This window comes from Thunnus thynnus, chromosome 23 (assembly GCF_963924715.1).
Source record: "Thunnus thynnus chromosome 23, fThuThy2.1, whole genome shotgun sequence".
NCBI classification, from domain to species: Eukaryota; Metazoa; Chordata; class Actinopteri; order Scombriformes; family Scombridae; genus Thunnus; species Thunnus thynnus.
The window spans coordinates 22677401-22748208 of NC_089539.1; the positions used below are offsets into that span (position 1 = coordinate 22677401).

Below are 70808 nucleotides of genomic sequence, written 5' to 3' on the forward strand. Positions count from 1 at the left end.
AAGTCATCTCAAAGGTGGGACATGAATGTTTGCACTAAATTTCATGGCAATCGACCAAATAGTTGCATGCTAACAACATGCTAACAACCACAGATTCTCAACTAAATGCCTCAAAGTGCTTGTTAGCTTTGCCATTTATCATCAAACTTGTATCTCAAAGTAGTAGTGCACAAAAGTACACAAACACCTTCACCTGGAGGTTTGCTTCCATCTAGTACAGGTTTGTTTAACTGCTCATGAATTCAACTTTTCATTTGTAAAAAAAAAAAAAAAAAAATGTTTGATTTCTTCTTTCATAAATTACATCGTCTCACTTTAACAGATCAAATACTGTTACTAAAGAGTCTTGACGTTTTACAATGTAAAGATGCTTTCTGGTGGACAAACTATGTCACAGCAACACTGTTTTTACATGAGCTCGTGTATTTTTCGAGTTCTGGACAGCAGTTTTAAGCTAATATCAGCCAGCTGATACAGTATTGAGACTCATGTTTATGTTGGTGTTTTCCTCCCAAAAGAAATTTACTTGGAGATGAAGAACTCCTCAACTTGTGATGAAACTCAACAACAAATATATATTTAAAGAAGAAATTTGTGCAGTGACTCATTGTGATGTTACAGTATTTATATTTAACTTTTAATTGTATGGGTTGTTTTTTTGTTTGTCTTGTGTTTTCAGTTGACTGTTCACAGTATGAATTTATATCTCAGCACTTCACTTCATTTAAGAAGTCTTAAAATCATCTTCTACCACTGTCTGATGTTTGTGTAAACTGGTCCTACCTTTAATGTAAAGGTGTGTTTTGTTTGTCAAACATGTGAATCGATCAGATGAAGATTAAACTGGAATTTCCTGTGATTTTTAATATGACTACTTCAGAGGAAAATATCACTTTCCTTTTTCTAAACTTATGTTTATTGTTTTTTTTTCTACACATTGGCACTGGGATTAAGAGATTTACCCTTCTGACCCTTAACTTTATGTAAACACATCACTAAATTGTTGGAATACCTCTTTAATAAACTGTCATCATCTTCACAGAATATCTCTACGTGATCATTTTTGACCAGTTAGGAGTGGTTTCCTTCTCCGAGATGCTTGATAAAGACGGACCCTGATCCTAAAATAATCCAACATTAAGCCGCTGAGTGTTAATTTACTGCATCTCTCACCCGGCCGCTTGACCTTTTGACCTCGTCTCGTTAACAGCGTGTGAGGCGGCAAACAGACTCCACGGAGAGCGGCGGGTTTTCCAGAGGTATTACTGTTTTTATTTCAGAGTGTCTGAGAGAAAAGGCACTAAACCAAACCGGGAGAGTGACATTGACTTTGACTCAGAGAGAGAGAGAGAGAGAGAGAGAGAGATGCAGAGGAGTGGAGTCAGGTTTAAATTAACATTTTATAAAGTTTCAAGAAACACCAGGCATACAAACACACACTCACACACACACACTCGCAGCGTACTATCTACAGATTTCCTGATTGATTAAATACAGCAGGCTGAAACCAGCAGGAGCTCTTAAAGGAAAATTCTCCTCAGTTTATTTGTCAGTGTGATGAACTTTAAACATCTTTAGATGTCAGAACATCATGTCAGCATATTTTCTGCAGCGTTTTGTGATTCTGAATCATAAATGTAGTGTTAATATTATCGGTTTTCCGTCTGAAACATCCTGACAACAGAATAACCATCATAAACTCCAGAAGAAATTATAAATAAATGTTCTTTTTCCCAAGTTAAAGAGTGCTGAAAGTACATTGTTTACAGCAACGTGTGCACTCGTTATCTTCTGATTATCTTTGCATCCAAATGGACTTCATTAGATTGTTTAAAAAAAGACAAATTTCCCAGACTGCCTTCATCATTTTCTTCAACATAAATTAAAGTTTAACATAAAGCTTAAACACAGTTTCATTTAGTAAACAATAACTGATTGTTTGGTATTTGTTTTAACTGTTGGGTGTCTTATTTTTCTGGAGCAGATTTTCAGAAAAACTTGACTAAACATAATAAAAGATACTTATTTACTGAATAATCGTAGCTGCACCAACAAAGCAAAAGAGCCACTGTTAGGAAAAAACATCTGAGATTTCTAGAATAGTTAATAATAATAAATAATAATAATGTTTAAGTGAAAACTTGAAATGAGACAAAAAAAAATGTCATAATATTTTCAGAATAAGTCGTCATTTCAAGAAAAAAAGTTGTAATAATTTGAGCGTTAAGCTGATATTTGAGAAAATTAAAGTCAGTGTTTAATATTTATGAGAAATATGTCATAATGAGAATAAAGTTACAATTTCAAGAAAAACATTTGAGGATTATATCATAATTGAGAAGAAAAAGTGTTTTTATATTTCAAGAGTAAAGTCAAAATTTTGAGATACTCATAATTTACAAAAAAAGTCAAAATATTTCTAGAATAAAGTTGTAATTTTGATTTTAAAAAAATCAATATTTTGAAAGAAAAGTCATAATTTTATGAGTAAAAGTAAAATTACGAGAATAAAGTTGCAATTTCAAGAAAAACAACTGGAGATAGATTTGAGAGAAAAACGTAATATAATGATAAATCATGAAATGGTTTCATATTTTGAGAATTAAGTCACATTATAATGAACATTATATAATGAACATACACAATGTGTAAAACAACTTTGTTCATAAAATATTTCAACTCAATTCTTGAAATATGACATTTTCTTATAAAATTACAAATTTATTCTCAAATTCTGAATTCTCCTCGTAGAATATTGAATATAATTGTTTTATGTAATATTTTTCCCTTGAAATTACAGGTTTTTTTCCCCACAGTGGCTCTAATTGATCCAGTAAAGTGAGGAATGTGAATCTTATTGCAGCGCTGTTACACTCTGATTTAATGACTCAAGTTTTTTTTTTTTTTTTTTGTGCGTTTCCTTTTGGAAAGTGGGAGAAAAAAAGCAAAAGTCAAAGATCCTCAGATGGGTTTAAATGCCAACATACTTCATACTTCAGTTTGTAAGTTCTGTTTTCCAGCAGGAGTGTTAATAAAGTTTTAATCAAGTAAATATATTCTGGAATCAAACCATCAACAGAAACTCATCAAAACTCCAGATCAGTAACAAAAACAGACCACTGATGTCACAGTCTTTCAGTCTTTTTAGTGTTATTCTCTCTCACGCGCACACACACACACACACACACACACACACAAAAACAGGAGGGGCTCTCACACACAGAGGGGAGAGGAGAGGAAGGGGGGGGGGGTCCTGAAATGACGGGATGAGACGAGGAAAACCAGAACCAGGGGGAGGGCGGGGCTTCAGGGCAGAGTCTGCTGTGATTGGAGGGCCGAGCTGTCCGTCAGTCACAGCTGGTCTTTGTAGTAGCCGAGCTTAGCGAAGGACATTTCCCTGCGGAGCTGCATCACCTCCCAGAACATCTGCTCCGCTGGAAACACACAGAGAGAGAGCAGAGGAAACGCCACGAGGTCACATGCTTTGTTTCATTACATCATCATCATCATCATCATCATTATCAACAACAAAATCTATGTTTCCAGCAATGTGAGATGGTATTGAAAAAATAGAAACTAGAAATATCGCCTGGTGGTTTTATACCTTCACAGACCAGTCAAGTTCCAGTTTACATCCATGTCTGTCCAGACTCATAATATTTGTAGTGAAGACTTTGATAGAATTTAATAAAAAGGTATTAAGTGTATTTTCATTGTATGTGTTCATATGTTTGGCCAGTAGAGCTGATTCTGATTGAACACAAAGTTGTAGCCATGACAACAGACGATGCTTCAGATATGATGCTGCTGCACAGAAGCTACAAATTCTAAAAACGTGGATGATTCAAACACAGAAGATCTAAACAATAAATCACAGTTTCAAGCTGGTTTAGTGTCACTGATTCAATATCTGACTAAATGTGAGACATGGTCACAATCTCCTCTTCTGTTATAGCGTTGAATAACGGCCTGAAAACTGTTTTTGCACAACATTATGATGTCACAGTGAAGTTGACCTTTGACCTTTTGAATATAAAATGTTGTAATTTTATCCTATCAGACGTTTATGTGACACTTTGTTATAATTAGCAAATGAATTCTTGAGTTATGGCCAAAAACATGTTTTGTGAGGTCACAGTGACCTTTGACCTTTGACCACCAAAATCTAATCAGTTTATTCTTGAGTCCAGGTGGACATTTGTGCCAAATTTGAAGAAATTCCCTGAAGGGGTTCCTGAGATATGGTGTTCACAAGAGTGCGACAGACGGACAACCTAAAGTCATAACACCTCCGGCTGTCGTCGGCAGGAATAAAAACCAACAGATCCGTCTTTCCAGTGGAAACGTTTGATAAGCAGAGCGTCTGTTCTTCATCAGTCACATTTATAATGTCGTTCTGAGGTTTTCTGCCATCGTTTTGTGTGTTTTACAAGCATACAAATACATGTTTGCAGGTCATTTGGATGTAGTAATGGATGCTTTGTGGCTTTGACAAGCTTGATTTCACTGCACAGTTGAACTGATGCACCGAGTGACACTAAAACTAATCAATGAAAGTCTTTCTTCTCTGACTTTTCTCCTTCGTGGGAAAATCCTTCAGCTCTGTGTCATTTTGTTCACCCTTAACAAGGAAACAAGTGTTTGTGTCTCACCATCCTGCTGTTTGACCAGCCCTTGGTGGATGTAGCGAATGTAGGTGAAGAAATTACACACGGCTGTGATCTGAAACAAACACACAGAGACAGAGAACATATATGACAACAATACAAACTCATTAACAGTTTTTGTTGAAAGAGCTCATGACTGACATCTGCTGGTCTTCATATAATAAACTGACAGAAGGAAGAATGATCCTTTTTGATTGATGACTTTACATTTCTGACTCAATTGGTTTAGGACAGATTTGAAACATTGTGAATACTCCTTTAAATGTATTTATTGTTTTATATGTTGTAATGTCACTTTTGTCCTGCAGATGTCACAATGAGAATCATGATTGTGGTCTCACTGGAAATAAGATTGTGTGTGTGTGTGTGTTCATACTCACTCTGTATCTACAGTAGGGAGATACGTAGTAATAGTTGGACGAATCTCCAAACTTGATTCTGTGCTTACAGGTTTTGGTCTGACCGCTCAGGGCACATTTTCTATCAGAGACACAGAGAGAGAGAGAGAGACGGATGTAAAGTCATTTACAGGTTTTTGTTTTGTTTCAACGGGATGAAAACTGAATTTGTTCAAAAACTACAAAAATTATCAACCAAAACAAACTATAAAAGGAGGAATACTAAGACTGGAGGAAGCAAGGAGGGAGCAGAGGGAGGGAGGAGATGAGTGTTAAACATTTATCAAGGTTCGTCTCATCAGGATCTCTTTGATAAACCTGGACAGAAGGAATTAATGAAGACGGGGATGTTATGAGTTAGCGGGGGAGGGGTGTGGGGGAGGGTGGGGGGGTGTTTGGAGGAGCCAGGCGGGAGCCGAGGAGCAACTGAGGAGCGATTAAAAAAAAAAAAAAGATGCTGATGGGAGAGAGCGAGAGAGACAGAGTCAGACTTACGTGACGAGCTCGGCCCTTCGCCCACTAGAGAAAGGAAAGTGAGGGAAGATGGAGAGATGACGATGAAGGAGTGAAAGCTTGATGAAGAGGAGAAAGAGTTTACGTGTGTATGATGTGTGTGTGTGTGTGTGTGTGTGTGTGTGATCTCACTTTGGTCCTCCACACTCCACCGCCGAGGCTTTGACCACAGGCAGCGGCTGGAAGCCGACCGGCTCCACGCTGAGCGCGTTCTGCTCCACGGCTTCCAAGATAGCCGAACCCAGCTGAGGGAGAGGGGGACGGGAGAGGACGATGAAGGACGTTACATTAAAGTGAGAGGGGCAGGAGAGGTCAGTGAGGTCAAGTTCACCAATCTCAGACTTTTCTCTTTGAGGTTTGTTTGTTCAGGTTTTTCAAGTCGGATTCATCAAACTAAACTTGTTGTAAATCACTCGTTTCAGCCTAATAAATATCAGCTGTTCATGAGGAAGTTGACCTGATCTGCTCCGTTTGTAACAGAGTTTCATTCACAAAAATGTTCCCAGAGAGTAAAAACAAGCTACACATTGACAACATATTAATCAGTGTCAGCAGTCGTATTAGAGGAGCTGAAACTATTAGAACATATAAAGAGGGAAGGCTTTGACGTGAAGTTGTATTACATCACGGCTAAAAAACAAACAACACTGTAGTTTTTCTGTATGTATTCTTGTTTTTCATCTCATCTTTCTTTCTTTTTCTTCTTCACATTTTAACTTTTATATTCTAACCTTTTTTTAAAGCCTCCTGTGGACAGATGTATTTTAGTGTCCTGTGAATAATTATATGTTGCTGTTTCAAATGTTATTGTGATGTCAAATAAATAAAGTAAAACTAAAGCAAAGCGCTCTGTGACCAATGAGAGAGGCGCCGGTCATGTGACAGTGTAACATCACCTGCTGTAACATCTCTGTGACTGTCAGCTGTTTACAACTATGATTATACCGACATAAAAATCATAAAATCTAAAAAAAAAAAAAAAACCCTCTCAGTAAACTGGCAGCCATGATGTTGACAATATGAACAGAATATTAATTCTGCATTAAGTGTGTTGTTGATTTCAGTATCATATTTAAACTCTGTCTCTTAACTAATCTCTTCTTGCTCGAGGTTCGTTGTTGACACACATTAAATACATTTCCTTCCTCATAACACATTTTTAATATTTTGAACTTGTTTCATACTCGTGCTCATAAACTCCTCGAGGTTCCTTTAGGTGAAATCTCTCTCTGTGTACCTCGCTCTTGTTGAAGGTGAGGCAGGGGTAGATGTCCTCACGGTAAACTCTCTCCAGGAAGCAGCAGCTCCGGTCCAGCGTCGGCTCCTCCTTCCACGCCTTGAACTCGCTGAACAGCTGACTGTCCACCTACATGACAGCTCAGGTCATCATCATCATACAGTAACGCTGCATTTATGACGCGTTTATTTTAGAATTATTTATTTTAGTTTTATTATCTGGGGTTAAATAAAGTTCTACCTCTCTACACTCCCGGACGATAGGCTGCGTGGCCGACGGGTCGGGCTGCGTCCCCAGGATGGCGGAGGAGGTGCTCTTGTTCCTGCTGTGGCCCTTCCTGAAGGGAGTCTTAGACCCTCCTCCCCCGACTCCTGCAGAGGGGAGTTCACCCACAGGGGAGGTGGGGGAGGAGAGCACCAGCGTCTTCAGGGCTTGGACCTCCGCTTGGAGGACGTCGATCTGAAACGGGAGTGATTTCCTACGTTAAAGGAGTCTTAAACCAACAGTCAGGAGCCCAGGACTGATTTCCTGCCCTGAAACTGTAACTGATGATGAGCTCAGACCTGAGAGGAAGATGCTCAGTGTGTGTTCAGTGTTTGTCACCTTTCCCAGAGCTTCTTTCAGTTGTTTTTCAGCGTTTGCCTGTTTGACGTTGGCTTCTCTGACCATTTTGTGAGCCTCCTAGAAAACATACACACTTGTTTTAGTTTTTATTCTGATAGTAAAGCAGCATCTACACAAGCTCATTAAGCCTATTAAAAAAGGAACAGTACACTAAAAAATAAATATTCTAAAAACATAATAGTAACATATAGTAAAGCTCAGCCTGGCTTACAGAAAAACCACACACACATACACACACACACACAGCGTCACACCCTCTATGAGGAAAAAAGGTACGAGTGAGACGAGAACAAGAAGGAGAAATGTGAAGAGAAAAGGAAACACATGTTTTGAAGGCCGGCCGGACAGATTCACTCTGCTTTCTTGTCGATTTTATTCTGATTTGGATCCATTTTTGTTTACGTCTGAGTTCAAGATGAGTCGTTACACAATCGCTGTACAAGAAGAGAACAGACGTGGGTTTTGATGTGAAAATACACAGAAATGATTTTGACATAATTGGCGTTAAACAAGAAATAACTGAACCGTTAACGCAGGGAAACAGGATTAAAACAAGGAAGATTTATTTTTTTTATTTCACTGTGCTTTTAACAAAAGTTGTGTCTATCGTTTGACGCCTCTGTTGTTTAAACATTTAGTGCTTTTATGCTTTTTTTTGATTTGGGTTGTGAAACTCGTGCAGAGCTGAGCTGTGAGCAGCCGAGACGATTCAAGGAAAGGTAAGAGAGCGTTTGATCTCTGGTGACGTGTTGGGGGTGAGCTGCTTTTCACAGTAAGAGCTCTTTATCTGCAGCTCTTCATTTAACATCTGACTGGTTTATTTCTGCTTATAAACTTCAAACTGGCAACATCTAAAATTAATCTGTGGACTAAATACATCCATATCTTGTGTGGGACACTGACTCAATGGCAAACATTGCATTTCCTGTAGCATTTTGCAGTTTGTACAGCTTTTAATGTGAAGTAGCAGTAGGAAATGGTATTTGGTTTGCATCAGCGGTCAATTAATACAGCTGCAGAATGGCTGAAAGTGATCAAATAAGGCTGATATAGAAACGCAGGACTGAAACGAAATTTCAAACCACATTTAGTGAACTGAACAAAGTGAGACACAAGTGTGCTGAACCGGTTTAACACAAGACACACTTCTTAAAGGTTGGAGTTCACGGTTAGACAGGAAGTAGCGACTTGGATTTTACTGAACACAGTTTCCCCGACACGTTTCTGGAGCCGTCATGCCTCCTTTTCACGTTTCTGCTGCCAAAGAAGAGAGAGAAACTGATCCCCGCGTCAATCATTGTCATTTTTTTCTGTCCGTTTTCTGTCTGGCCGCTGTCTCAGGAGGAAAGGAAACAGGAAACAGGAAGCAGAGGAGACGGACGGACAGACAGAGGAGAGGCAGGCGGACCGACCTGGAAGAGACTGGCGGTGAGCTCCTCCAGCTCCTGGCCGAGCTGGTCTCTGACTTTAGACAACCTCTCACACTCCTCATCCTTCAACAGCAGCTCCTTCCACACACACACACACACACACACACACACACACACACACACACACACACACAAAAACAGAAAAAACACCACAACAGAAAAACAACCGCCAAATGAACACATGAAAGTAAAATCATAGCATGGCAACAACAAACAAGGAGATGAAGAAATAAAAATTAGTGAAACATGTTTGAGGATTAAACCATCAGTTCCATCTTAAATAATAACACATATATAAAAAAATAATGTAAAAAAATGCAAAATATGAAAAATTACATGATGCTGATGTAATAATGAGCGCTGTGGAGGGATGAAGTGATGTGTCTCTCACACTCACACACACAAACACACACTCGCATTCAAATTTAGCACCAGAGACCATGTATATGTGTGTGTGTGTGTGTGTGTGTGTGTGTGTGTGTGTGTGTGTGTGTGTGTGTGTGTGTGTGTGTGTGCGTGTGTGTGTGTGTCCTACCCTCTGAGCCTTTGCCAGCTCTTCCTTCAGCCTCTCGTATCCTTTCTCTCGGACCTCCATCACTGACGGGCTGCGCAGCCGCGACAGGCTGTCGCTCAAAGCGCTGCACTCCTCCCCGTCCTCTCCGGACAGGAAGTTGCCCTCTCCGGACTCCGCCTCCAGGCCTGGCACACTGCGCGGCGTTACCGTGGAAACAACAGTAGTCGGTTATAGATTACGGTTGATGAGGAGAGAGTTTAGAGTATCTTTGACTGTGAGCGTAAATCACATGTCATCATATCACAAAACTTCAGCAGACTTGATGATGAAGATGAAGATGAAGTCAGACTCGTGTGGATTCAGCCGCAGTATTTTACCTTCCATTGTGACTGGACCTCGGTGTGGAGTAAACCGGCTGCGTGGGGAGCTGGTCGGCCCGCAGGGAGGTGGGCAGGCCAGGAGGGGGAGCTCCCAGGGAGTGGGTGCGATACAGAGAGGTGGGCGGGGTGCTGTGACGGGCGGGGGCGCGCTGCTCCGATTGGTTCTGCAGGAAGGAAGTCGCACGAGGAGCCGATGAAGCCGTTAAAGGTTAACGCTTTATGATTCTCAGTTTCACTTTGAGAACTTGAGTTAATGAATCTCCTGACAGGTTAATCAGTCATCAGCATCCTAAAGCATTGATCTTTACCTACGTGTGATGAGGTAACGGGTTGACCTTTGACCTACCTGAAGGTCAGGTGTGGTGGGCGAGGCCAAGTTCACCTCATGGAACCCCTCCAGAGTTTCGGCGTTAGTCTGACCGCTGCTGCAGGCCATAGCAGCTGCTCTCAGACATCATACAGTCTGCAGGCAGCACACACAGCTGTTAATGATGCTCCAACGTGTTCGTTACACACGTTTTGATTTAAAATGTGAGTCACACGAGGCTGAAAGCTGCTGGAGAGGACTGGTGAGTTATAGTGGGGGGGGGGGGGGGGGGGCTAACAAAAGGCTTCAGAGCTTTGTTTGTTGTGGTGGTTAACGCCAACATTACAGCCATCAGTTACAACTATTTCTGCCTTTTGTTTCACACAAATCACATTTCTAAGGCTGCAACTAATAATTATTTTCATTATCGATCCATCAATCAATCAATCACTCTGTCTGTAAAATGTGAAAAAATTGTGAGAAAATGGCATTAACGGTTTCTCAGAGCCCACGGTGACGACTTCAGTTTGCTTTGTTTTGTCCGACCAACAGTCCAAAAGATTTTTTATTTACCGTCACGTATGACAAAGAAAAGCAGCAAAAAACAGAAGCTATAATAAACAATTATTCAATCAGAAGTAATTGCTGGTTAATAATCAACTAATTGATTAACTGACTAATTGTTGCAGCTTGATAGTGGGAAAAAAACAGAACATCACCAAAAGTATCATTAAGTACAAAATCACAGCAAACATTTACTATATTAGACCAAAACAGCTAAATTACAACATGGATAGATGATCAAACTACAGACAGACTGTAAACATTTATCATTTTAAACTCATTTTTAAGTTGTACATGTATTTAGTTTTCATTCTGTGCTTGTAAAGCACTTTGTAATTGCTGATTTCATAAGTGCTATATATTTATAGCACTTTATTATTATATTATAGTGAGTGTTTAAAGTGTTTTAATGGTGTGTGTGTGTGTGTGTGTGTGTGTGTGTGTGTGTGTGTGTGTGTGTGTGTGTGTGTGTGTTTGTTGAGTGTACCATAGTGCAGCTGTGGGTGGAGATGCTGGGAGGATGGATGGAGGCTCACAGCGACTCAGTGAACAGATGAGCTGCAGCTACAACTAGAAACAGTCTTTAACCTGAAGGAGAGAAGAAGAAAGAGCAGGTCGTCTTTATATAGTGAACAAAAACCATACTGAAACATTTCATTCACATGTGTCAGTGTTAGATGGTGTTAATACAGTTAAACAACAACTTTTCCTGAATAACACACTGTATTAAATGAACTAAACTGTGATTTAATTAACAGAGAATAAGTAATAGACTAATTGGACTGGTTCCAGTGTCTCAGATGTTAATATATGTTGGTTTTATCTTATAAAAATAAACAGAATTTTTTTCATCTGTCAGTTCGACATATTGTTTATAAACATATTGTTTATAGACTGAAGGTTCAATAAAGAAAGTTATCAGTTATACTAAAGATGTGATCACATGACATCTCCATTCACAGACATGTCCCAGCATCCCAGACAAGACATGATGTCACATCTGATGTGGGTGATACATAAATATTGATCAGAGCGATCACAAACTAAACAGTTTCAGTCCTCAGCTCCTCACTTTCAAGTTGTGCAATTTAAATAAAAACTTAATTCCCAGTATATATTTATTTATATACTTCATCTATTAAGTTTTATATTGAGGCCAGAGTTCAGATCGATTCAATTCAGGCTGGATTGTTTTTCCTCGGCGTCACTTTTGTTTTTTGACTTTTTTGAGCTAATTGAAATTGATCAATCTGAATAAAGCTTTTGAATATTAGAAACATGAACTTTCAATCTGAAAACTGGACAGTAATCCAGAAAAATGGTTTTCAAAGTCAAATATTTCAATGCAGTAAGTTCAGTGGGATCTAAATGTCAACATTAAGTATTCAGCAGTGGTTGAAAGTCAAATATTGTTCTTCAGTCACTGATAATAATATTATGACAATGACTGTCTTTCATACTTCATCCTTCTGTGTCTCCCGACAGCTTTATGGTTTTATTCTGCAGGTCAAACTCCAGCAGACATGAGAGCGACTGACAACTCCTCTTCCTTTAGATTTGACTCTCAAAGACTTCAGAGATCCTCCACTATCATCATCATCATCATCATCATCATGTTCTTAAAATACTCTCTCAGACTCTTTGTTTCTGTGTCCGTGTTGTTAACCTTCCTTTTGTTTTGCCTACCTCAGCAGGGTGCGTTTGGTTTAACAGCACACCGGTCCCACCTGTTCTGACAGGCGTGTGTGTGTGTGCGTGTGTGTGTGTGTTCAGTGGGTGTGTCTCTCTACTGATCATACAGAGACACAAAAGCTGAGTTCATGACTTGCTGGTGAAGACAAATACAGGTGTGACTCATGAACCCTCGCGTCACTCTCTCGGTTTATTCAAAGTGTGTTTTTATCACACACACATTTATGTATCGTTATGTCAAATTCACACCTTGAAATAATCATTAGTTGCAGCTTTATCTGTTTTATATGGAAAAATGCCAAACAAATGTGAAGATGTGAAGCTTTTCTGTATTGTATGTGATGGTAAACTGAATATTTTTGGATATTAGATGTGAAACGTGTCAGCTGCTGTTATTGGCCTTCGTCCTCCTCCGAGTTTCTTTATCTGGATCGATGGTCTGCAGGATGAAGGATGTTGTATTGTACTGCAGGGACTGTGAAGCCTCCTGAGACAAATGAGTGATATTGGACTGTACTAATTGAACGGACTTGACTTGGCAGAAGTCGAATTAATAGACAGACGAACCGACGATTAGATGATACTTTCATTAATACTCTTCTCTGCACAAGTGAATCCGTTTATCTACAATTATTCAAACTAAAAGGTTGATATCAAGTTAAAGAAGTTCAAAAGCAACACACACACACACACACACACACACACACACACACACACACACACACACACACACACACACACACACACAAACACACACACACACAGACAGGTGACAGCTTCCCACCTGTCAGTCAAACTCAGGTGAAACCCTGCCGGCCTTCAACAACCAATCCCTCCTCTATCCCTCCTCTCCCCCCCCCCCATCTGCCTGTCTCCATGGAGACCGGTCCTGGAGAGCCCATGGTAACCTGACACGCTGTGGGATGCTGGGTAAGGATCCAGTTACTCCACCCGCCTGATAAAGGCTCATCCTGCGTGTTTACAGTGTTTACACTCATGTCGTCCCAAACACAGACCTGAACTGACCCGATGGAAAGTCACGACAGGAAAGTCCAGTTCTGGTGTCGAGGTCTGTCAGAATCCCCTGAAGGGAGATGGAAATTCCTACGTCATATAAATTATGATGCAGCTGAAGTGAATGATCGGCTTGTTCTACTCTGATCACCCTGGATACGGTTCAGATGACTGAAACATCGGCTGGCAGGAGAGAAACATTCGTTTTCAATTATTTTCCTCATCGTTTGATCTTTAGATTATTTTCTCGATTTCTCGGTTGATAAAATGCTCGAAAATGGTGGAAAAATGTTGATCATTGTGTCTCAAAGTTACGTCTTCAAAAGTCTTGTTATGTCTCGACCAACAGTCCACAACACAAAGATGTTCAGTTTACCATCAGAGGACTGAAGAAACTAGAGGATTTTTAAAAAAATAGAGGATTTCTTTAAAAAAAAAAAAAGACTCAAATCACTTAATTGATTCTCAAAATAGTTTAGATTGATACTAATTGTTGCAGCTCTACATTTACTGGCCACATATTGTTCACTACAGGTATCCTGACTTGTATAACTTGAGAGTTTGGACTCATAGATGATAAAATAATATTGTTTGGAGTTGTTCCAGCACCTGAGGGGCCAAACATGAACAGTAACGTCCCTGTTTCCACTCCAGCCGAGCCCTCAGTTACACGTTCTCTCGCCTCATTTCCTGTCATCTCTCTCCTGTCTGCTGTCCAATAAAAGCACAAACTGCCCCAATGCATCATGTATCAGATTTCTTTACTTATTCTTTGATCAGATATTATACCAATTTTGTTTGGCAAAGTACTTGTAAGGTTGTTTGTGTTTAGTCAACAAATCAATCGATGAATCACTTTATTTGTCCCCAAGGTACGAGTGGTTGTGCAACAGTGTAACTGAATAAAAAGACAAAGCACATGAACACAACATATGACTATAAAAAAAAGCCAAATAAATCAGAGGACACAAATGAAAACAACTGGTTTTAATAATGTAAAATCTAGAGGATTCTCAGATTTGGGTTGTGAGTGAGTTTTATGTAATCAGGTCTTTTTCTTTACAGAGTTAAGATGAAAGACTGACGACAGGATGAAAGAGTTTCAGTATCTGTTCATTTCTGCTCATTAGACTCTAAAAAGAGAAGCAGAAGCTCTGTGAACTATGTGATGTAAAGTAATATATTAATACTGTCCAAATAACTGCTTCTGAGCCATATTTTAAAATACCTTCATGAAAGGACAGCTTCACAGTTATTCCATGTCTGTCATAAATCAACATTCAGGAGCCCAAATGAACAGTGAAACATGTTTTTCTTGTTGTAATCATTCCTCCTGTTCATACTGACCATTAGAAGATCCCTTCATAATGACCTTACAATGGAAGTGATGGAGGACAAAACCCACAGTCCTCCTTCTGTGCAAAAATGTATTTAAAAGTTTATCTGAAGCTGATATGAAGCTTCAAATCAAGTAGATATCTGTCAATGTTACAGTCTTTTTAGTGCCAAAGTCCCTCTTTTTGTTACTATACTTCCACCTGCAGCTCAACAGGGAAACACTGTCCGAGGAAACACAAAGACGGAATTTGATGCTAAAAAGACTGTAAATGTGTCAGATATCCACTTGATATGACTAACTCAGACTGCTGAAGCTGAATATAAGCTTCACATCAACTTTTTAATAAAACAAACATGATAAATAGCCGTGTTATAAAATATCTGCATTAATATCAGTGAAACCTGATAGTGAGCTTTGCACAAGAACTGCAGCATATGCAACAAATACTAAACCAGTTTACTCTGACAACAGCCTCTGTGTTCATTCACATGACTGAACATACAGCCGCCGAAGCTGCTTACGACATCATCTGTGTGCTCACTAGTGGAGGGAAAATATTCAGATCCTTTACTGAAGTAAAAGTACCAATATAGCAACGTAAAAATACTCCATTACAAGTAAAAGTCCTGCATGAAAAATCCTACTAAAGTACATAAGTATTATGAGCTTGATGTAGTTAAAGTATTGCAGTAAAAGTGCATAAGTATTATGAGCTTGATGTAGTTAAAGTATTGCAGTAAAAGTAGTGGTTTGGTCCCTCTGACTGATATATTATTATATATGACATCATTAGATTATTAATAGTGAAGCATCAGTGTTAGAGCAGCATGTTACTGTTGTAGCTGCTGGAGGTGGAGCTAGTTTACACTACTTTATATACAGTTAGCTAGTTTAGTCCACTGGTTCCCAACCTAGGGGTCGGGCCCCTCCAAAGGGTCAGCAGATAAATCTGAGGGGTCGTGAGATGATTAATGGGAGAGGAAAGAAGAAAAAACAAAGTTCTGATACACAAATCTGTTTTCAGTTTTTTGGACTTTTTCTCTAATCTTTGATTTTTGCTGAAATATTGGATCATTTGAACATTTATTGAAATGAAAGCATGTGAGAAGTTTAGAGGGAAAAATCACTATTTGGTGGAGCTGTTAACAACTCATAGACATGTGAAATGTGACCCCGACTACACACTGCTTTTTGTAAGACGTCAAAAGACAAAAAGGTTGGAAACCACTGGTTTCATCTTCAACAATGTGTTGTATTTTAAAAGCTTGTTATATTATCCATTGTGTCAAATCTTCATGTGAAGAATAACTGAAGCTGTCAAATAAATGTAGTGGAGTAGAAAGTACAATATTTCCCTCTGAAATGTAGTGGAGTGGAAGTATAAAGTAGCATCACTTTATAAATAATAAAGCACAAGCACCTCAAAATTGTACTTGTGTTGTGACAGCTAGCACCGAGTTAGCATCGGCTAGCATGTGTAATGTTACCGGGCGGGCTAACATGCTAACAACTACTAAACAGGGGGGCAGACGTTAAAAAGCTAACGGCTGTTATCCGACACTGCATGCATGAAAGATGCATGAAAGCAGCGTCTTTGCTGCGCGTCAGCTTGGGTTTCGTTGCTAAATCGCGTTAACGTTAACGGCGCATTTGCATTAACGTTAAATTGCCGACCTGCCGTTAAGTAACACCAGCTTCATTCAGAGGCGACATTTCAGCATTTTTTCTGTTAGCTAGCTGTGACAGTTGTGCCAGAAAGACGGAAATATGCTGTGAAAACAGCTGCAACAACAAATCATCTATTCGTCTCTTCATAAAACGTTAATATAAACCGTTAACGCTGTCCGTTATTCGCTTGATGGGGGGATTACGGTGCTTCCATTATCGGCCACAGCACACCGCTCAGCACGGCTCGCTAATTTCACTAATTTGACAAAACATATGATTCATTTACGTGAATAAAATTGTCTTTAATATGCTTAAGTGTGCTTAAACATTACCAGTTTGAAAGTGTATGACAGCTTAGGCCGAATAATGCGAGGAAGGGGAAAAATAGTGCGACAGACGGTCTGTGTCCGATAATGGGCGCATACTAATAGCAGCTAGCGAGCTAAACAAGTTACCCTAACTTGGCGAAGAATAATAACAACAACAACATAAACGTTAATGACACGTTAGCTGGGGACTCACCGGAGCTCCTGTGTGGACAGTGACCGGACCGGTCTTCCTCCCGGTAAATCGCCGAATCAATGAAACAAACAAACGGACACGGCGGAGCGGTTGTTGACGCAGACCGGAGCAGGTTACTCCAAACGGTGCGTTTACGGACCACTGGGAAACCACACACTCACCATCACCTTTTTTTTATATACTTGCAATTTAAGGTAGATGAGGCGGTTGAGAGTAAAACACTGACCCTCAGTGGCGAAAATTATTTAGTGCAGGATCCACATACTGTCACTCAAAATGTTTGATGTTTGAGCTTCACTGTGCAGAATAATGTATGTGCATAAGGCTGTTTTCACATTCATCTGCTGAAAGTGGAAAGTTTCTCTGTGTTCACCTAAGATATGAGTTTTAAGGCTCCATCTATGAGCATGATGTGTGATATCACGGCTAGTTTGGAGATAATCCTGGTCCAATATTCAGTTTACAGAAGTGTGACACAAACACTGAGAATGGACTTTACATCTTGTATCCAGCAGGAAAACTTTGAAAATTAAAAAAGATATTTGCATATTCATTGACTCTGGCTTTTTCAGTGAGGGTTATGGAGTAGATGTCATTTTATGAGTTTCGACCTAGGTAATAAAACTTTTTAAATAGAAAAACCAAATGAGGAACAAGTTATTATTCAAAGCAGAGTATTTTTATATGTCTTAATACATGTCTGTTTACCTTTGCTGCTATTTTAAGGCTTTTATACTTTTGTGTACTTGTTAAATTTGTTTAAATTGTTTATTCTGCAAGTTAACTGTTTTTGGTCTGAGAGAAACAGAATTTCATTTCAATGTGATTACTGAGAAATGACAATAAAGAAATCTTGAATCTTGACATGTTTCAAGACATGAAAATACTTCTGCTTGGAACAATAATGTGTGTCTAATATGGTTTTTCTACAAAGTAATTGGAGCTCTCTGGTAGTTGAATGGCTACAGCACACTCCACATAAACTGCAACGTCCCTGGTTTGACTCTGGCTTGGGACCCACGTTGCATATCATCTTATCTCACAATAAAACAAAACGGTTGTAAAAACAAAAAAGGCTTCTGTACTTAGGAATTTTTAACATATATGAATTTATAACAAATGTTTGGTTTGTTTTGGTTTAACTTACTTTCATTGTTCACTCTTTGTTCTCACTGTGTGGGACCTGCATAAGTCAGACCCACAGCAGCTCATGTTTCCTATTGCTCTGATGGGTTGTGTTTTTTTTTTGCTAAAAAATAAAAATAAAATGAAAAAAGAAACAAAAAAGATCACTGAGAAATCAAACATTATAACACATTGTAAATTAAAGGCTGCATGACCTGTTAGTAAATCATATAGAAACCAAAGATTTAAAAAAAATCCCTTTAAAGATCCATATTTACAGTCCTCGTCACAAAGAATGAATGCACTACCACGCTGCAGCCACCAGGGGCGCCAAATACAAACAAATTATATGTTGACTGTTAATATTATGATTTATTTTTAGTTTTATTGCTGTTTTTATATATCTGCACTTTGTAGAAAAACTGTGGTGAACACTGAAGTTTTACCAGATTTTTTTTAAATGTATTTCAGTCATTGTTATGCTGCACATGTATCTCAAGATCACTGCTCGTTATCTGAAGATGATTTATCTTAATGATCCAACTTTCTCGTGATATTCAGTTGTGTTTGTTATGTTCATTTATTTATTTATTTATTTTAACATTTCCTGCTATAATGATTCAATCATGTTATTATGCTGATTAAACCATTTTCTTGACATACAGTTGCAGATGATGGAAATGTCTTTAGTTTTTATTTTTGTCAAATTCACACTTTGACCTAATGATGTCACTAGATGGAAAGTTAAGGGATCAGTGATTACAATCCATCTTGAGGGGAACATGACTGTACTCAGTGACTAAGTACATTTGCTTTATAAAGTCACGTACAAGTACTGCACAAGAGGTACAATTTCTTGTACTTGAAATACTTTAAAGTATTGCAATTTTTTACTCCACTACATGTATGTGACAGCTGTAATTATTTTTAAGATGCATTTTTATACAGAAAACACAATGTTACACACTATTCATAGTATATAAAGTTGTGGTAGTGCTTCATTTTATACTAAATTTCTGGAGATTTTCAGGTATTTAACAGTTAGTTTGTAGGACATTTTACAGAGAGGAGGGTGCAGTTTCATACAAATGTTGGTTAAAGTTAGTTGGTAAGTGTCCACTCATTATGTTTGGGTTCATATGTAGTTGTTAATTAGCAGAAAAATCTCATTAAATTAGATTTTTTTACACAGAAAATACTTTGTTTTCAGTGTGTAATTTTGTGTGTAGTTTTGTATGTCATTAGCATATTAAGTTGTTGGTTAAAAATGCTATAATGAGTGAGCATCTGTCAATAATCTCAGTAACACTTAATTTTTACAGATTCCTTACTTTTTTACTAATTTCCAGGACATTTTTTCAATGATTTCCTAAAAGTATCTGCTGTGTAACTGTTCATTCTGAGGACCTTTACCTGAAAGAGTTATGTAATTTAGTAGTAAATGGGAAATGTGCTCATTATAGACGTTTTAAGAAAGAATCTAATATACTAATATGTAGTTTGACAGTATTTTCTGTCAGTTAAGAAATTCTTAGGAATCTAATTCATTATGATGTTTTGCAAATTGCCTTCTTTTTTTCTGTTTTTCTTATAATTTGTACTAAATTGCACCACCCTTTCTGTAAAATGCCCAAAAAATTAACCGCTGCAAACCTGCAAATTACTCTGAAATCAGTATAAAATTACAGCACTGGTAAAATGATTAAAGTTGTTAAAGTTAGCTCCACCTAACATAAAGTAGAATTATCACCTTTCTCACAATGTCAACAAAAACTAAAAATGTATGAGCTTCATAAAAGTAGAATTTATGGCAGAGCTGTTGTGTTGGATTGTATTAGATTACACATGAATGAAATGGTTATAAACTGTACATACTTTTACTTTAAGCACATTTTAATGCTAATACTTATGTATGATTTGAATGTATTTTCTGTGGTATTTACTTAAGTAAAAGATCTCAATGCTTCTTTCACCACTGTAAATCTCATGGTCGTCCATCCAATAGTTGTTGAGAATAGTTGTTACTGTTTATACTATGAACATTTGCACTTTCCTGATCAATACTTTGTACATTGTAACAGCTATTTTGACAGAGAATATTTTACATATTTTTATTGTAAATTTCTATTTTATATGATTTATGATTACTTGAATTTTGTGTATATTTTGACCGTTTTGCTCTATAACAACAAGGCAAATTCCTTGTATGTGCAAACCTACTTGGAAATAAACCTGTTTGAAACCGCAAAATCCATTCTGACTCATCGTCTGAGCACCATGGATACCTCTGTACTAACTAAATTTAATTTCAATCCATCCGGTATTTGTTGAGATATTACCGGGCACAGGTTGGTGGACCGACAGATGGACCTGCACTGTCATCCAGAGTTACCATAAATCAGGAAGTGAAACTATTTGAGGCGGGTGTGAGTAGGATAGCTTTTCAATGTGTCACTACAGTCACCTCCCTAACCTTACTCACACACCTGAATGACACCACACACACAGTGACACACGCGCGCGCGCCCTCCTGACGCCTGTGGGCGGAGTTACTTCGTGGCTTAAACTTACGCGTAAAGAGCCGCGGTGGAGTCATTACGCACAGGGAGCTCTCCAAAAGCGCATGTTAGACGCTGGACTTTTACAACAATATTTCTTTTGATTCTGTGTCTCTGAAGGAAAAAACGACTGAGCTGTTGTTGGTTTTAAGATGACCGATCTGTGGAGTTGTTGGGTAAGTCCTCCTAAGTAAAAATATGTAGAAAGTTTCATTTTACTCGCATTTATTTTCAGGTGTAAAGTTGATTATGAGACTTGTATTTATTTCAGTTAATTGAAAGTCACTATATTATAATTATTTGTGATATTCCTGCATTTACTTACAGTAAAGTTATAGTGCTTTTACATATTATCTCAGTTCTGCTGTATGTCTGTCACAGTGCAAACATATATGAAAACTATATACATTGAAAAATATAATGTAATATAGCCAAAAAATGGTAAATATATGGTTGAATGTTGGTTTTCTTCAAGAATCTATGACAAAATGTTTAAAACCTGCATCATCTGTTTTTTCTTCATATGGAAAATATAAATAATATATCAAAAGTACAAATACGTGCTGTATTCTTCAGTACACTGTAAATACACAGTATTAATGGGTGTGTGTGTGTGTGTATATTGGACCTTTACCAAATATCTTTCTGATTAATTTAAATGCAAATTAATTAACAAAATCAACAGTATATCTGTAGCGTAAATGATGGAACAGTTTATATTTTCTTATTTCCCACAGCAGCATTAAATGCCTAAAGACTTAAGTCAGTTTCTTTCCAACCTGTTTGGTTTCTGACCCTTTAAATCAAGTCATTAACATACTTCTGTGAGCTGAGAGAACCTCAAGCAAGCTGAGAGTTATTTCTTTTTTTTTTACCTTCTCAGATTGTTTAGTTTGGATATTTTTACAGGCCAGAAGAGGTTTAACTGTCCAGTGTTTCACAAGAAAAAAACATAGAAATCCTAAAAATACACAATATTATGTCACTATTTGTGACTCATTGTTGATTTAAAAAAAAAGGGAGTGTATCTTTTGCTTGAATTTGTGAGGATTTTAAGGTCAGCTGGTTGTATCTAACACTGGGTCAAATACCTGCGTTGCTGCTTTGTGTTTAATGACCCAGTAGAAATAAAAAATAACACTAGACTTTTTTTTGGTTTAATTGATGACCCAGAAATGTAAAGATATTGTTAAGTTAAAATAACCACATATTAGTTTGGGAGAATAACCCCCCAAAAAATACCACTAACACTGGGTCAACCCATTGTTAGTGTTAAGTCTTTATCAGAACAGCATTAGAGAGGAATGTGTTGGCTAAAAAGCTTCATGGTTTCGGCTTCGGGAGCCTGTTCTGCAGCTCTACCTGTTCCAGGTGAACTGGTCCATCAGGTGTGTCGCTCTGTGACCTCTTTGAGGTAAAGAGTATTTATTTAGAGGTATTTATACTTCCAGTATGTGCATTTTCCACCTCATTTCAGACTGATTTATCTGACAGATATAGTTATAGATGTCACATAAATGACACATATGATAAGCTTATACAACACAATGCATTGGGATTAAACCAGTGTTCACAACCTTTTTGGCTTTTCATACAAATAATCAGTGTCTTGTGGCTCTTTGTCACATTTCAGATGTTCCTCTAAATGTCTCAGATGGTTTTATTTGAATAACTGTTTTTAAATCCATAAAATTAATATGCATTTCTGTAGCAGAACTTTATTTTTTCTTCTTTCCTCCCTCATTAATCATCCCTCGACTCCTCAGATTTATCTTGTTGAGTATTTTTATATTGCTGTACTGGTAGTCTAGTTAAGTAAATGATCTGGATACTTCTTCCACCACAGCTTTATAGTTACAACTTCCAGCCCTCTGTTGACATTTGGTTGTTATAAAGCCAGCAGTTTATTTTCTTTACGCTTGAGGTTAGCTGAATGTCGGACAGGATCGTGTAGTTTGACGTCTCGTCCCTCCTCTGTGCCTCCAGACTCTCATCGGACAGAAGATTAGATGATTCTTCAGAGCGAGACCAGATATGATTCTGGTTTTGTCCTAGTGCCGAGATGTCCAAAGGCCACCTGACCTCTGACCCTCGCGCTATGGATGTCCATCTGCAGGCCAACCCTCAGCTCCACTACGGGGTCAACGGTGGCGCCGGACGAAACTCCAGGCCAGGCGTGAGTATTTGAAACCCAGCAAAGTTAATCAATCATTTCACAGGGAAAAACATCTTCCATATACGTTGATGCTTTGAGCTCTAAAACAGAATCACATTGATCTATAAAGCAAGAAAAAGCGAAAGAAGCCAAATATATAAAGACCGGATAATAAATGAAATAACCTGCAAAGGAAGACAAAACAAACTTACAATAAAAACAAATTATCAAGATAGAAACAAAAAGAAGTAACAGCTGTTTAAGAGCCATCAGTCAATAAAATCTTCTTTCAATGTGTGTTATGTATAGTTAAGGTGAATAACCCAACAGACAATAACACACTGGGTCAATGTAACACTGTCTTGGGTTTGATTGGCGACCCAATGTTATACTACCCATGGCTACTGGGTAAAATTAACTTACAGCTTCATAGAGCTTCAACACGATATTGAACTAGGACTGAGTACCCTCATAGACCCCAATTGGGTCAGTTTTTACCCAGTTTTGGGTTAAAGAAAAAGGGGGAAGTGTTGTGGCTGCAGAATCATATCATAAGAGGAAGTTCTGGTTTTGCCATTCAAATATTTTTCTTGGCATCCCAGTTTTTCCTTGTTGAAACTTTTTTCCTTCCTCTTAAGTCTTTATCAAAACAGCCTTAGAGAGGAATGTGTCAGCTGAAAGTTACAACTAGGAACTTTGTAAAGATTCTCCAGATAAGAGAGTGGTATCTATGTTTTCATCTATCTCTTGGCAAGAATAAGCTTATTTCCCAAAATGTTGAAGTATTCCTATAAGTTTCTTTTAGATAATAAGTAAATAATGGCCATCGCTGGAGTACTACTGGTAAAGTGGGTCTATATAGGAGACACAGGTTCATATAATTGCACCATCACAGGATGAAGAATGGTTCTGTCGACTGGAGAATAGAACAGTCTTGTTCTATTGTCCTCTTAAACACCGTGAACGCACTCAGCGTATCAGATGAACAGCTGATTATTCAAACTGTACTTCACCCTGACTGAGGCTGTGTGTGTGTGCTGTGTTTACACAATGCACCCGGTCATCATGGACGCTGAGAAATTACACCTGCTTAACAACTTAATCTCTTCGCATGCCTTGGGGATGACATTTATTATCAACAGACAACACAGATGGACCGGTTAAGCTGCAGTTTTCTAGGTCTTGAGCTGCTTGGCGACAATAGACATCATTCACTCCAGCTGAAACCAGCACATCGGTGTTTATCTCGTATTGGTTTCAGTCGGGTGTTGTTGCAGGTGTCTTTGTGCGTCTGTATGTGTGTAATGCAAAATAAAGGCTCTCAGTATAACCTTGTTGTGACACTTTTCGTAGCACCGGTGTCAGCAACAAACCATGTTTGCCATGTCAACCACGAGCTGAGGTCATCACCTTGAAATAGCTTAAATAAGCAGCTTCCTTCAGTGTGGTGGTTGTGTAGTGGTTGCAAAACACAATGTGTGATCAAAACACTATTCATTTTCAGACACTCTATTGTGCATTTGCGTGAAAAAATGTGTATTTTACTCATTTTCAGAGGTTGGAGGTCCAGTTACTTAAGTACTGTACTTAAGTTATTTCAATGTTGCCTCACAATTATAACTTAACCAGCACTGAATAGTTGGTTCAGTATACTAATTATTAAAATGTATTGCATTAAATCAGCTATTATCAATATTATTATAATAATAATGTACGAGCTAACAGTGTGCAATGTGTTGGTCAAGGCTTGTAGTGATGAACCTACAGAGAATTATCAGTTACTCTGCAGCTCCTCTCAGCTTTACGGAGATTTATAGTGAGTTTCAGCTCATTGTTTAGCTGTCTGGCTGCAACAGACACAGTTAGCTGTAGACTAGCTGGTGAACATAGTGGAGCATTTAGCAGCTAAAGAGCCAGATATTTCCCTCAGGAGTCGGTAGAGAGTAAAAACAGAGCTAAAAGAGAGTGAATATTGGACTTACATTCACCAGGTGGACAGAAACATGACTCCAAATGAATGATAATGTTGCTCCGTAACTACTGGATGTGGATATAAGCAACTGTTTGCTAACAAGTTCAACATATCAACTTAAAAGCTGACGATATGTCAGTGTTGTGTTCACTCCTTCTTTCTGCTGAAAAACAGGCGGACAAAAAAATCAGTTAATGCAGATTTAATAGTTCAACACTTATTCTCTTTCTTTCCAAGAGTTAGATGAGAAGATTTAAATCAATCTCGTGTGTGTGCATCAAGTACAGAGCTGCAGAATGTGGTTAGCTTAGCTTAGCATAAAAACAGCTAGCCTGGCTCTGTCCAAAGTAAACAAGACGAAGTCAAAACCTAGTTTATGGTGTAACTTCATCACTCAGTCAGTGACTCACTCAGTCACATACTGTGTCTGAAATCACTCCCTCATTCACTCCTCCTTATGTAACAGACACTAAATAGCTTACTCAATAGTGAGCAGCAAATCAAGATTTCAGACAGTAACTTATTATCGTTATTTTGCGTCATCAGTTGTAGAGACAGTGATTTTCACATCTTTAAAATGTGAGGCACTGCATTGTGGTATTGTTAGCAGAAAGTAGTGTACATGCCAGCGTCTCCGACTACAGTTTGGATGGCCTGAAGTTTTGGTTTTGGTCACTGTGACAAGAAGACTTTGAGAAGCTGCAGACATTCACAAACCCGGCTATTGTTCGCCAAGAAATAGTTGCGGCATGTAACTCCTCCAAAAACCTCTTAAAAAAAACATTTCTGTTCTGTTTGTGGTTAAACAAACATTGGCTGTGTGACATATGTAAGGTGCATGCATAAAAACTAGAAGAAAGCATGTTCTCTGTAGAGTTTTAATTAAAAAATGCTGATTGACTGTCAATGTTTTTGAACAAACTTAATTTGATAAGTTAATCATTCAGTTTATCCTTTAAACATATCTAAATAGATTAAGATTATGATAAAAGATCATTTGATTTCAGTTACAGTAACTGATTGTGATATTTTACAAAGATAAGAACAACTATGAGGTGTTTCATTATTAATAGTATTTACACTTGTTTTATTTTAGTTTGTCAAACTCGTGTTCCCGAAGTCTAGAATAAAAACTTGCAAGCTCAAAGTCATCTAAAGGGTTTCAAAGATTGTGTTCCCAACCAGTAGAGCTGCATGAAAATCCCCCAAATTGCTCACTGCACTGCTGTAGTTTAAACTTCCCAAAAAAGCAACAACATAAACACAACATTAGCATTGACAGATTTTACTTTCTCACATTAAGTTTTACATGTACTACTGTTACTTGTAATGTAGTTTTTCTTTGTGGTTACGCCACTTAAATGACTTCAGCCCATTTTCCACAACTGCTTATTTTTAGGTCCATTACACATTGTTACAGGGGATTACCTATTCCCTAAGGCCATGTGGTTGGGCTTAAATAGGTGGACTTGATCTTTATCAGGACTGAAAAAGACCTCAGAGCAGAGCAGCAGAATCAATAGTCACTGGGCGCTGTTACTGGATAGCCCATTGTGTCGTTTTTCAGTGGCAGTACTGTGTGAAGAAAGACAGGTAGCTGTGGAGGTAAAGCAGAGATGGGGAGAGGTGAAGAGGGAGGGTCAGTCCAGTCTTCCAACAGAAGAGAGGGGCGTTAGAGCTAAATATAGGGTGGGAAAGAAGTTTGGAGGGTTGGGATGCAGGAACAAACAGGCCTGTGTTCACTCTGTGGGCTGACACATGAATACTGTACGAGAAAGTCAGCTCCATGATTTAAAGATAGTATCTTTTCATCAAAATTGAGAAAATCAGGACAAGAAATTATGTTAAAAAACATGAAATCATGCCTTCATTAGCATGGTGTCTGGCTTCCTTTACATGGTCTATTAAAGCTCAGGTTGATGTCTTCAAGTTACTTGTTCTGTTCAACTAACAGACCAAAACCCCAAGAAATTCTGCTTGAAAAATGTCTTTAAATGATTAAACAATTAGAAAATAATTGCAGATTAACCCCCCCCCCAACCCCCCCACCGCCTAATATGTGACCTATAAATCACCATAGATACTATCTAGGACCGTAGCAAAGAATTTAGAAACACTAAGCTCATAAATGCACCACCAACCCCATTGGTGTTTTACAAAACTTGAAATTTTTCAATTTCAAGTTTTTTCATGGTATTTTTGCTCTCATTTGATAGTTGTCAGTGTAGAAATAGGCAGGAAATGTAGGGGAGAAAGAGACTGATATGACATGAAACAAAGGTTACTATCTGGAATAAAACTGGCAATGTAGTGGTTTACAAGAGAAATATAAATAGGTAAAAAGGTTCGAGTCTCCATTTTTCAATACAAAACAGCAAATTCTAACCTTTTCTGAATTCTAACAATGTTGCTTCTCCCTCACTTTCTATAAATATTGAATTTAGTTAAAAATGGTTCTGAAAACATGTCTTGTATACTTGGTGTGGTGATTCACATGTCACATGACTGATCAATGTCAATTGTATATTAAAAATAACCTCAGACGGCACCTTGATGAAGGCAAGATGGCCGAATTTTGAAAGACAAGGAAAAACAATGAAAACACACCATAACAAGTTGTTTCCTACTGTCTCTTGGCCTTGACAGGAAGAAGATGCGCTGCTGTTTCTGAGCCAGGAGGAGCAGGAGTGCCTTCAATTTTTTGAGAAGACCATCGACTCGTTGGAGGAGAGTCTGGTGGAGGATGAGCGGAGGCCTGGGCAGGTGAAACCCCCTGCAAACAGCCATCCTGTTGAAGAGATCGATGGACCCCCGACCTCGAGTCCCAAGCCGGGGGAGATCATGTCCTCCTTCCAGCCCAAAGACCAGGATATTATAGACTTGGTCCAACCAGAACCGGACCTGGTGCAGACCAAGGGGTCAATCATCAGTCCGCCAGGTAGCATACTTCAGTTGGTTCTTGTTCGCAGTGAGGTAGCCAGAAGATTACAGATATATTCTTCACTTTCTAGGAAATTATTAGAAAATAAAGACCTGTAAAATATAGTGTTTCATTTTTATTTCCCAGCATAAAAGTCTAAATGCTGTTTCAAAGCCCTCTTCTCATTGGCCAAGAATAAAACACTGGTGGAGAAATACTGAATCCTTTATTAAAGGTAGTCATTTAAATACTGTATACTGAGTCTAAAAATACTGGAATCAAGCCTGTAAACTACTCACCATGGTAAGTTTTGTATAATCTAACTCCCCCCAGTCTGCTAAAGCACACAAATCCCCTAAAGAAAACTATCAAGGACATGATCCCAGTGTCCTCAAAGGTAGCTACAGCATTGGAAGGTATTGAAGCTTGTAGAGTTTACTAGATTTTCACTTTGAAATTTCTGTCTCCCAGATTTTCAGAGTATGATGCAGACCCCTGACAGCCACTTTGAGATAAAGCCAAGGCGTGATCCAATGGACAACTTGCCTTCAGAGTACAACCCTCCCTTACCAAGTGGTAGCTATGGGCCGACAGACAATCACTCCTCCTACCACCCTCCGGGTTGTATCCCCACCCCGGTCCTCATTGCCCAGAAGATAGCTGAGAACCAGGCGGGTGGAACCTCTAACTTCAATCCTTCCTCGCAACTTCGCCGTCGCAGCCTGGATTCCGAAAAGCCACCAAGCTACAGTGCCGATCTTCCCAGTAAGCATGGTCCTCCTACCTCTGCCAAGCCTACCCGATTCCCTGCAAACATCAGTGTGATACATGGCAACAAAGAGCACCAGAACCAGTCGCTGGCTAATGTGAACATCCATGAGAGGCGAGCACAGATGTTGGCAAACCTATCGGGAACATCACACCCTCTGCTGCAGGATGATCCTCAGCAGGCTGCAGAGCAGAAGGCTCGAAATATTCCCACTCGCAGCGTTTCCTTCAGGGACCCCACACCAGATAAATCCAGGATGGAGGCCCTGTCCAAGCTGGGCCTGAGCAGGAACCGAGCCATGTCTGGGGGTACGTCGCTCCTGGGCATCTCTGACAGCACCTCACTGGAACCACTCACAGGTGCAGTGCCAGCCAGTGCCAAACCTCTAGAGGCCAGTGGTCCCCCACCAACAGACACCAGCACCAAATTGCCAGAGGCCAAAGTCACAACACCACCTCAGAGCCAGATTCATGTTGACAGAAAACCAGAGATTCTACGGACAGATTCTCTCAGGAACCATGAAGATAGAAATCCCCAACCAAGCCCCCCGCCTCCAGCAGTCACACAGAGCAGCTACTATCCGCCTCCTTTTGAAGACAAGGCATCCTTCCCCCCTCCGCCTGAGGTCACCTCGTTGGAATTTAACAGCTACGGAGGGAAATCCATCGTTGTAAACCCTTCTGTTTCCTCCAGGAGCGAACCTGCAACCTCGCCAACTAGCCATGAACCCAAAGTCCTCCCACCTGCTATGGCTAACCCCAGCGAGTTCAACCTTTACGGAGGAAAGACCAAAATCATGACCCCTGCTCCTCCGGCCGTGACCCGGAGCGACCTTCCTGACATCCTCAGCTCCCATATCAGCAAGAGTCAAACCTTGCCTGCCAAATCAGATCCGCTACCCACTGAGCTTAACAGTTATGGAGGAAAGAGCCGAACCATCAACCCTTCCACCGGGCTAAATCACCCTTCACACAGTCCGGCAAGGACTTCGAAAGCTCCAGCCCCGACCCCAGCCCCGAGACCTCGTAGGCATTCTGACTACGGTGCTGTAACTGCCCAGAAAGCAACGTCGCGAGGCTTGTCCCCTGATCACAAGCGGAGGACCAGCTACATGTTTCGTCCCCAAGGCATCACCGTGCAGTTTTCTGGACGGGGGGCAACGGACGAATCGCGCAGGGAGGCGTTGAGGAAACTGGGGCTGCTGAAAGAGTCTTGATAAACTCTGGAAATGTATTCTTCAGTATCCACCTGTCAAGCCTGAATCTCTTGTGTGTGCCTGCCGGTGGAAGTGGTATGCTAGACATTTCCCATGTGTGAGGTGTGGTTGAAGAGACACCTGCTTTTATAGAGGAATACGATAGACCTGCACAGCCAGTTCTCACTTCCTGGTCATAAAAAAACAAATAAATATGTTAGTGCAGCTGCTGATCACTCGACACTGTCTCAATGACAAAAGTCTTGACAGATGAACTGCTACACCTTAAAGAATGAGGCTGGACGTATCAACAGAGATTGTCAACAAATCCCATGAAAAGACTAAAATCTCTTGACACTTCTGACTTTCCTACCCTGTCGGTGGCTCTCCTAAGCCCACCGGTTCCTACTGAAGATAAACTACCTACTGTAGATCAGTACAATCAGTGTGTCCAAGCTTTTGACTGGTACTGTATACAATCTCATCTTAAAAAAAGGCTCAGTAACTTCCTAAACCAGCTGGTCACTGTGGTTTTAGCAAACATTACTCAAAGAGGAAGAAATAGTGCATTTGCTGGGCGCTATTTTCAACCATGGATTAATACACGTTTGGCTTACGTGGTTGAGTCAAAATAAACTGCAGGGGGAGTAAGATACTCCTCGCCTTAAGATGCTCTTTGGAAAGGGGGCCCTGATTAAACCTTAAATAGATTTTTAGTGGTATTTTATATTCTGCTTTTATGTAAAAAAAATTAAGGCTGGATTAGCAACCAGTCAAAGCCAACAACTGATCTTGTGCCCCTAAACCTCCAGGGCCCCAAAAGCCCCAAGTATGTTATGTGGCAGCTAGTTTGTGGTAATTTTGTGACAAATTTGTTTGGTTTTATGCAAAAGCACAATATAAATTGAAATAATAAGGGATTTAAGGTTCCTCCTTAATTTTTATCCTTTATTCTATCTCGTGGAAAGGTTCTGTATCAAAATGTAATTTTAATACCATTATTACTTTAAAATAAATGTAATCAAATTGCCAGAAACTATCTGACACACTGCAAACTTGGGGCAGGTTAGTAGTCCGGAATAGGATTGTTTTGGGGGCTCTGGGTAATTTATGGCAATATATGGCCATGTGTAGTCGGTGGATCAATGCAAAGAGAGTGGGGGACGCCGGGGGGGGGGGGGGGTCAGTAGGGGCCCAACACTCAATTTTGCCCCAGGTCCTCCTACCAGGTTAATGTGGCCCTGGTGAAAATGCATGTATTTAATTACCACCACAATTTACAGTAAATGAGCTCCTATAAACTTAGATCAGAAAATGAAAAAAACAAAGGGTAAAAAAAAAAAAAAAATCCAAATTGTTTGAAGATTAAAAACTGAAAACTGACCCTCACCACATACTCAGACCTCCACTGTTATTGTTTCTCTATTCAGTTTAAGTTATATTATTTGTTTTGCGGTGTCACTTTCCTTCTTGCAGCTGTCAGCAAAGTGGAATTAATGTTCATACACAGGCTGTGAAGTCTTTATCACCCCTGTTACATGGTAACTTTTTTTGTTTTCACTGGTTTATTAACCAACTTCGGGCATTTTAGTCAGCAGTGAGTGAGTGTGTTTATTTCTGTTAGTGCAAGAACAAAGTTGAACGCAATTTTCTCTCTTTTCTTGATTTTTTTATTTCTGAAATGTCAAGAACTATATTGTAAAGGGCTTTATCTTCTGTCTAATCTTATCTTGTGAGCAATAGAGGATCCACACAGAGTGCCCCCCGACCGCCTTTTTTTTTTCTAACTGTTTTGGAAACAAATGTCTGCACTGATTCCATTAAATCTGATGTCCTGGAATAACAATAGTGCAGAAGTTGCAGTAAAAACAGCCCAGGTTTCTTGGAAGATGTGAAGCTGAGCTAGAGGATATTTTTACTCCACGGACAAACCTCCCACACGAAACCACAGACTGTGGAATGGGTTTGTGGGTAGGACTTTTTACTTTTTTACTACGCAGAGGGAATACTTTTAAACTGCTCTTTTAGGGATGGGCGAGCACGTGGCATTGTACAAAACACAAGCACTAAAACCGCAGAGTTTAGAAATATATCCTGGGTCACTTATGTGTTTTTTTTCAAACTGTTGTTGATAACTTTGCTGTTTCTGGCATTTGCAAGCGTGTTATTTAACTGTTGTAGTGGCATAAGCATGTATGTATGTATGTTTGTGTGTATGTATGTAAGTTTACTTGTGTGTTTTAAACAGACTCTGGCTTCTGTAGTTCACCTACAGTATCATTTGAAGTATATTTTGTTTCGCAGAGAGCACTTTCTCCTGTGTGAACATTCTTATGAATTTTGTTTACAGACTCCGGTTCCCTGTAGTTCAGCTACAGTTATTTTGAAGTATCTAATGGTGCATACATACAGTTAATAACTCCATTCTGTCTAAAACAATCTACTTAATCAGGAAATTGTTTCTGTAAAGTGTACAGATCTGCACAGATCCAGGATTTTAAAAAAAACCAGTGCATCCATGTGCGGTAAAATGGGAAGATCAGCCATCTGAGAGTTGCTGCTACAGAACAACAGCCTGATACACTTTCTGACTTTTTAAAATGTCCACATTACGTGTTGTATATACTCTGCTTAAAGTATCTAATGTTGAATTGTTGTCAATCATTAAAACAGAATAATGTCACCTCTCTCTAATTGTTTTTCTTTGATTAACTCTGGAATGTAAAGAACCAACAGGTGCTGCTCAATGATTGGCCACGTCTGTGGAAACTTTCACCTGACCGGAGAGTTTTAAAGGTGAAGAGGTTGGTCCACTAACTTAAAGGGGATAATCCGTTTTAGCCAAATTGTGCTAAGAGGGCAGGTATCGTGATCAAGTAACATTAAACTGAGTGAAATAGTGCAACAATAGTCTGACTCAGTGTGAGTCCCAGAGCTGAGGAGAGCAGCAGGTGAGCCAACTGTCAATCAACGCCCACATGGCAGACATCACAGCTACTATAAGTCTCCAAATCTTATTAACGGAGCAATAATTTACAAAATGACCACCAGCACACTTATTAGAGGGCCTGAATTTAGCGATTGAGACCATAATGACTTGTTGAAAAAGATGATTGACTTAGTATTTCTAGAGAGAAGCTTTTTGAATGAGTCAGTTGGAGCGTCTAGCAGCCGTCTGCGGCACTTTAAAGTCCTTCAGTCTCGAGCTGTGGGAGCTGCTGTTTGGTTTAAATGGAGCTCCCGTTCTCTCTGCAGGAAGCTGCAAGGTCAAAGGTCAGAGTTTGGGCAGTTTTTTTCCACCTTTTTTTTCCTCTAAGAGTCAGACTCACCACAGTATTTCCCTCCTTTTTCAAAACATTACATATTTATTTTAACACGTATCCTCAAAACAAACAAGGTCTCCCTCCACTCAAAAACATGTATTTTGTTTATTGTTACATCATGTGGATGTTTGAGCTTCAGTGTGTCCGTTTTTTGACACTAGAAGGCTGTTTTCACATTTATCTGCTGAAGGAGGAAAGTTTCTCTGTGATCACCTTCGACCTCAGTTCAGGACGTGAAGCTACGAGCAAAACTTGAGACGTCACAACTAGTCTGTAAACCGATAAAGTGGTTTTAATGTGTCGTACAACTCAACCTATGAAAAACAGATTCTAAAATGTTGGAAAATATGTTTATTGGTCTCCTGGTAGAGAGTTAAGATTAGAGGAGCTTTGTTTGCAAAGGTTTTTCAACATGTTTTTCACATTGTCCACTCATATTTCTCATCAGATTTTGGCTCAAACATGTACGGATGTATTTGCGCAGTTGACATTTTGATAAAGAACAAGAGAAAGTAGTAAAATCCTGCTGCTATTGTTTGTTTCATGGTTTATGCTTCTGGAAGCTGACCAATCACAACAGAGTCGGGAGCGGGCCCTTAAAGAGACAGGAGCTAAAACGGCCTGTTTCAGACAGAGGCTGAACTGAGGGGCTGCATGAAGAGCCAGTAGAAGATAAATAAGGAGTTTTTAACTGGAAATCATGCAAATATATTCCAGTAGAGCCCCAGCATGTAAATATATATATGTACTGGAAATGTGCAGAATACGTCCTCTTTAAGGATTTCTCAGCTCTCGTTTTTAAACAGGATTTTAGGTTTTGTTTTTCTAACCTGCTCCATATTCCACATTGGGCTACTTGTGTGTTGGAACAGCAGCAACACAGAGGCGAACTGTCTGGACTGCAGACGGTTACATAAGATTTCAACACTGAGACTTTCTTTCCTGAAGAGCGCGAGTCGATGACTGTGACGTCCAGAGTGTGTGTGTGTGTGTTTGAGTGTACGAGGGCATCTGTGGGTGTGTCTGAAGATGATTGACGCACTGTTTCACCATTGTTTCTCTTAATGAGCGTCCCCCCCCTCAGCGTGCGTTAGTTATGTTCTACATATGCAGTGTTTAGAGGAGAGAGCTGGCAGGAAATGAGGAAATACTTATGTTTGCTGCCTTGTAATTAGACCTCGACAAACAGGCGCACCCTCTCACACACGCAATCGCCACAAAACACACGACTGACCTCATTTACAGGCTTTTCAAGTAGGGCAAACGGCGATCGTCATCACACATTTATTGTGGTAATTTTCATCTGTCGTGAGCCAAGACACTTTTTTTTTTTTTATATATTTTATTTTGCTTGCAGGAAAGAACAATAAGTTTAATTGACACAGACAAACTAAATTAGAGTCACTGTCGGACGCTTTACTACAACACAGAGTGACTAAGAGCTGTGCAGAAAAAGGTCCATGCAGCAGAATATAGAGTATATTTATCCATCTAGAAGCTCAACAGATAAAATGAATCTAAAATAATAAAGTCACTGTCATCACTAAGGAAGACTTTCAGGCACACAGTTATCCATTTTTCAAAAAAAAAAAGAAAAAAAAAAAAGCTTTTACCACGTTACACTACAGAAAATTCAAATCAAAGCAAGCTAAATATCTTCAAAACTAACTCTTAGATGCTCCTGATTTTGAAATAAAACATCTAGCGGGATAGAAGTTGGAAAAAAATGAAGAATATTTACACTCAGGTGTCCATCAGTGCTCAGAGATGCAGGTCAGTTGATTCCGTGTGTGTGTCGCTGTTGGTTTTTGAGAAGCTGCTGCTGTTCTGCTGCGCCGTGGCAAAAACAGTCTGTCACTCATGTTCCACTGTTTAGCGCCATCCGGTGATTATTACGATATCACTTATAAACTGCTTGTCACCCCAACGAGAAGCGCTACATGACGTTAGCTCAGTTTCCACTCATATGTAAAGCAAATTTCAAGAAAATCTACAAAAGATTCGCAGCCTGAATATTAGAAATTCAATCGTTGAGATAAACAGCTGGTGGTGCAGAAGAAGAAGAAGAAGAAGAAGAAGAAGAAGAAGAAGAAGAAGAGGTGAGATGACGTCATTAAAAGAGCAGCAGTCAAAGCTCAAATGATGGAAAACATGATAATAAAATATGACATTTGTTTGTTTCATGTCTTAATTTGAGCAACGTTACAGTCAGACTTGATGTTTTTGTCTCTTCAGCTTCAGTTTATTGTTTATTCACCGTTTACACTTTGTTGATACTCCAACTTTTCCACCTCAGCCAGGCATATAAACTTTTTTTGCGATATTTCAGCTATTTTTTAAATTTCCAGTGTTTCCACTCAGGTTTCTTTATATGCAGATTGAAAATGTGGATGACAGCAGGTGGATGGTGATCATCTTTTACATTAAAGAAAAGCTGAATGCAGCTGTGAGGTTCGATCACATGACGTTTCCGTTCTCCAAAAGTTCTCTGCACTCACATTTATGATCCGGGTAATAAATAAAAATTGATCAGATTGATCGCAAAGGGTAAACACTGTGAGTGACGCTACACCTTTACAAAGAAAAGTCTGTTTCCATCGTTTTTTGTCACCTCAACTAAGCGTAGAAACTTTATTTGTACTTTTTTACGCACTAATTGAAAACGCAAATAAAAAGCGGTGGATGGTCTCAGTGGAACATGAGTGACGTACTGTTTAAAAGCGCCACGAGCAAGAAGAACAGCAGCGACGTCCCACAAACCGACAGCGTCATAACGCCACGAGAACAAGAGTCGCACACCATCAGCTGCTTTTTCAAAATCAACCACATGATTCCTCTCGGTGTACGGAACATCACGTCTTCCTCTGCATCGTTGTGCGAACAGTCTACGATATGAACACGCGACCAGTGTTTAAAACCTCGCCGTCCCGCCCGCCCCTCCGACCGTCGTCTCCGTCTCAGAGCTGCCTTGACGACGGCGTGCAGTTGGACTGGATCTGTTCCCGGTTTTCAGCGTCCAAAAAACACAAACATACAAAAACAAAACATCCATTATGCCTTCGCTAGTTCAATTTTGTCCACTCGCAGATTTTTTTTTTAGCTCCTAAATATGAGTCACTTTTTTCCTCGACTCGGTGCGACGGCGGGGGGAAGAGATCCGTTCATCCCGCCTTCCTGTCCGTCTCGCCGTCAGTCGGCCGGTCGGTGTTTAGTCGTCTTTGTAGTTCGTTCTCTCGTCAAGACAGTTGATTTTTTTTTTTGTCATCTCAGGCAACAGACAAAAAAGAAAGAGAGCCATCTGTCTGACCCCTGACCTTTGACCCCCAGCTCCCGGTTGTGTCTCTCCTCGTCGGGCTCCGGGCCCCTCAGTAGGGTAAGTGTGTGTGTTCAGGTCAGGGGAGGGGGGAGGGGGGGAGGTTTGGTCTGTCCCGGCATCAGTGGGCGTCTGGTCTGGAGGACTCGTTCCCAGTTTAGACCGGTTTCCCCTCCGATCTTCTCTCTCTCACTCTCTCTCTCTCTCTCTTTGTCTCTCGTTCATTCTCTCTCTTGCTCGCTCAGCCCAGCGCCAGACTCCCATCAGCGTCTCCTGGAGGACAGAGCAGGACATTTACTGCAGACATGCTGAGTGTCATGGACAAAACTTTAAAGGACCAGTGTGTAAAATTCAGGGAGATCTATAATATAATATTCATAAGTATGTTTTAATGAGTGTATAATCACCTGAAAATAAGAATCGTTGTGTTTTCGTTACCTTAGAATGAACCTTTATATCTACATAGGGAGCGGGTCCTCTTCCATGGAGGCCGCCATGTTGCTCCGCCATGTTTCTACAGTAGCCCAGAATGGACAAACCAAACACTGGCTCTAGAGATGACCTTTCACATTTTTGGCGAGTTTTGCAGCCACTGTTGGTTCTCCAACACGCTTGTTAGATGCCACTAAATCCTGCACACTGGACCTTTAACTTTGAAGCGATAATTGCATTTTTTTTTTTCCTGCAATAGCAATTTAATGTATCTACATTCTGTAATTAGCTTTCTACATAGTAGTTTTCACTGTTGGTGGTGGAGTCCATCATTCCTACACTGGAAGCCTCACTGTTTACTGTTCACTCCCTTAAAAGGACAAGTTCACAGTTTTTCAAGCGTGTCTTAAAACAACAGTCATTCCTCCTGTTCATACTGGCTGTTAAAAGATCCTTCAAATGTGCTTTCAGTCTAAATGACTCTGTGCAAAATGTATTTAAAAGTCTCTGTGAAGCTTATATGAGGCTTCAGCAGTCTGAGTTAGTCATATCAAGAGAATATCTGACACATTTACAGTCTTTTTAACATCAGATTCCCTCTTCGTGTTTCATCAGACAGTGAAACAACAGTGAAAGTGAAACTTTTAAATACATTTTTACATTGTACGTGTATTATAAAGGGATCTTCTGACTCTGTATCAGAGCTGTATTAACTTACTACACTTGCTGCTATTGCTAACATTAGCTACTGCTGCTTCATATTACAAATGTTCAACTGGCCAAACACAGACTTGGCTTTTATTGTGAAGGTGTCACAGGAAATGGTCATTTTTTGGCGATTTGAACAGCAAATCAGTTTAAAATGTTGCAGGGAGCAAGTTTACTTTACGACTTTAAGACGTATGATGGTTTGATTGTCAAAGATTGTTGAAGGAGCTTTTCTTTCTGTTTTAAGCCTCTTTCACACATAGTTGCTGGTAAATTACTGGGATTAAACTTTCAGGCAATGCTCGTGATTCACACACACGGCTACATTCAGGAACATTTCCATCTTGTGCCTTTTCACACACGCCATGGCAACGCTGGAATAGACGGGGCACAGGACAGTTTAGCAGATGGCGGTAATGCAACGCTCATGGATGCAGAAGCTCCTTTATTTCTCAATCTGTCCAGTTTCCTGCCATTCTTGAAAAAAAGAATTTGTTTGCAAAAAAAAAAAAAAAAGAACTATTATTGCTTGTTAGTTATAAAATCACCTGCAAACACGTCATCAGCGGAGTCTTCTGATTGGTTCGCTCGCCCAACGTGTCACCCTCTACGTGTTCGTCACCAGCATGTGTGAAAGAGGTTTTACATTATAGTCTGAAAACGGTTTATGTTTTAAACCCTTTAAATGCAAAAACATGTTTGGTTTGGGGTTTTTGTTCTGTATAAAAATGTATTTACGCTCTACGCTCCTTCTCCATCGCCAGCCCCAGTCTCTGGAAATCTCCAGTTTTTTTTTTAAACCAATGCTCAATTCTTATTTTTGTCTTTTATTCTCTACTTTTAACAGTGTCTTTCCTGTTGCTCTGTTGTTGTAACTTCTTTGCCAGTTCGTTTATCTATGTAAAGTGTGTTTGAGCCTCTAAAAGCAGAAATTTGGCCGATTGTCAAACATGCTGCTGTAGTATAAAACAATAACTCACGGCAAAAACGGCTCACAAATATGTAGTTTCATTTTTAAAGAGAGGTCCAGTAATAATTTGCTAAGACAGCTGTAGTTTTTAGTGAACAAACAGGATGAAATTTGTTGGGGACTACTTTCAGCGGCGGATTAATCCACATTTAGTGCTCTAGTGAGTGTTTCTGGCAGCAGAACGGTGTGTGTGTGTGTGTGTTTTAACACATTTGGCCGCTGTCTGACAAATAATGTTCCTACTTGTGCTGCCAAATGAATTTATGTTCATCTGTGTTTTAGTTTGTGCCAAGAAACGCCTGCAGAGACTTGCCATCAGACGAGCTTAAATGTCACGTATGCATGAATTACACCTTCTACCCTGTTCATGTCGTCATTCCACTTGACAGAAGCAAGAAAAAGACACACGAGGTCCTGTTGATGCTAACAAAGTATAAACTTCAAGTCAACTTTATTTCCAAATATTTCCAGAACTCTCAAAAGAAAATAAATAATTTCACCTGAAAATCAGAAAAGGAGACAGGAACACCAACTCCTCAACAAAACCTTTTCTCTATTTTTAAATTAACTTTTCTGAAGCTTCATCTCGACTGATGACGTTTAAATAAAGTCCAGCTGTTCTTAACTACTCCGCTGCATAGCTTTGGGTTTTCTCCTGCTTGTCTTTCCTGTCTTGCCTCTCCTGTTTGTCTCGCCTCTCATGCCTTTCATTTCTTGCCCTTTTCACTCTGTTCAAAGAGATAATCAATAAGTGTGTGGGGGGAGGATGGGGGGGGTGTGTCAGCAGTCCATTACTAAAGATAATGAGCCCTAATCCTCACATCACCCAGCCAGCACGTCAGGGAATCGGAGCTGAGGTCTCACCTTCCTCCGGTCTTGAAGATGAGGTCGGCGTTGGGAGCGCCTTTCGGGTGCTGGTAGCGAGGCCGGCGCTCCCGGTTGGTGTTGGCCGGGGCCGGGCGCTGAGCCAGGGACTGCATCATCTCTGTAACACACAAAAAAACACAGAAGGACAAAGAGTTTAATCATAAATGTTACTTAAATCTGTTTTTTTCTTGTCAGCATGACTGACAGTAGAGGCTTAGCTAGTAGCCCGTTGTTGCTAACTAACTTTGAAGCTAACCCGCTTCACTTTTCCAGCATTTGGGGAAACAACAGACGTGACTTTTTTTTAGCATTTATTAACTGACACACTGTAGTCTGTACTGTACATTTACTGCCAGACTGACAACTAACCTGCCCCGCTCACATCCACCGTTACTTCTCTAGCCCTCGCTAGAGGGAAACAACGGGGGTGTTTTGAATACACCCCCGTTGTTTCCACAGGTAATTTGTTAGTCTGTCCCCCCCGCCGCAGGAAATAATGGATTAATCCTGGAAAGCTGTTGATGTAGCACTTTTCTCTTTATGAAAGTAACACGGAGATTATTCGACCAATGAGAATTTAGTCGGACGAGAGCATATCGACCAACTAATCGACCAGCAGACTACAGCCCTAGTTATTTCGGCCTGTTTGTGAACTTTATGGTTAAAATACAACAGTTGATGACACTGTAGCAGCTATTTTTTTTTTTTACACCTCGACCAAATCATTATTTTATGGTTGCAAACTATCATGTTTAAGACTGATTAAAAGCTGTGTGATCGTCTCTATTGACAGAAATATGTACTGTAGCAGTGACATAAGCAAAAGTTTTCCTCATGCAAACCAAAATATCAAACCAGCATTTTTAGATTTATCTACTCTGGAGAGTTTTTGGGTGAGAAACATATTTTAGTATTGAGGAAAGGCTGAAATAAAGAGAAAAATATGCACCTCTAAATCTAACCAGCATAATGTGGACGTATTATTAGTGGCAGAGCTGCTACAAATTCTTGTTTTCTTAATTTTTATTATCACCTCACATATTCTCTGTTGACGTATTTATAAGAGTGTAGAGAAAAAACATCAGATTTTTCAGTTTCTGTCCTCCTCACGGACGTCTTTGCTAATGTTTTTAACGTTACAGTGAACAGAAACAGAGTTAAGACGTGCGTCGTACCCTGATAGTCCTCCTGCTCCTGTCTCTCGTTGATGTCCAGGGTGAGTTTCTTCATCCTCATGCGTTCCTCCTGTTCGGCCTGCTGCTGGTTAAAGTGGTTCGCCGCCAGGTGGGACGACAGCGGCACGTTCAAGATCTTATACTGTTGACCGGAAAGACAGACACATGTTAGAGACATCTTTAAACCCGACGTTATAGGAGCAGTTTATCATATAGTACGATCATCCACTTTCTTGCAGAGAGTTAGATGTCGAAAGGTAACAAAAACCCCCCACCAGCACCTCTAAAGCTCTTGTTTGTTTAATCTGTGCAAGAAAGTGTAAAGAACACACACTTTGCTGCTGTATGAAGGGGTGGAGGCGTATGTGTATCAATCTTTTCATCAAACTCGGCAGAAAAGCTAATTATCGTGTTTCCTAAGAAGTTGAACTTTGCTTTCATCATAAAATTCCCAGAAAAAATGATAATTTTTTTTACAGGGAGTTAAGTGCTAAAATTATTTACTGGATGGATAAATTGATGTTTGTCATGAAATAGTAACTCTTCCTAAAACCATAAATTGTTGTTTTTACATTTCTGCTTTTGTACAGATCAAACAAACAAGATATGAAGTGTTATTAGTGAACTTTAGAGGTGCTGGTAGGTGGATTTGGTATCAATCTTTTCATCATCTCAGCAAGAAAGCAAATGTGTATTTCCCAAAATGTCAAAGTATTCCTTTTCAAGTGTGTCTTAAAAACAACAGTCAGGCGTCCATATGAACAGTGAAAGAGGTTTTCCTTTTTTATGTAAAGATCCCCTTCAAATGTGCTTTCAATGGAAGTGATGGAGGCCAAATTGGATTATTAATATGTATGTATGATAGAGATTTAAAGAAAATCCTATAATTCCTAAAAATATGAGGAAAAATCATCTGATACACTGCAATATCCACAGGAAATAATCATTGTACAGTTAATTGTTCTGTGCTGTCATTGTTTTTTTAATGCAGTGAATATAATGAAACATACATAAAGAAGGAGGCTTTTACCCCTTTTTTCTTAAGGAAACAGTTGGGATCTGCTGCTTTAAATGAGAGCAGAGTGAATCATGTATTAGATACAGTAGATCGATGCCAGTATGTTGGACAGAGAAGCAGTAGAGAGTATGTGTGTGTGTGTGTGTGTGTGTGTGTGTGTGTGTGTGTGTGTGTGTGTGTGTGTGTGTGTGTGTGTGTGTAGTGTAGTGAGCGTAGCGTGAGACATTCAGCAAACACACACACACACACACAGGATGCTTTTATTCGCTGCAGTGTGTTTACAGTGGGGGCAGAGAGAGAGAGAAATAGCGTTTCCCATCTACACGGCTCACTAAAGCACCTACAAAGATATTCTGTGTGCTCTCCGACTTTTCACATGAAAAAAAAAGTGATTTTTTTTTTTTTTTTTAAAGTTTTTTTTTGCTTGTGTGTATCTGGCAGCTGTCCTTTAAACAGAGCGAAGCCGTGTGGACTCAACGCTCTATTAAACCTCCGAACCCCCGGCAGAAAAGCTGGACACACCCTACAGTACAAGAACCGGCCTCTGCCCTCAAACCACACATTCCACCACCGCAGTGTGCCTAAACACACACACACGCACGCACACACACACACGCACACGCACACACACACACACACACACACACACACACACACACACACAGCCACACACACACACACACACACAGCCACCAGTCCAGAGTCAATATTATTCCTGGGCTCAGTTAGACTGGGCCGTGTGTGTGTGTGTGTGTGTGTGTGTGTGTGTGTATGTGTGTGTGTGTGTGTGTGTGTGTGTGTGCGTGTGTGTGAGGGAATTTCATTCAGTGGGACGAGACAGTGAAAGTGTATCACTGCTCTCCTCATGTCTCAGATATTCTGTCATTAATTACTCTACAGTCGTGTTCCTGTGTTTATTTCTGGAGGTTTTTTGTGATCCAACAACACCGCTGGGTCCTTTAGGTCCTCTTTAGGGTAAAACTAAAGGCTGATCAAGCCTTCCTCACCTTATAAAACAAGCAGGAGACCTGAGGAGGACCAGCGACTGAGGATCCTGTTAATAGGTCATGTGACACCTTCGTTATGTAACCGAGTCCTTAAACTAAAAAGTTGTGATGTCTCAGCAGAGAAACTGGTCTATTAGCGAGTTCTTCACTGCATTCATTCAATTATACTGTCAGTCTTGATATCACGACTTCACTTGGTTCAGTTTTGTGTTTCTTCTTCGTGTTTTTGGCGTGTTTGGTGTCGTAGTGGCGTTCCCGCTCTTCATTATGGCCGCTGCTTCATTACAAATCAAGAACAGTCCAGTCATCCTGAAATTCATTTTTTCAGTTGTTTTTTTTTAATGTAAGACATTTTACTTCATCAACCGGAGCTCCTTCATCCAACACCAACAACGTTTGCTACTAACTGTGGTGATGATGACAGCCGAGGTGACGTGAGAGCGACGTGTCATTAAACACCAGTCTGGGTCAGGTTGTGGTTAAATGTTGTTCCTGATCCAAACCGGAGTCCTACTGAGTGTTCAAGCTATTAACAAAACTGCCCTTGAAGAAAATAGACCCCAATTTTAAAAGGATAATTGTGGTTTATTAGAAGTGGGGTCTCATTTTCTAAATTTCGGCCATTATTGTTTATCAGTTGTGATAAACGTGCTGCAGAAAGGTTTTAAGTAATTGCTGCGACCTGGGAACACGATGACATCACTAAAAGGTTTGACACACTAAGAAAGGAGAACAGTCTCGGTTAGCTTGTTTTGGTGCGTAACCGAGTACGACTGCCGTGTTTAAAGCTGCTCAAACAAACTGCACCAAGGCAGAAAACAAACCAGCGTCTGATTCAACCAGAATAAGAAAACGCAGCTCTGTAAACACCCTGAGTGAACCTTTGAGTTTAGACTCTCTTCACCACTCAGTCGTTGTCTTGTGCGAGCACATGAACGAGCCTTTAATGACTCTGAGAGACGTTTGTTCACAAATGACACCATAGTTGAGCTAACTGGTTACTGCAGGTGGTTCCTGTATTTCTCATCAAGACACGTTTCTGATTTACTCTTTTTCTTCTTCTTCTTCTTACAAAGACGATGTTGCTGCTTGTTCACTTCCTCCTCCCTCACTTCCCTCACAGTTTTAAACGCACAATATGTCATTTCAGCCGGGATGTTTTTACCGGGAGCCAAATTACCTGCAGAGGTCTCCTCCTCTCCAGAACAAACGTACACGCAGATTAAAGTCATTAAAATACTAACTTAAGCTGTTTCACCTAAAAAAAAAATTAAAAAAAAAAAAAATATTTCTCTGACGATGTTTGTTGACCACCGGACTTCCTGGAGGGGCTGTTAGCCGAGCTGCTGCTAACGTTTGTCCAGTTTATTTCTCTGATAACTTAAGATCCAGACGTCCAACGACTAAAATCCTTCTTCCGGCTAAAAGACATAGTTAAAAACCACCTAAATTTATCATGAAAATGTGGCTTAAAACTGAATAAAAGTGAATTTATAACAGTTTGTGTGGAACAACCACAACGCCGATGTATTATCTTATATGTGTGTAAGTTACTCTTTGGTAGACGCCATTGTAGCGGACAAACACAGCGCCGCCGTATGCATCTGGTGCGTGTTTACTCCTTGGTAGAGGAGGTATGACGCCATCAACATGCGACCAAATGAAACGGTCCGTTACTTTGATTAAATTACAGATTTCTCTGGGCTTGATAATTGTTGGAAACATTTGGGATAATGTAAGTACACAACTCAACAACATATATAACATAGGACTAGTTGTTTTTAGACATTTTAATGTGGAATAATTACATATTATAGCTTTAATCTTCTCTGTCTTTACTAAAGAAGTTAAACATAATCTGATCAGTCTTTCACTCCTTCCACCATGTGTTAAAAACAACAGCAACATTTAAACAGCTCTAAAAAAGTGCAGATCTTACCTGCTGCTTGTTGCCTTTACGTGTGAGCATGACGAACTGCATGGTGTCAGAGATGTCGGAGTCTCCCTCCCCGATGCACTGCTGTCCCGATCCTCCTTTCTTCAGCTGACTCTTCAGCTGCAGAGGAATGGCCACGTCCAGCTGGTGCACCTTCACCGCCTCGCCGCTACGCTGCTGCGGAGACCAAACACACACGTAAAGTCAGCTGCGGATCTTCACCTGCGTTGGGGACGTTTAGATGAAAGCGCTACGGTGAACACGACATCATACAACAGGATGTTAATACCTGCAGGTTCTCCAGCATCATCTTATCCAGAGCCTGAATGAAGTCCTCGTCCTCGGCGCAGGCCACGTGCTTCAGTCCACCGCCGCGGATCGTCACCTCCTACACGCACACGCGCACATGCACACGCACAGCAAATTAACATGACAGCGTACAAATCTTCTTCTACAAGTTAACGATTGTGTGCTCAAATCGATCGATCTTACGTTGTTCTCCTCGTCCGTCTCGTTTTCTTTATTGGAGTCCGTCAGGTAGTCGGTGTTCTCTTCTTCCTCTTCCTCCCTCTCCTCTTCTTCGTTCTCAGACCCTTCCTGTGGAAAAAAACAACAACAAAAAAAAAACTGATCACGTAAGATGGATGCATATATGATTCTGGGTTTGAACAGCACGTGTCATTTAAAACAATATATTGGATTATTGATTAAACTGCATCAACTTCCTTTCATTCAAACATTTAATCTTTGATCTAAAGCGGTAGACTGCTGCCTGATTACAGACAGATTGAATTCCACACAATGATGAATGAATATATTTCATTATTATCTGATGTCTCTCTGTGGTCGTGGGAGTAGTTTAAGGCCTGCATGTGCTTCTCCCTGCCCCGCCGTGTTAAATCATTTCTAATTTTAGGTCATGTTGTTGTGGTTTGAGCAAATTTAACTCAGCCAAGTCTGAGTAAGATGCACTTTCAAACCCCACAAAGGATACATGTATTCTACCGTGACCCCAGGTAATGTCCCAAGCACAGGTTGCATTTAGCGAACGTCTATAAAGGTCATAAAGGAACCGAGTCGGGTTTTCCCGGTATCCCAAAACAAACTCAAAACAAGGAAGTTCAGTTCATTCAATCCATCAAACTGCGTCAAAAAGAAAAGATAAGATAACGAAAAGAAAACACTTAGTTATCCGGCTTCAGCCGAGTGAAAAAAGCGTGCGGTGATTTCCCGCCGATTTCATTGGAGAGAACGAGATGCTTTTCACAGCTGCACGAGGAAACGCAACGCCAACATGGATCAACGCGGACTTAAACACGTGCAGAATGCCGGTGGTAGGCTTACAAACGGAGGTTGAACTTCCCTGTTCCTCACTGATATTGATTTCTTTTGGTCACCTGATATGAAAAGTTTTTAACAACTTTTTTTCAGCACAGTGTCATAAGTCATCTGTTAAAGTTTGAAGCCAATACCATTAACGCGCGCGGAGGAGATAGCGTTTGTTCGGGGGCCAAAATTGGGGCAAAGTCTTATTTTGAAAGGCTAATTGCGGACTTCCTGTTGGATTTAGGTCAGAGGTGTCGGTGTATGACTTGTAGGTCTGATGAGACGAATAACTGAGTTTTGGTTCGATCTCTCTACGACATTCCTATGGGCCGTGGTGGCCATTTTAGTTACATAGGTGGCGCTAGAGAGCACATGTTGGTACTTTGGGGGTTAATTTTTACATTTTATCAAATTCTTCACCAGACCTGATGTGTGTGCCAAATTTGGTGAGTTTTTGAGCATGTTTAGGGGGTAAAATTAAGGGTTTAAGTGGCGTAATAATAAAGAAAGAAACAAAGAAACAAACACACAATAAAGAAATGTTTTACAGTCGTCCTCTTCGTTTTGGGCTCAGTCCCTAATTATTTCCACAGCCAATCAGGATTCAGGAGAGCAGACAGACACAGTGGAGTCACAACAAATACAAAAAAAAAAGGACTCACATCCTCTTCCTGTTCGTTCATTTCACTCTCGTTGCCCGACTGCTCCTCGGTCTCCGCGCCTCCCTCTTCGTCGTCGTCGTCGTCTTCCTCATCGAGACCCTCCCCTTCGCTCATGGCGCTGGAGCGACCGTCCTTCTCCATGACCAGACCTTTAAGATACAAGATGTGGAAACGCTTTTGAGGAAACTAGGAAAGTTAACATATATATAATGTAATAATCTGTAATCAGATTACACACAGCTGGTTATGAGAGATTATATCATAAATACCTCCAAACCAAACCCAACCTGAGACAAAGGCTTCAATTATAAACTGAGCAAATAATCAGGAGGGAATTACTGTTCCATTAGTGTGTTTTCTCTGTGTTATGGGTCAACCTGGATGATAAGCGCGAGAGTCTAATTATGCAACCGTGGCGACGGCAGAGAAGTGAAGTCATGCAGTCAGGCGGGAGGACTGAAGTTGAAGATCAGGTCTTGTGTGACTCGAGGACTGAGGAATGTTTGATCCTGGTTAAACTATGAAAGGTAAAACAATAGAACCACTGTTTAGCTTGGGGGGGCCCTCCGTGGCCCTCATCAATCACTCTCTCCCCCCTACACACACACACACACACACACACACACACACACACACACTCTCTCTCACACACACACACACACACCAGTGGTGGAAAAGTACAGTTTAAGGTATTTGTACTTTGAGTATTTCTATTTTCTATTACATAATACTTCTACTCCACTACATTTTAGAGGGAAATAATTGTACTTAAACTCTATTAAATATATTTTTGTTACTGATTACTTTGTAGATAAAGATTTTACATAAAAAACATGATAATCTTAAAAAGTACAATACATAAATTAAACAAGTGTTTCCTCGCTTTTTCAGTTTTTGACCCTGCATCTACTTTGTGTTCTTCATCATATTCCAGATGTTTAGGAGCTTTGTTCCCTCTTGACTACGGCTGCAACTAACCATCTGACCATTATATTTTCTCAATTAATCATTTTGTCTATAAATAAAATAGTGAAAGATGTCTGTTATAATTTCTTAGAGTCTAATCGACGGTCTAAAATACAAAGATATTCAGTTTACTATCATGTGTGACACAAAGAAAACTTAAAATCCGCACATTTCACAAGCTAAAAACCAGCAAATCTATAACATTTTTCCTTTAATAAAATGACTTAAACGATTATTAGATTATAAAAATAGTTGCAGATTAATTTTCTGTCCAACATCTAAACAATTAACTGAAACATTTTCATTTAAATAACTGATTGAGGCCCAAAGAGTTTAGATTATTCAATATAAATTAGTTCTTCTTTCCTTCCCTGTTAAGTTATCTTGTGGCCCTTTGAAGGGGCCCGGGCCCCCGTATGTTTATCTGGTAACACATCTGTACTAAAGTAAGATTGTGATTGCAGAGCTTTTACTTGTATTGGAGTATTTTTACATTGATTTATTGGTACTTTTATTGAAGTAAAAAAGGATCTGAGCACTTTTTCCCACCACTGACAAACTCAGTCACACAGAGGGCGGAGCCGGTGGTTTACATTTTTTTTCCTGCGTTCCGAGTCGACACCTTGAAACTGCTGAACAAAGCAGGTGTTCCTGTCTTTCTATCAGGCTGCGGAGTGAGATACACCTGCTACACAAAGATTTCCTTCTTCCTCTCTCTCTCCTCCCATCGCTCCACCCTTCCCCGGTCATTTGATCTCTTAGATCTGTGTTGCTACGGCCTTCTGTTCCTGAAAACTCACATTCTGCAGCAGTGGATTTAATTATTGTAGATTATAATACAGCAAAACAATTAAAGGATAGGTCAGTTAAAGGATCGGTCCACACTGGCTGTGACAAGATCTGTTTCTAATCAGATTCAGCAGTCTGAGTGTCCCCTCTCTCTATTCTGGGTCTGTTTGGGTTCTTAGATCTGGTCTAATGATCCTCAGGATCCCCATCGGGTCAGATCGGGTCTCTCTGTTTTGAAAATGAATTATGAACAGTCTGGCGTCAGCTCGATGGGGAGGTAGAGTCTTCAGAGGATACTGAAGCCCTGGATTTTGACTTTCAGGGAGCATTTTTACGTACAAGCAGTGTTTCCATGGTAATTTTAGTACAGCTGTGGTTCTTTGGGCTATAATTCAAGCTTTGTCCCACATCTGTTGCTGTTCGGGTCTGAGTTATGATGACAGTTGAGGTTCTGGTGTTTTTTTAATCACTGTATGATCACTACTTCTACAGCATCTGGACTACATGACATTAAGGCTAAATTACAATCTTTATTTTGATTTGCAGTGGTGGTGATGTTCTTGCTGCGGCGGTGCACCACGGCTGAATGAATACAGAGGAAACACTGTCAGGTTTTGGAGTAAATTTAACATCTGACATCCAACATTAAAAAAAATCACAAAAAGCATGATCACATCTCCCTGATCAATCAAGCCGTCTATAAACTGTCAGAAAAGTGTGAAAAAATGTCCTCGATGTCATTTACACTTAAGTTGTTTTTATGAGCAACAGAAAAAAGAAATCCTCATGTTTAAAGAGTTGAAACCAGAGAATGACTCAAAATAGTTTTTAGTCATTTACATTTCAATCAACCGACTAATTGTTTCAGTGAAACGATCGGATGCATGTTTGACGTTTGAAAGGAAAAGAACAAAACCAAAATACCAATAATATTTCAGGTTGGGTGAGAAACAAAAATAAACTACGCAAATAGAAACTCTGCAACGGACTCGAGTCCTTTTAATTCATAATTATCATTCCTATAAACTCTGGTGTGACACAGTGAGCGTATGTGTTAGGTATGCGTTCGTTATGATGAGGTAAACCTGTCTGACAGATCGAGCAGAGTGAGGACTGATGCGGCGCGATCGTCCTCCTACACAGCGAGGAATGCTGCTCAGCCAGGATGAAACGAGAGCGGCTCGACTGGCGAGACCGGCTGCCGCGCAAACACTCACATCCTTTACATGTTCGCTAATTACAAGTCGGATATAGACAGCTGTGTCTCTTTACATATGCTATGCGTGCGTCGTGTCGCTCATACCTAGTTTGATGAGCACCTCCTTCTCCAGGTCGGTGACCTGTTTGGTGGCCTCCTCCAGGGAGCAGCTGGGTCTCATCTTGGGCCTGAGCAGCTCCAGAGTGTCGCTGATCATGTAGTCGATGTCGATGGGGAACGGGTGGTCCTTGGTCCAGACGTCGATGCTCTTTTTCCACCAGATGTACCGCTGCACACACACACGCACACACACAACAAAACACTGTCAGTCACAAAACTCACTACGGATGCCTTAAAGTTCACAATTTCTCAATGTAAGTGGACAAAATCCACAATCCTTCCTCTGTGCAAAGTTTATTTAAATGTTTATCTGAAGCTAATATGAAGCTTCAGCTGTTCCAGTTATGTTTGTAAGTGCTTTATCTTCTAATGGTCAGTATGAACAGGAGGAATCATTACAGCAAGAAAAACATGTTTAATATTCATATAAGCACCTGACTGCTGAAGAAAGACTTGTGAATCGATGCTTTAACTTGATTATATGAAGAATCAGAAATTTCTGACATTAGCGCCTCCCAGTGGTCGTAGCAAAACTTATATATTTGATTCAGCTTAATTTGACAAAAACAATTGAAAGGATTAGTCTGGTGATATTCTATATTTTTTTAATTGTCAACAAATACTATAAAAAGACCAAAACCAACAATGAACTGATCTACTAACAAGTATTGTATGTTTATCAAAAGCCTGATATGATCTTATTCCTCTGACTTGTTTAAAACTCATCGATGAGTCACACCGCTGCACTGGTGACACGTTCCTTCATCACCATGAACACTCACACTTTAGTTTAATTTGACTCAATCACACACCCACTGTCCTGCAGCACTAGATGTAGATTCATCCACCGCTAAAAATAGTCCCCAAGAAATGCACTATTTCCTCCTGTTTGAGTAACGTTTGCTAAAAAACTACAGTGACCAGCTGTTTTAGGAAGCAAAAGGCTTAGAGCTGAGAGCCACAGAGGTTAAAGTATTAAGAGTCATAACAATAAAAATACAGAATATATTTAGAACAGTCAGCCTTCTCCTATAAACTGGGTGAAGTCTAGGCAGGACTGGAGGTGTACTGGGAGCAGACTTGCCTGGAAATAGATGAGGAAACAGTCCAGCTTCCTCTTGCTGGAGCCTCGGTCAAAGTACTGGCCGCAGGTATCCAGTAAGGTGCAGACCAGGCGGATGCGGAACAGGTGCTCCGGAGGATCCAACAGGCTGGGGCTGCCGTCCTGATTGACCCCGAAGGAGATGAAGGAGAAGAGGGTGCGGAAAATGACGGCCGACTCCACCATGCGGTAGTTGTAGAGCTCGCCCAGGAACTTGGCGCTGCTGATGCGCCGCTGGTTGAACTTGGGCTGGTTGACCTAAAAAAACAAACAAACAGCCAAATAACGTTAAAATACTCAAGAAAAAGTCCTGCATTTAAAATCTTACTTTAGTAAACAGTAAAATGTTCAAATATCAGAAGTAAAACTACTCGTATCCTGCAGTAGACTGGTGACTATCAGAGTTTAATCATTACATATTATATTATTGGATTATTTTAACTGATGCATAAACATGTGAGAAGCATTTTAAAGCATCATATTCCATAAAGGTTTACGTCTTCAGTAGGAATGAACAGGTTTAGTGCTCAGTCAGTAAGTGTTGAGAGACATTAACACACTGCTGGTTTTGGCTTTTCATTGGACTTGTTGAATAAACTATAATAATATAATATCGGCAGCTTTATCCTTATTCTTATGTTCTAATATTTCAAAAACGTTTCTACAGACAAAAATGTTTTGATGAGCAGATTCTCCTGGTTTTGGAGTCAGTTTTAACCAAATGAAACTGTTTGACTCGACTTCAGCTCAGGTGGAGCCGGTCAGAGTTGTCACGTGTTCTGCAGCATGAAGCACGTGTTCTTCACACAGTCATGTAATAACAGTAACAACAAAGACTTCCTCTCCAGGCAGCTGTCAAAAAATATCAATCAAGATTAGCATCTGGTTTTGTTTGGTTTCCTGTCTCCTTCTAGTATCAGTAGATGAGTATGACTAACTCATAGTATCAGATCCTCACCTCCATGCCCAGGCGGATGTCCTCCAGGACTCCGTCCACCACATGGATGCCCACGTCCTCCTGGTAGGCCACCAGGCCGGCCAGCAGGTTGGCCACGCAGTGGATGCTGTTGTACTTGACGTTCCAGATGTTGACCATGCAGCAGATCAGGTAGCTCTTGACTTCGGGGTCCTGCCAGGGAAGCTTACGCATCTGCCTGAGCACCTTCTCGGTGGTGACTTTGGACAGGTCCTTGTAGAGCAGCTTGCGGATGTACTCCTGCAGCGGCGGCCTCTTCTTCTTCACCGTCTTCTCCATGGGCGGCGGGTTGCAGTAGTAGTAGGCGTTCTCCACCATCGTCACGTAGCGGGCGTCCAGATGCTGCGCCTGCTTTTTACGCATCATTTGCTCCTGGAATGTAGACGGGATTCAAGAAAAGATCAGCTGTTTACGTTAAGACAACAAAACAAAAGTCTCAAAATGTCCTTTAAGTGTCACTAAAAGCTCTAAACCAATCACATGTCTGTTTTACACCTGCTATTGTTATTATGTCTCGAGCTCACACGTGATGTAATGATTCCAGCTGTTAATATCAAACATGTTTAAAATAACTAATGAAAACGACGGGCAGCAACCGGACCAGAGGAGCGTGTTTACTAACCAGCAGGACGCTGGTCCGCAGGTGAGAGTCGGCGGATCTGAAGAGGAAGCGGCCACAGGTCTCCAGCAGGGTGCAGGCCATCTCTATGTGGTGATGAGTGAAATCAGACAGCAGCATCTGTTGGGACACATGTTTAATACTTTTATTTATGCATTTTTTTTAAACAGAACAAACACTAAACAACACAAACTACAAAGTATATGACCCTTGTCCCCACTTTTATAGTTTCAGGTTGATTTTCTTGCTTAAAGCTGTCAGACTTTTGTCTTCTTACTGTCCAACCAGAGTTGACGAGGCTGCGTACAGGTTGTACAACCACTTAGACTTTTCTTGTCAAAACATTCACATCGATCAGCTCACTGATAACAAATATCAGATAGTCATTCTTAACTCACCTTGAGACAATGAAGTGTGTCTGTTTTCGAGAACATCTTGAACTTTGCCAGTTCCCCGATAAATCTGACCGTTTTATTTTTGGTTTCGATGTTGATCTGGTCCTTCTTCCGAATCTACAGCACGGACATGAGAGCAACAAAATGAATAAAAAACTTTATAATTCATAATATTTTCATATAAGAGACTCAAGAGTCCTGCAAGCTTGTTTCTGCAACAACAGCTGCAGAATAAAACAAAGTACAGGACACAAAGTTTGACTGACAGAATAAAGAACAGCAATCAGCACCGCTAAAGTTGATGTAAATTGATTTTATAAAGTCACAATAAAGCTCAGTATTTTATTCACCAGCTAAAACAAAGTGGACCTACATGAAACCTGAAGTCTCCCTTCAGCATGGAGCAGAGGTCTTCAGCCACGTCTGACATGCAGGGATGAAGAGTCGCCACCAGGCGAGAGTAGAAGGGCAGAAGATCCAACCTGAGAGAGGAAAGAGACTCACTGCTCCACTGACATTCAGACCATTACTGATGGTCATAGCGACACCTGGTGGTGTCAGTCGCCATAACAACGTCATGTCTAACCCTTTGAAACCCTATGGTGTTTCTGCTTGTTTCCTTTCCTCCATTTATGTTTTATATTGGTTTGTTTCCAGAAGAAAATCATCATTTTGAATGTGAGCAGTACTAAACACGCTCTAAGAGACCTTTAATGGTCTTAATTGATGTGTAGATCTTCTCCCAGTTAGCTCAGCTTTACCTCTGCCTGGGGACGGTGAAGAGGGCTCGGACAAGCTTCCTTCTGTTGGATTTGGTGTTCATGTTCATGCAGAAGTCCATGGCAGCCTGCAGGAGTCAACACAGGGCTCATAAATATACACATTCATAATTATTTGCATGTCAGTTGTTCTGTTATATTTTTCATTCATTTAATTTGTAACACTGAGACAAATCATCTAGCAGAGGTTAGATATTATTTTGTTTATATCAAGTCATCTCAACACAAAGCGAAGGTACAACATGACAGTTTAATCATCACCTTGTCTATAAGGTCTCTGTTGACACAGTTGGGGAGTTGCTGGATGAAGGCGTCTACGATCAGCTTCAAGTGGGACCCGGTGTTGGCCTCCTCATCCTCTTGTTCTACACACACAAAAATAAAGTTTCACTGTATGTAAAACCAAAACATTCACACTGCAAATAACAAACCATGACAGAAGGTTTCAGACAGCACAAAAGCTCACTGCATGTTTGTTCTCTTGTTGATTATTAGAGAATTCTGTTTTAGGCGTCTATGTGTTATTATTGTGTGTGGATTTGTTGTCAGATCAACAGTTTTTAATGTCCGGTCCGTTACGTACAGGAACAACCTCCTGACTGTGCATTCAGTTCAGCAGCCTCTCTCATCACCCCTCTGTCTGTCTGTCAGATTTAACTGCAGCTTTGTGAAGCAGCTTTTCTCTTTTACAAAGACAAGATTTTGGAAGATAATAGATGACATCGATTTTTCCAGGCTATGACAATTTTTTAAAAGAAATGCTCATCTTTGTAAGGATTAGAGACGGCAGCAGCCTAATTAAATCTGAATCTCTTTCCATCCCTCCATGGTTCAGACTTTTTTTGACTGATGTATCACCTGATCTGGTCATGGAATAAGCTTATGTTTGAACTTATTTTCCATCATATTTATGTGCGGAGGTGCTTGTCTGTAAGGTGTTTACCTTGCTCATCCAGCAGTTTTTTCGCCAGTTCTTCGTTTTCTACCTCATCTGGTCCCTCCATCTCAAGAGGTTCATCTGCGATGTCCAGAGCCTCCAGCTCCAGCTCCAGCTCCTCCGTGGTGCTGGCTCCCTCCTTCCCTTCTCTGCCATCTGAACCAAACAGCAACAGTCAGAAAAAGAAACTGTGCAAATTCTTTTTTTTCTCTGTCTGTGGATTTATTAAATATACCTTTGGCTTCGTCCTTATCTTTGCCCTGGCTGCTCTTTTCGTTGTCCTTGAAGAGGATGGCGGGAACGAAGGCCTTCAGGTCCACCAAGTTCTCGTAGAAATTTCGAGCGTCTTCGTCCTCCCAGATCCCTCCCTCCAGGTCGTACTCTCCAGGCTTACCGGGGGTGAAAATGTCGATGCCAGGGCCGTGCTCTGAGAGAGCAGAGGGAAGACAACATTACATACAAGAAAAACATGACACACACACGTTCACCTCATTGGAATCACTATTTGACTACATTTAAAATAAAAACAAATCTCTTAAAAGAGCACTTTTAATTAAACTATTCTACACTCACCCTCCTGCACGGTCTTGTCCTGAGGCAGGTCTGGCATGTTTTCATCCAGCAGGTCAGCCAGGGACTGAGTGTTGGCCAGCAGCTTTTGGTAGGAAGTGGCAAACTCTTCATACTGCTTGTGTCTGTCCTCACTCAGCTCCCCTTTGGAATGTAAGATACGCCTGAAGAGGAGAAAATGTTAAGAAGTTTTATCATAGTGAACAACAAATAGTGGCCAAGGAGAAGTGTCTTATAGAAAACAAAGGCTGTAAACACTGACTGCGGTCTGATTCTCACCTGTTCTGCCTCTCAATGTTCTGCAGCTCTCGGTGGTCCTTCTTCAGGTGTTTGGTGAGAGATGTGAAATACTCCCTCAGCAGGTTCTGGAAGGGCTGCTGTTTCTCCGTGCTGATGATCTCGCTCGGAGGGAAGGCCAAACCGAACTTCTCAGCAGCCAGTTTCACCTTGCGGGGAATCAAACCCGCAATGTCGTCACCACAGTGCTTACAGAAGCTGATAACCACTGACACATGAGTGTGCGTCTCCCGGTCGGTCCCGATAATGTTCTTCAGCTGCTCGTAAATGAGCGAAAGGCCCTCTTTGTCTGTGAAGAGGCCGACGATGGTGAGCTCAGCAATGAAGCGCAGGTCTGTGCGCAGCTTGCTCACGTTAGGCGCCTTGTCTTCCTTCCTCGCTTCAAAGTGCTTCTTCCAAGCCTGTAAGAGCAACGGAGCAAACTCGGCGTACCGCTGGTGGAAGAGGGAGCACAGATGGACGGCGCAGCCAACGTCAGAGATCTTCAGCTTGGCCTCCACGACGGAGCTCACGGCCTCGCCGATGTACTTGCTGAGGTTGAGTGAGGAAAAGTCATTGGAGAGCGAGTCTCGCTGCTGTTCAGTAAGCGTACGGAGCTTCTTGACAAAGGCGGTGTTCTTTTTAAGGCTGGAGTCCAGTCGGCTGAAGAAGGCCTCTTCGGGCCGACCCTCGTGGGCGTTCTGGTTCTTGCTGCGGAGTTCCTTCCTGCCATGATGGCGCTCCCAGGCCTCCTGGTGCAGCTGATGCCCCTCTTCCTTTTCCCTGCAGACATGAGGTGAAAGGGAGAAAGAATGATGAAAACAAGACAACAGTGAAAGTGAGGGTAGTTGTGTTGTGTTTGGCTCTTGTAATTGTTACACAGGCTGCTGGATGCATGAAATATAAAGCTGACATATTGCATAAATGCTTCTCTTCTTTTTATGGCCCTTCCTCACAAGGTCCTGGTATCAACATGCTTTCACTACATAAAACAATCATTCATTCTCATGTAAAAAATATTTTTGTATGTATATATACATATATAGTATGTGGCATTAGTTTATGTTATATACTTGTACAAATAAACATTAAATAAAAGGTTGTAACACATCTGAGGATCAAGCGTCTTACTAAATAATTAAATACCTTTAACTTTGAACTCTCAGCTTTTTAGCTTAGTTTTTACTTTTATTTCAGGTTTTTGGAAGAGTCACAACATGTCCTAGCTGGGCATGTTACATCCAGTCTGGTTATTTTCAGGGTTACCCAGAAATGCTATGAGTTGAACTAGAAAAAAAAAAGTTTTATGCAATTCAAAACTGAGTTTTTTTTGCATTCATGTCCACAGGTTTTAAACATGGATAGAGGAGAATGTCAGTTTTCCAGTAATATAAGGAGCTTGATGATGGGACATTCTGAACCTTAATAATGTCAAAAAATATACTGATAGTGCAGAAATGCTGTTGTTGTTATTCTCTTTCTTACTTCTATTGGGGATCATCAGCTGTGGGATACACCTTAAGACGTGTTTTTCTAGTCCATACTTGTTTGACATTTTTGGTAAGTTTGCACCATAAAGCTATTAGGAGTTCCTGTTTATCACCATCTATACAGACAACTATTCCTGGGTTACTTTGATAAAGAAATGTGATGATTAACATGTAAGATCTTAAATTATAAGACATATTTTTCCTGTAATTTCTAAGCAGATTTATGGACGTTTATCCAAAGATACTGATCATGCTGAATCTGACGGTGTGTGAATCATGTCAGAGTTATGATTTTTGACACAAGGCTTTAAGGAAAATCAGCAGTAAAATGAGGCTTTACAATGATGTCAAGAGCAAAGTTCACCAACACTTACTTCAGCAGAGCTGCCTCCTCCTCACGTTGTCTTTTAGCCTCCTCCTCTTGAAGCTTCCTCTCCTGCTCCTCCTGCTGTCTCTTCACCTCCTCCTCTTTCTTCTTCTGTTCTTCCTCCGCTTTCTGTTTCTCCTCCTCTTTCTTCCTTCGCTCCTTTTCCTCTTTCTTCTTCTTCTCCTCCTCTAGACGCTTTCTCTTTTCCTCCTTGCCACTGTCTTTTTTACCGCTCACTTTGGCCTCATCTTTGGCTTTATCTCGAGCAGATGCTGGTCTTCTCTCGCCGTCTCTGTCCTTCTCTTTTTCCTTGTTACTGAAGGAACAAACGTCTTTCTCATCCATGTTTACTGAGCGCTTGCGTTCAGCAGGCATACTGAGGAAAGAGAACAAGACAGGGTTATTTAACAACACTCACTGCTGTTCTGAAGGCATTTCCTGAAACCTTAAAGACTGGGTGGAATAACATTCCGCACGCAGTTAGCCGCTTCGTTTAACACATTATATAACATTAGCTTTCTTTATATTAGTGATATGACTAATTAATTAGCGTAATTTCACTCTCGAAAAGGTCAGCCAGTTTTATTGTTTTGTAAAAATAATCTAACGTTTTAATTGAATACATAACGAAAACAAGAGTTAGCATCAGCACAGCTAACGCGGGTAGCTCGGCCACTTGAATGGACGAACTGAAACCGATGTAAACAAACGTTTTGACAGCGTTAAACTGACAGTTAGTGCGTTTTCAGTCGCTATAATGTAACCTTACAATAAAATACACTATAAATTCCTACTTAGCTATTCTCGTTTTCGTGTTTTGTGCTGTAAAAACGAAAAGTTTTACCTGCTAATTGTAGCAAAACAAACATCGGTCATTAGCGTTCGTTTCCGTGTGAACGACGGAAGGACCCTCTCATGTTGGTACCACAGATTATGCCTTACTGAAAATATTATTACTAAGTTATATTAAGTTTTGTTTTTAGCATAAATTGACGTACTTATATGTTACAGTTTAATTATATCACAATGTTATTCAGCTAATGAATAACGGTAAATATATGTATTATATATTTTCACATTCACAGGCAATGCTTGAGGTTGCTACTCATGTAACGGTGGTTTGTCATGACGGTGACAGTTTAAGGTTATTTTTTTTATTTTAATTTGGCCACTTGAGGGCAACAAGCTCCAAACCAGTGGTGGAAAGTAACTAAGTACATTTACTCAAGTACTGTACTTAAGTACACTTTTTGAGGTACTTGTACTTTACATGAGTATTTCCATGTGATGCTACTTCATTCTTCCACTCCACTACATTTCAGAGGGAAATATTGTACTTTCTACTCCACTACATTTATTTGACAGCTTTAGATACTTTTCAGATGAAGATTTTACTTAAAATGATATATTTTAATATTCTAACTGTTCTTTAATTTTTTTTTTCACAATGCACTTTGTGTGAAAGGTGCTCCATGAATAAAGTGCATTATTATTATTTTAAAAATCATATGATACACTTAGGTAATATGATGCAGTACTATTACTATTAAAGTATCTAAAATTGGCACCACAACGATAAACTACAACATTAAAATGCTCTAACATGTATTTGTTAGTGATAAAAACAAACAATATAATATATTATAATAATATAACACTCTAAAAGAAGACAGTCTGCATGATGAGTACTTTTACTTTTGATACTTTTTTGATACTTTACTTTTTCTACCAGTCGTATGTTTACAGTAGTTACAGATAATTCTATATACAGATACTATATGCAGTGCTGGGAGGAAGTACATTTATTCAAGTACTGTACTTAAATACAAATTTGAGGTACTTGTACTTCACTTGAATATTTCCATTTGACGCTACTTTATACTTCAACTCCACCACAGAGGAAAATATTTTACTTTTTACAGCGCTGCATTAATTTGACAGATTTTGTTACTTTAGCGATTGGTGCCGTAACACAAAAATGTACCTACAAATGATAAATATTCATATTAGTTTCTTTAACATACAAGATATGCAATAACATGTATCATCCATTACTGTTAAATATATATTTAAGCAGACTGTACACAACCCTCTACTTTATGTATATAAAGTAACTTAACTCTTTTTCACTCATTCAATATTTATGTTGCTGTTTATTTGTTGTTTCTGTGTGTATGTATCTATTTTTCACACACTTGTTTATGTCCATTGTGTCTCTTCCTGAACACTGTTGAGTGTAAATACGTTGAGAGCCACAAGAAACCAGAGTCAAATTCATTGTATGAGCAAACATAATTGGCCAATAAAGCTGATTCTGATTATAAAACATAATGCATTATTATTGATTAAAGTACATACACAATATAATAAAAAAAAAAAAAAGCTAGCTCCACCTCAACCAACTACAACAGTAAAATGCTACTTACACATTAATGTATGAGCAATAATTGTCTTACAGTGTAATATACATAATAAATAAACTAGTACATCCATTTTTCTGCATTATGAGTACTTTTGATACTTTTTGGTTCATTTTGCCAATAATACTAATGTAGTTTTACTCAAGTAACAATGCAGGACTTAAACTTGTAATGGAGTATTTTTATATTGCAATAATGCCATTTTTACATAAGTACAGATCTGAATACTTCTTCTACCACTGACTGTAATGAAGCTCCTCTTCATTACCAGTATTTTGTAGCATAATTTGCATACAGTACTGCTAAAAATAATGAGGCACAAACTTGAAGGGTTGAATGTTTTTTTTTTTAATGAGATTGTTGCATATATTAGTGATGTGTCTCCTCTCCAGGGTGTTTCGGGCTAAAAGACTCCCCAAGCTTCCTGAGCACTGGTTTAAAGGTTCCGGGAGATACCATGTGGTAATTAGTGTAGGGGTGTTAATGTACTTTAATCTGCTGTTCAGGTTTTCTGTGATTCTATTATAATGTGTAGCATAAATCTAGATTAGGTTAACTATTTGACATGGCTGTAGTATAAATGTATTTTAATGTATTTGTTGTTTTTGTGTAGTTTTGATGTTAGGGGAGGGGCAGATTTCCCTGTACTGTGGTAGGGGTCCAGGTCGTTACCAGTGGCAGGCTATATAAGGCTGCCAGTATCCATCAAGCCCTGCTGCTGTCAGGATCACATGCTGTTTGTGGTCCACAGTACTTTATGGGGAGAATTTTAACTGTTGTACTGTGTCTTCATTATGGGTGAAATAAACATCTGGTTGGTCTGCACCGAACATCTGCCTCAAGCTTCCTGCTTTATAGTCCAGCTGCTACACGTCCATCCAAACAGTAGTAGAAGTACCAGAAGTATTGTTGTTCAGTATTATAACAAAATTAGAGAATTTAAGTTCACTAAATGACTAAGCTGCTGCACTGATCTAATTTATTAAAGTGGTAAATCAAACCAAAGTGAACTAATGCAGCTTAACTGTCATTAAAACAGTTTAGACTAAACTAGAACAGATTCTTTGTGAGTTTATTTTACCAACAGCTCTCACATTTTCCTCCTCAGGAGACGACAAATATTTTTAAACGAACACTATTTCCACTCATTCGTTCATTTGTAGATTCCTTCCTGAAAACTTTTAGAGTGTGTGTGTGTGTGTGAACAGAGCTGCTTTTGTAGCTTTGTTGACACAGTATGGACACACACATACACACGTACAGTTGCACTGAGAGCTCAGTCCAGAGCCACAGGAAAGCTTCACAGAAGAGCTGTTCACAGGGAAACTACATTTCAGGTGTGGTTATAAGAAATGAAACCATGTTCACATTCTGTACAACAGGTTTCTACAGCTTTTGCTGACTTGTTGCAGTTTAACTCAGAACGAGCATCTCAAAGTTTAAGGCCTGCAGTTTAACACCAAACACGTCTGCAGTGGTGGAAATAAACTGAGTACATTCACTCAAGTGCTGTACTGAAGTACATTTTTAGGTACTTGTACTTGAGTGTTTTCATTTTAAACCTCTACTCAAGGACATTTCAGAGAGGAATATTGTATTTTTTACCCTACTATACAGTACTCACTTTACAAATGAGGATTTAACAGGTTCAAAAACTCCTGGGTATTTTACTGCTTTACATTAATTGTTTAGTCTCTGATCCTTGTAATGTATCCAAGCTTTGAGATGTTTACATGTCATGCTCTTTATCTTTTCACCTCTTAGGATTTGTGATGTTATAATCTTTCGCTGCTGTCATTTGTCTTTTTATATTATATTATTTTCTTGAAAATTCAATAAAATATTGTGTAAAAACCAAAAAAAACAAAGCTTTTTATAATACAGTGCATTGATAAAGATTAAAGATGATATATATCAAACATTATATAAAGTATAAATATCAAATATATTAAATAAGGTTACAAAAAAATGAGTACTAAAATGTGTAGCATATCACATCAGCTCATTAAGCACCCCACAGATTTATCTTGTGACCTTTCTGAGGGGCATGAACCATAAGTTGGGAACCACTGGAGCACACTACCAAACCGTATCAAGTAGTTTCAATTACTGACCAGCTACGACAGTGAAATATTGTAATTTTGCACATTACTTTTGATGCTTTAAGTACATTTTGCTGATAACACCTTTATACTTTTATGCAAGTAGGATTACTAATACATGCATGTCTGTATCCATGGAAACGGTCAATCAGCAGAGAAACAATCCAAACACCTGTAAAATCACAAAATCAGTTTTTTTATTCAGCAGACTGAACATGTTCAACACGGTAAAGTGAAATTAAAATAGTGAAAGCTACTGAGCGCGCTCTGTTTGGATCTCTGCCACGGCGCAGTCAGACTACATGTGCCGAGGCTGAACGTACATCACAGACTGTAAAACGACCTTCTGATTAGATCTCAGCAGGGATTGATCACCAATTTGAACTTTGACCTCTCACACATTTAACCCGTCTGCACAGCGACCACGACAGCAGAGCAGAGCCGCCTCCTGGAATCTGAAATGTTTTCACCAAAATACAAATAATAAAATCGTAGAAATTCCAGTTCAGCGACTGAATCATCAAAATCCAACAAGTTCTGTCAAAAACTGTTGCAAATAAAATAAAAATAATAATTAAAGTAATACTGAATGAGACTAAAAGCAGCCTGAAACTAGACACTTAAAATGTTGTAGACCTTAAAACACAAGAAAAATCTATTTAATCACTGACAATAAAAAAAAAAAACAGATTATAAACCCACATTGTCACCATTACTGCTGTTTGACCCATCAGGTAACTGTTCTGTTCACACTGAATGAATCAAACACAGAGCAGGAGTGTAAAAAAATGAAAGGCAAAGTTATTAATAATTAGGCTCAAAAGTGTGTATTAATACACAGCAGCGGTGGATAATACTGGTTGATCGGTTGGCAGCTGTTTGTTGGTATATTATATGGAGACAGCTTGACGATACGTAGTTTAACTGTTGTTCCGCGTCAGCGTTGATGTACGTTTGAGGAGAGATTTGGATTTGTGTGTAAATGATGATTTAAACTCACTTAAAACAAAAAAAAAAAAAGGATTTAAACACAGGCCATCTGGTTTTTTTTGACAAATAATAATACAATAGACAGCCTATTCTTTCCATTTTTCATCTTTTTTACTTGTTTATCAAACTTATTTATGGATTTTTTTATTCCACATAAGGCTCCCTGGTGTTTTTTTAAAAAAAAATTCCTCTTGTGTGTTATTTATTACATTACTAATTTGTTTGTTTGTGCGTTATTGTGTTGTGTGCTCCAAACAAATTAACCCTAGTAGGATTAATAAAGTTGTTTGTATTGCATTATTTTCTATGTTTGGATGTTTTGAATGATGCAGCCAAGAGGTTATTAAAGGTTAAGTTACCTTAATTATTTGGTAATTAACATTAATTCCACTGCTGTCTAATTTCACTGTCACTTTAAAGCAAACACATTGACAAAGCCTTTATAGATCTGATCTGATTTGATTTAAGCTAAAGTTTCTTCAACAAATCCAACAGCCTCGATAGATTCTACCTTCATGTCTACTGTCATAAATCTGGACATTTTCCAACAAACAGTGCAGCTGGTCTGAGCGTCAAAGAGCAGAAACACATGGAAGATGATGTATTATGTAGAAACATTTGGTTTTGGGAGTGGGTTTGAGCTGCCATTCTTTTCTGCTGGACGGACAGAACTAGCAGGAAATATTACTATAGTTATTTTACTAATGTCATTACTATTAATATAGTGTTTTCATTGTCTGCCTCCAACAGCAAATGAGGTTTTGTTGCCTATCTCAATAAAACATGACTGTAGCCGTTGAGACGCTCCATCATAGTCCTTTAACGCCGCTCCTTTAACCTGCAGTCTCCTTTTGATCGATTACTCAACTGTCATGCAGTCCCGTCGACAGCAAGACACAAACAGCAGCAGGGAATTATGGGAAGAAACGATGCTGAATGTGACCTCCTTCATCCGTCTTGTCTAAAAGCTGTTTGAACAAAAAAAAGTTGCGCATGTTTTATCTACTTTAAAATCGTGTAAACAAAAAAAAGATGTCTCGTCTGATGCTTCTGGTTTTTAGTTTCATGAAGTTGACACAGCTTCTCGTTTTCCCTTCAGTGGCTGAGCTTAAAGTCGAGCTGCCGGATTTAATGAACTTCAGTTTCCCTTAAAAACGTAAATCATCAGTGTTGATGAGCAAAGGAGCGAGGGAAGAGCATGACGAGCAGAGGATGTCTTGTTGTGTCGTACCCACTTAAATCCTTTCAGGAAATCACGATGAAAGTCTTTTACTCTGCTAAAAAAATACTTATAATAAAATAAAATGTATATATAAAGAGATCTCTGCAGCCGGTCACGCTGTAGGCAGTCCATGCAGTTGATTGACAGGTGAGTCAGCCTACGGTCTCTGGGCCAGGCGGCTCTTCCCCTCCTCCTGTTCAGCCAGTTTGATGTGAGTGTAAGACAGAATACCTGCCAGAGTACAAAGGATCCCCAAAGCCTGAGAGTGAGACAGGAAGAAGATGGGTAGAAACATGAGGGATTGTAACCGGAGGGTTGCTGGTTTAAATCATCAGAGCAGCACAGGAAGACTCACCTGGTTGAGTGACAATGGGTCCTGGAAGATCAGGTATCCTCCAATTAGAGTGATGCAGAATTTAAAGTGACCAAACATGTTGTAGCTGCGGACGAGAGTCAAGAGAACAACAACAAATACGAAACCCACCTGAAGAGAACATCGTCAGAGTGAAATCAGTTTGGATTTTTATCCAAAATAAATGAATCTAATACCTAAAATAATTTCCTCAGGACCTCCAGGAACCCTTAATAAACTCAACAAACCTTTCAAGAACACCTGAAACCTCCTCAAGAAGACCAAAGAACGCCTCATAAAAGACCAGAGAATCCTTTAAATCCACCAGAAACCTCCTCTTGGAGACCACAGACCTTCTAAAAGCAGTTCTTGAACCCCATCAACAAGATTACAAAGACCCCAGACCTCCCCAACAAGAGCAAATCCCATCAAGAACCACAAAAGACGTTCTGAAAGACTAAAAAGCACCTCAATCATCCAAGAAAATAAAAGAACACCAGAAACCTTCTTAAGAAGTTCTGAAACCCCTTCCACAAGACTGGAAAGGTCTTCAAAGAGCCCTCAAACCTCCCCATAAAACCCCTCAAGAAGACTGGTATCTTGCAAGAACAAGAACCCTTTAAACTCCTTAAATCCCTTGAAAACCTCTCCAAGAGCACCAAAGACCCCCTCAAGAAGATCAGAACCCTTCTCAAGAAATCCTGAAACACTTCCGATGAGCCTGGAAAGCACATCAGAAAGCCCTCAAACCTCCAAGACAACCAAAGACTAGGACCCCCCAAAAGAAACCATCAAACGACTTAAATCCCCTGGAAACCTCTTGAAGAAGACCAGAGACCTCATCAAGAAGTTCTAAAAATCTATTTTAAAAGACCAAAAAAGCTCTTCACAAAGCCCTAAAACCTTCTCAAGAAACCCCTTAAATTTAACCAGCCCCAAAAAGTCCATCAACCTTCCAAAGAAGCCCTGACGCCCTTGATGACCTGGAACCTTACAGACCTGGAAACCCTCTCCTCAACCCCCTGAACCCTTCTATTCACCCCTGAAACACCCTTCAGACCCCCGGGGGGTCTCTTTGGAGCCCCTGTATGTTTGAGGATACGTGACAGCCGAGGTGTTTCCGATGATCCAGTAGATGGACAGGTTGACCAGGAACGCCACCACGCCTGAGAACAGAACTGTCACCTAGGAGACGAGAGCACAACACCGTTATCATGGCAACATGACAAACTCAGGCCAATAAAAGCTTAGAGTTTAATGGATATACACAATAACGGTAAGAATAATTCACAATCTCAATATTAGTCATCAAATTTGCAATTACACAGATATTTTCACAAAATCCTTCTGCTCAACCGCACACTGTGGAGCTGGCAGCAACAGTGTGTGTGTGTGTGTGTGTGTGTGAGTGTGTGTGTGATGTTGAATCTGACCAGAGCAGGCAGAGACCAGGATCCAAATATTCCTCCGTCTCCGGTCAGCGGCTCAAACAGAGGAACAATGCAGAGCAGGAAGCCTGATGACAGAGGAGCCTGACAGGACAATCGCTGTGTTAACATCACTCAGACGGGAGCTAACAAGCTAGCATGTTTGCTAACTGACAGTTAGCAAGCTCTTCAGGACCTTTTTAATTTAACAAAACAGTGTGCAACGGTTGCCCCTCTACACTGTTCGACTTTGGGCTGTCTGAGACGAAAGTTGACAATCATGAAAGGTCAAATCTTTACTTGTCAATCAAAAGACTCGTCCACCGATGGACGATTTGGAGCTTTGGTGATCAAAGACAGCTTGAGGCCGAACTCTGACTGTATCAGAAATTTAAGACTAAATTCTCACAGTGCGACTGCTGCTATGACCCTCGTCTACAAACAAACCAATCAAGACTTGAGATGACCCAGAATACATCGGCTGGTTTTTTGAGTTAAGTTTAAGGGGAGAACATGCTCCTTCTCCTTGATATGTCAACGCTGCATTTTAAAAACATCAGAAATGCAGATGGATGACGAGCCAATGATGTGTCTCTGCTCTCAAAACTTTTAACCCACAACAGTAAAGGCATGGCTCTCTAGCAATGTCATGCTAGCATTTCCCTGCATTTACTGTTACAGTCACGCTATCAATAGTCTTTACTGATTAAGTCATACCTGATAGTACAGAAGCTGCATGGAGTTCACCTGGAGCTCATGTTGTTTAGCTCCCACCCACTGAGGAAGAGAGATAAGATTTATTTTAATCCTGTCAATTTCACAGAAACCACGTTGTCTTTCTCTGAGAAGTTTTATTTCAGCGTGTAGATTTACTCACCACTTGGTACAGAGATGTCACCAGGACACCCAGCGACGCGAACACCGTCCCCAGCACGTTGAACCGCACGTCATAGTACGAGTTCAATATCACTCCTAATGTTATGGGCACCTGGAGAGAGAGAGAGAGAGAGAGAGAGATAAATTACAGAGAAACTAGAGAACATCTTTCCTGAAAACTAATGGACACAATGAACTGTGAAAACTTCTCCAACAGCCCAGAAACCTCCCAACAAGAAACATTTCAATTCTTCTCAAGAACATTTTCATTACCAATTAATCTGATTATTACAAGGCGACGTCTTCAAATGTCCAAAACCCAAAATATTTTGTTTTTTTAGTCTGTATGACACAAAAAATCTTAAACTTTTCACATTTGAGAAGCTGCAACCACTGAATATTTGGTGTTTTTCCTTAAAAAAAAAAAAAGAGTACAACCATAATTCAATTATCAAGTTAGTTACAGATTAATGTTCTGTTAAACCACTAATCTATTAATCATTGCAGGTCTAGAGTTATTAATAATAAGGTTACAGCAGCTACATTCAGGCAATAAATCTTGTCGTCATTAACAAGAACGCTCGACTCGCCCTGCCCACTTTTCCATTGGCCAGCACAGAAAAGGCTTTATTGATGTTTTTTCTGCTTAGTGATGAATATTTTTCCAACTTTGTGCATTCATTCATAGCAGAGCTCTGAAACCTCCCGCAGAAGCCTTCAACCCTAAAATGTAATCAGATTACTCCCCGTGCACGTAAACCCTCTTTGAGAGCAGAGGAATCTTTCAAGTTTCAAGTTTTTTTTTTAATAGTCGAGAGGAATCAGTGTCGCCAGACTTGTATAAAACAAAAAAAGCCCTATAAGACCAGACTCGGCTGAACCTGATGACTGAAAGATGTATTTTAGCTTTTTCTCATATTTTTCATCCATTATTGACCAGTAACTTGCTAAGCTAATGAAAAACGTTAGCTAAACTCTGCCCTCTTTCCTTCCTCTCACTGGACATTGCACATGTACTTGAACACAACACATGGATGCAGACGAGCAGCACAGTTATAGGGAGAAAGAGAGACATTTCTTACTAAACTGCATTTGAAAATAACCAAACCCTGCAGCCTTTATGCAACAAATCACTACAGATGTGATACTTTTTCAGGACCCGTCAGGTTGGGGTTGTGGCCACGCCTTTAGCTAGCAATGACTTTCAGAAACAGCTGCAACTAACGATTATCTTCTCAATTAATCGTTTTTGTCTATGAAATGTCACAAAATAGTGAAAAATGCCCCTTATAAAGTCAAAGTTCATAGTTGATGTCTTCATGTGTTTTGATTTGTTCAACCAAAAGTCCAAAACCCAAAGAAAACCAGTTGTATGACAAAGAAAATCACTGAATCACATTTGAGAAACCAGCTAATGTTTCACATTTTTAAAATAGTTGATGATTAATTTTCTGTTAGTCGACTAATTGATTAATTGACTTGCTGTAGTGAGAAGATGACCAAAGCTCCCCTCACCAGAGTCAGTTTAATCTTGGTGGAGAAGGTCTTCTTGTAGTAGGTGGTCTGGATGAGGATGATGACGGGTGTGGTCATGGCTTTCGCCAGCTGGTACGTTCCTATCGAGTTGTTCTGAAGCGAAAGATTGGTGAAGGCCACGAATCCACAGAAGCTCAGAGCCAACCACACGATCCTGCGAACCGGGAGGCTTTTTGGAGAGAAAATGTCCATCTTTTGGCAGATGTAGAGTCCCAACCAGGTGACCACGAAGTGAACGAGGGTCAAGGTCATGTTGGGGAAGCCGTAGTGTACGTAGATCCACTTGTTGATGAAGACGATGCAGATGGAGGACAGCAGGTTAGCCAGCAGGCCGGCGATGAGGCGCCTGTTGGCTGATAAACTGAACAACCTCTCCGCCATGGTTCCTGGACGTAGCTTAGCTTCTTGTTTAACTTAGCAGAGTTAGCTATTCACACTGCAAAAAAACAGAGAGAGTGAGTGTTAAAGATCCTCTTTAGACAAATAATACTCTCAAATAAATGTAGTGAAATACAAAGTAATGTTTGCCTCTGAAAGGTAGTGGAGTTGAACGATAAAGTTAAACTGTAATTCTAAAGCAGTGGTGGAAAAAGTATTCAGATCCTTTACTACAGTAAAAGTACCAATACAGCAATGTAAAAATACTCCATAACAAGTAAAAGTCCTGCATGAACAATCCTATTAAAGTACATAAGTATTATGAGCTTGTTGTAGTTAAAGTATTTCAGTAAAAGTAGTGGTTTGGTCCCTCTGACTGATATATTATTATATATGACATCATTAGATTATTAATAGTGAAGCATCAGTGTTAGAGCAGCATGTTACTGTTGTAGCTGCTGGAGGTGGAGCTAGTTTACACTACTTTATATACAGTTAGCTAGTTTAGTCCAGTGGTTCCCAACCTAGGGGTCGGGCCCCTCCGAAGGGTCAGCAGATAAATCTGAGGGGTGGTGAGATGATTAATGGGAGAGGAAAGAAGAAAAAACAAAGTTCTGATACACAAATCTGTTTTCAGTTTTTGGACTTTTTCTCTAATCTTTGATTTTTACTGAAATATTGGATCATTTGAACATTTATTGAAATGAAAGCATGTGAGAAGTTTAGAGGGAAAAATCACTATTTGGTGGAGCTGTTAACAACTCATAGACATGTGAAATGTGACCCCGACTACACACTGCTTTTTGTAAGACGTCAAAAGCCAAAAAGGTTGGAAACCACTGGTTTCATCTTTAACAATGTGTTGTATTTTAAAAGCTTGTTATATTATCCATTGTGTCAAATCTTCATCTGAAAAGTAACTAAAGCTGTCAAATAAATGTAGTGGAGTAGAAAGTACAATATTTCACTCTGAAATGTAGAAAGTAGCATCACATGGAAATACTCAAGTAAAGTACAAGTACCTCAACATTATACTTAATAGGCTACTTAGTTATTTACCACCACTGTACTCAGGTAGATTACATGTCATTTGAAGTTCAGTTATCCTCTTTAACTGCCAGTAATAAAGAACTAAAGCAGGTTAAACTATAAATTACAGCATAAATGGTGGGTGTTGCTGTTAGTTTACACTCACAGTCAGTCAATTTGAACCAAAACAAAGAATAAAGGCTTCATTCACTGCAACACCGGACCTGTCTGTCTCTCTCTCTGCCTGTCTATCTATCTATCTGTCTGTCTCTCTATCTATCTGTCTGTCTCTCTATCTGTCTGTGTGTCTGTCTCTCATTCTGCCACGCAACAAGAAAAGTTTACCTGGGGTCTCCATCTTTCCATCAGTCTCCCAGCTTCTCCCTCCTGTGTCAGTCTCTGTCTGTCGGGCTCCGAGCAAACAAACCCCCGAGAGAGATTCACCGGGCCGTGTGTGTGCGTCTCTCCCCGGCGCTCGGAGCTCCGGTCCCGGCCTCTGCAGTGAGGAATCCCCGGTGCTGTCCTGTACTGGAGAATTTTCTTCACTCCTGCTCTCTTCTGGTTAAAAACTGCCCAGTGTGTTCCTGTTTCCTCTGTGTTTAACACGGTTTTAAGTGTGTGTTTGGAGCAACAGCGGCTGCTAGTGGACTGGAAGACAGATGACTCACTCTGCACAGAAAATAACTGCACAATTTGTGTCTTAAAATCCCATCATTTACATTGTTAGTGCATAATGAAGGGATCTTCTGATAATTACAGATATAAAATAATAGCATGACTCAATTTACTTACAATATTATCCTAAAAAGATGCTTGAACTGAACATCCATCAAGCAAAAGGCAGTAAAAGATGATACTTTTGTGCTGAAAATGAATAAACAATATTTACTTATGATTAAGTATGAAGTCTTTATCAATGAAAACATGCTTTGAAGTATGCTGCCATTAATTTAAAAGGCCCGACAGCCAATTTCATTAAATATAAATGCAGGAAATTCATTTATGTGAATATGTAAATACAGGGAAAATATTCACATATTTTCTTTCTTTCATTTATTTATTTATTTATTTGATCGAAGTAGCTCATTTGCACTTCTGAATCCCAACATATGCCCTTAAAACAGTCATAAAACCATCATTTTTCTCACACAGTTTGTTTTATAGCATGTAAAAAAATAAATAGCCTGAACAAAACAGTTACTGAATTTAAAGATAGAAACTAAGTGTGTTTTTTTTCCAGCTGCAAGCACACATTTAATAATTTGGGGAATTTTGCCCTGAAGGAAAATATAATAAATTATCAAACACAGATCAGATTCTATTAATCTTAATGGTGGCTGTAAAATCACTCATATTAAACGGCTGATATGTTTTTCATCTGCAGACCAGTTTATGTTTAAAAAGAAGAGAAAAAAGAGGAATAATATAGACTTTCAGATTTTACAACAAATTTGATCTGACAAGCAAAAACACAGAAGTTGGATTTATGTTTGAATTAATATTACAAATAAAGTTTTTCTTAATTTTTGATGAATCAGCACAAAAATAAGCTGTGAAGGAGACAAAAAGTGCATGTTAATAACAATCAGAAG

The 70808-nt window shown here is 39.8% G+C and overlaps 4 protein-coding genes and 1 long non-coding RNA gene across 10 annotated transcripts; 1 reads left to right on the forward strand and 4 right to left on the reverse strand.

Moving 5' to 3' along the window:
- Positions 1–3125: 3125 nt before the first annotated feature.
- On the reverse strand, positions 3126–17026 carry rab3ip (RAB3A interacting protein (rabin3)). 3 transcript variants are annotated; one of them, XM_067581045.1, is made up of 14 exons: positions 16870–17025; positions 11122–11222; positions 10110–10226; positions 9761–9927; positions 9405–9576; positions 8852–8947; positions 7419–7496; positions 7056–7274; positions 6816–6944; positions 5711–5823; positions 5561–5584; positions 5048–5147; positions 4653–4722; positions 3126–3434 (listed from the first exon to the last, which is right to left on the reverse strand). In XM_067581045.1, the coding sequence occupies exons 3-14, from the start codon at positions 10197–10199 to the stop codon at positions 3352–3354; spliced, it is 1341 nt and encodes a 446-aa protein (XP_067437146.1). In that variant the 5' UTR covers positions 10200–10226; positions 11122–11222; positions 16870–17025; the 3' UTR covers positions 3126–3351. The 3 variants fall into 3 exon arrangements, with proteins under 3 accessions (XP_067437146.1, XP_067437148.1, XP_067437147.1); XM_067581047.1 differs by lacking the exon at positions 8852–8947 and having other exon boundaries at positions 16870–17026; XM_067581046.1 differs by lacking the exon at positions 5561–5584.
- A 3577-nt stretch (positions 17027–20603) lies between these two features.
- Positions 20604–32246, forward strand: LOC137175959 (proline and serine-rich protein 2). The gene is made up of 4 exons (XM_067581907.1): positions 20604–20728; positions 22539–22728; positions 27326–27617; positions 28071–32246. Exons 2-4 carry the CDS (start codon positions 22615–22617, stop codon positions 29582–29584), a joined length of 1920 nt encoding a protein of 639 aa, XP_067438008.1. The 5' UTR covers positions 20604–20728; positions 22539–22614; the 3' UTR covers positions 29585–32246.
- LOC137175960 (uncharacterized) lies at positions 25951–27376 on the reverse strand. Its single transcript, XR_010925760.1, has 2 exons — positions 27287–27376; positions 25951–26276 (listed from the first exon to the last, which is right to left on the reverse strand). It is a non-coding gene; the product is annotated as an uncharacterized lncRNA (long non-coding RNA).
- Positions 32247–34471: 2225 nt separating the features above from the next.
- On the reverse strand, positions 34472–57871 carry upf2 (UPF2 regulator of nonsense mediated mRNA decay). 4 transcript variants are annotated; one of them, XM_067582316.1, is made up of 21 exons: positions 57729–57871; positions 56892–57260; positions 55031–55810; positions 54755–54915; positions 54417–54608; positions 54188–54337; positions 53506–53609; positions 53227–53312; positions 52839–52947; positions 52469–52582; positions 52074–52190; positions 51434–51823; positions 50458–50733; positions 49359–49542; positions 46301–46449; positions 44805–44909; positions 44602–44700; positions 44316–44489; positions 40352–40493; positions 39174–39294; positions 34472–36469 (listed from the first exon to the last, which is right to left on the reverse strand). In XM_067582316.1, exons 1-21 carry the CDS (start codon positions 57758–57760, stop codon positions 36463–36465), a joined length of 3861 nt encoding a protein of 1286 aa, XP_067438417.1. In that variant the 5' UTR covers positions 57761–57871; the 3' UTR covers positions 34472–36462. The 4 variants fall into 4 exon arrangements, with proteins under 4 accessions (XP_067438417.1, XP_067438416.1, XP_067438413.1 ...); XM_067582315.1 differs by having other exon boundaries at positions 34472–36472; XM_067582312.1 differs by lacking the exon at positions 34472–36469 and adding an exon at positions 38727–39037.
- Positions 57872–62578: 4707 nt separating this feature from the next.
- On the reverse strand, positions 62579–69813 carry slc35e3 (solute carrier family 35 member E3). Its single transcript, XM_067582318.1, has 8 exons — positions 69562–69813; positions 67789–68245; positions 66275–66385; positions 66115–66174; positions 65404–65502; positions 65073–65155; positions 63974–64058; positions 62579–63877 (listed from the first exon to the last, which is right to left on the reverse strand). The coding sequence occupies exons 2-8, from the start codon at positions 68188–68190 to the stop codon at positions 63776–63778; spliced, it is 942 nt and encodes a 313-aa protein (XP_067438419.1). The 5' UTR covers positions 68191–68245; positions 69562–69813; the 3' UTR covers positions 62579–63775.
- Between the last annotated feature and the right edge of the window lie 995 nt (positions 69814–70808).

Bases quoted from the DNA above. Each gene is read 5' to 3' on its own strand.
- rab3ip (XM_067581045.1), bottom strand. From the start codon at position 10,199: ATGGCCTGCAGCAGCGGTCAGACTAACGCCGAAACTCTGGAGGGGTTC. The intron at 9,928-10,109 runs GTAGGTCAAAGG...TCCTTCCTGCAG, and splicing joins CCACCACACCTGACCTTCAG to AACCAATCGGAGCAGCGCGC. The intron at 5,148-5,560 runs GTAAGTCTGACT...TGTCTCTGATAG, and splicing joins CGAAGGGCCGAGCTCGTCAC to AAAATGTGCCCTGAGCGGTC.
- upf2 (XM_067582312.1), bottom strand. From the start codon at position 57,760: ATGACCGATGTTTGTTTTGCTACAATTAGCAG. The intron at 54,916-55,030 runs GTGAGAATCAGA...TCTCCTCTTCAG, and splicing joins AACATTGAGAGGCAGAACAG to GCGTATCTTACATTCCAAAG. The intron at 40,494-44,315 runs GTAAGATCTGCA...TCCGGTCAACAG, and splicing joins GTAAAGGCAACAAGCAGCAG to TATAAGATCTTGAACGTGCC.
- slc35e3 (XM_067582318.1), bottom strand. From the start codon at position 68,190: ATGGCGGAGAGGTTGTTCAGTTTATCAGCCAACAGGCGCCTCATCGCC. The intron at 65,503-66,114 runs GTATGACTTAAT...TTGTCCTGTCAG, and splicing joins TGCAGCTTCTGTACTATCAG to GCTCCTCTGTCATCAGGCTT. The intron at 64,059-65,072 runs GTATCCTCAAAC...TCTCGTCCGCAG, and splicing joins GGAAACACCTCGGCTGTCAC to CTACAACATGTTTGGTCACT.
- LOC137175959 (XM_067581907.1), top strand. From the start codon at position 22,615: ATGTCCAAAGGCCACCTGACCTCTGACCCTCGCGCTATGGATGTCCAT. The intron at 22,729-27,325 runs GTGAGTATTTGA...TGGCCTTGACAG, and splicing joins GACGAAACTCCAGGCCAGGC to GAAGAAGATGCGCTGCTGTT. The intron at 27,618-28,070 runs GTAGCATACTTC...TCTGTCTCCCAG, and splicing joins GTCAATCATCAGTCCGCCAG to ATTTTCAGAGTATGATGCAG.